This window comes from Crocuta crocuta, unplaced genomic scaffold (genome assembly GCF_008692635.1).
Source record: "Crocuta crocuta isolate KB4526 unplaced genomic scaffold, BGI_CrCroc_1.0 scaffold337, whole genome shotgun sequence".
NCBI lineage: Eukaryota > Metazoa > Chordata > Mammalia > Carnivora > Hyaenidae > Crocuta > Crocuta crocuta.
Window position 1 is genome coordinate 5221733 of NW_027528873.1, and position 72089 is coordinate 5293821.

The 72089-nt window shown below is 35.9% G+C and overlaps 1 protein-coding gene across 2 annotated transcripts; it reads left to right on the forward strand.

Moving 5' to 3' along the window:
• Window positions 1-1032: 1032 nt before the first annotated feature.
• U2SURP (U2 snRNP associated SURP domain containing) lies at window positions 1033-56142 on the forward strand. Of its 2 annotated transcripts, XM_077756730.1 has the most exons (28): window positions 1033-1217; window positions 11635-11679; window positions 12896-13027; window positions 15187-15285; window positions 17292-17406; window positions 17868-18001; window positions 21337-21404; window positions 21987-22081; window positions 22165-22200; window positions 22292-22374; window positions 23375-23540; window positions 23718-23929; window positions 24872-24915; window positions 27972-28076; window positions 29310-29376; window positions 29455-29618; window positions 30946-31108; window positions 31527-31606; window positions 32312-32399; window positions 33812-33934; window positions 38704-38860; window positions 39652-39747; window positions 40429-40495; window positions 43263-43422; window positions 45881-45991; window positions 48493-48611; window positions 50594-50770; window positions 51938-56142. In XM_077756730.1, the coding sequence occupies exons 1-28, from the start codon at window positions 1173-1175 to the stop codon at window positions 52074-52076; spliced, it is 3090 nt and encodes a 1029-aa protein (XP_077612856.1). In that variant the 5' UTR covers window positions 1033-1172; the 3' UTR covers window positions 52077-56142. The 2 variants fall into 2 exon arrangements, with proteins under 2 accessions (XP_077612856.1, XP_077612857.1); XM_077756731.1 differs by lacking the exons at window positions 1033-1217; window positions 11635-11679; window positions 12896-13027; ... (7 more) ...; window positions 23375-23540; window positions 24872-24915 and having other exon boundaries at window positions 23786-23929.
• Window positions 56143-72089: the final 15947 nt, after the last annotated feature.

The window sequence follows — 72089 nt, forward strand, 5'->3', positions numbered from 1 at the left end:
ACAGTACTAAACCATGAAATATTTTATTTAAAAAATAATTTTTTAATGTTTATTATTGAGACACACAGAAACACAGCATGAGTGGGGGAGGGGCAGAGACACACACACACACACACACACACACACACACACACACACACAATCCGAAACAGGCTCCAAGCTCTGAGTTGTCAGCACAGAGCCTGATGCGGGGCTTGAACCCACGAATCGTGTGATCATGACCTGAGCCAAAGTCGATGCTCAACCGACTAAGCCACCCAGGCGCCTCGAAATACTTAATTTTTAAATTACTTTTTGAGGTTTTTTTGAGATTGACAGAGAAAGCGTAGTGCCGAAGGGCAGAGAGAGGCGGAGACAGAATCCCAAGCAGGCTCCCGCTGTCAGCACAGAGCTACCTGGGGCCTGACTCGAAAAACCTTCAGATCATGACCTGAGCCAAAGAAACCAAGTCGGACCACCCAGGCGCCCCATGAAACGTACCTTTAAATGACACACAGTTTACATGTATGCTAGACTTAGAATACTGTCTACTTATAATTTTCTCTCACTGTGCCTCTCTCTGCATGTACCCAATTTGCAGATACCCCCAACAGTCTATCGGATAACTCCATTGCCGGGTTTTCAGTTTGGATCAAACGCTCTTTTTCTCCGCCTGCTAGGCACCGTTCTAGCTGAAAGTAACGTGCAAATTCCAAGTTTTCTTTTCGCACTGTGGCGTAAGCTCCGGAGGTGGCGCAAACACCGTCTTTGGCCAAAGAATGCGTGACGCCCCTCGCTCCCGCCAGCTCCCTTGCTGACCAGAGCACAACTTCTTTAAGGAGCTATTCTCTCTTCACGCACAAAATTCAACTGGCTCGCACCTATCAACTGCTGGCGCCTGGAAAAAAGTGAAATATCAGCCAGCCCTCAAAGTCAGAAAAAGGAGATTCTCCAAATTCCTGGGCCCAGATATACGACAGGCAACCGAAACACACAAAATTCAGCGGAGTGGGCGGGCCCGGGGAAATTACTGACACCGGAAGTCATGTGGCACAGCTCCGCCGGAATTCCCAGTCTCGGCAGTCGACTACTCAGTCCTGAAGGCGCCTCTGGCGGGCTCCGCTGAGATCCACTCTTTCGGCGTTCGACTCGCCCGTGCTGCTGCGGCCGCCGAAGGAGGGGCAAAACTCAAGATGGCGGACAAAACGCCAGGCGGATCTCAGAAGGCCAGTTCGAAGGTAATTTCTTAGAGAACTTCATAAGTCAGTGACTTTATCACTGCCTTCTGGGGCCCACAGACTCTTCTGGCCAGCGGGAGGAGGTTGGGGAGGGAGTCCGCGTTCTGGTCACTACGTAGGCCCGGGCGCCGACGCACTGTGGTGCGCAGGTTGAGAGGCCTGGTATCTCCCCTTAGTCCTAACCTGGATTCCTCTCGAGGCTGGCGGGCACACGGTTGGTGGCGTGAGTAGTCCGGCCTGCGTTTGGCATTGGAGGGAAATCAGGGATTTAAATTGAGGTCTCAAGTCGTGAAAACGCGCCCATGTATCCCTATTTGTTGCGCTCTAAGGCCGCCGGACAGCACCTGGGAGAGGCGGGAATCGCTTCCCATTGCTTAAGTGTTTGCCTCTCGTTCCTCGGTTCTTTGGTCTTAGGTCTCATACGCTTCCGGCCTCCCCCAATTTCCCTCATACCCTCTCCAGGAAATAAATAACGTCTAGGGCTGCAAGTTGGGAGGGGAGGACCAATGGTGGAAAGACGCGCGGGGTGGGAAGTGCAGAGGCGGGAGCAGTTCTCCTTTGCGGAGCTGTCTCGCCAAGGTTAACGCCACGCTCTACACGTGGTCTTGTATCACCTAAGAGGAAGTATAAAATGAGCGCTCCTTTTGAGGGTTCATTTTCAAGAGCCCGGGATCTCCTGCATCTCCGTGTTGTGTATTCCTCCGAAAAGGGAACTTCCATAGACTTGGGAGCCATTTAAGATTATTAAGTTGATTTTGAGTTAATAGGGAAGCGTGTGCAAATACTTCGAAACCATTGAGCTGTACAAGTAGTTTAGCATTAGTTAGGTGGTGGTTAGCATCAGTCCTTAACCGTCTTGGGCCGGTCATTTGTTTTTTTGTTTTTTGTTTTTTTTTGCTTTGAGTTTCTCAAGCAATACGATATTAAAAGTAATAAGTACTGCCTGAAGTAGTTACTAAGCTTTTTGATGCCAGTGTAATAAGTTGTGTAACACTTAAAGGTTCCAGGGACTGTTACATCTTGCAGACGTGAATGATTATAAGTTGGTTATTAGAAAATTAAGTTTCCCGTAGACGGGGCGAGTTTTAGTTATGAGAAACGTAACCTGTCCATTGTATACCTGCTTTATCAGTTTCTAATAAATCATAATCTTTTTGCCATTTTGTGAATGATGTTCGTAATTAGTTCGTAACTAGTAATGGCTTTAACAGCCTTTAATTTTGTGGAAACAGTAGTAGAGGACCAGTTTTGTCTGTTTTAATTCCCGCTTTTACTCCTTTTCAGTTTCTCTCCCCAGAACATTTCCTGTAGGTGTGGAGGGGAATAGTTGGGTACATTACTCAGGCCACTTCCTCAACAGACTCACAGAAACAAGCCTGCTGTTAGGGAACTATTGCTAAAGCTACTACACCAGTAATAATTCCAGCATAAGCTTCATATTTTTAGTTTCTTTTCAAAGTCATATTTTAAGTATCTCCTATTTGAGGCCTTGGATACATTGAGAACATTTTCACGAGTATGTTCAGGCTTCCTTCTAAAATAGTACTTCTCATGGTTGTGAGGGAGTGGCTGTTCCTATAAGTAAATTGTTGGATCTTCCAGTAGTCTTTTCAGTTTATATATTGCTTTAGATTATCATCAGTGCATGCTATTTTGAGATTCCCTACCAGTGTCTGTAAAAGGAATCAGTATCTCAGGACTCAAAGGATATTGATTAATTTTCTCCCATAGTATGAAGGGCTACATGATGCAATTAAAGATTATGGATTTTAATAACAAGCAAAAGACCTTTAGGTTGAAATCATGACTTGGTAATTAGTTGTGTTTGTGACATTAAAGCAAATTGCTTAAACTCTTGCACGTCAGTTTTCTCATAATATGGATGTAAATCTCGTTTTTACAGAGTTGGTGTAAGGATTAAGTGAATTAAGTGAATCCCTATGTCTATAAAGTACATTAAAAAAAAAACACAAACCTTAGTTCCTTTTTCCCCTCCTCTCCATTTTGTCCTTAGAGGAAATAGAAAATACTTTACAAAATGTTGTATAAATTTGAATTCTAAGATTTTAGAATCTTAAGTCATCAGCTATCATATAATGGCTGCCCAGATTGCTGCTTTCTATTTCTCACACAAGTCCTGAATTTATTGGAGGGAGTATCAGATCATTTTGGTTAATACTATAGTATTTGGAATTTCTAGTCTTTGATCTCCGTGGTTTGATTTTTCTTCCTCTGGTAGAGCAGATGAGTGACACATTCTACAGTACAGATGGAACATACAGATTTCTTCTGTTTCATGCTTGTTCTTTGGTATATTCCCATTGATATAGTTCAGGATGCCTGTTAATCATATTTCTATACATCGAAGAGAGTGTTAATTTGAAAATGTACAGGGGAAGGGCGCCTGGGTGGCTCAGTCGGTTGAGTGTCTGACTTCCGGCTCCGGTCATGATCTGACTGCTTATGGTTTCGAGTCCTGCATCTGGTTCTGTGCTGACAGCTCAGAGCCTGGAGCCTGCTTCGGATTCTGTGTCTCCCCCTCTCTCTACCCCTCCCATGCTCATGCTCTGTCTCTCTTAATAATAAATAAATGTTAAAAAAATTATTTTAAATGTACAAGGGAATGGCATCATGGTGACTGTAGTTAATAATACTGTATTGCGTGTTTGAAATTTGCTAAGAGTACATCTTGAAAGTTCTCATCACAAGAAAAATTTTGCATGTTAACAGATATTAACTAGGCTTATTGTGGTTATTAAATTGTATACCTCAAACTAATATAATGTATGTCAATTGTACTTCAATAAAAATAAATAATAAAATGTACGATATGCAGGATTTTGATGGCAAATTATTTGATGTGTCTTTTTTTTAGTAATATGTACTGCCGAAGCGAGCACTATTTAATGTGTCTTAATTGTATTTATTTCCTATGCATTTATTTCTGTTATTGCTTTAAAGGAGAGGGGAGATGGGCCATGTTGTAGATTGCTTTTGGGAGGAGAGACCTTAATTGTTTCCTTAGAAAATTGTTAAATGTATTTCTTTAGAATTTAATTTACAAAAATTAGTGTATTCTTTTGATTTCAAGAATTTTGATTGCTTGTTCAGCAAAACGAAGATCGGAAGAGAATGCGATATTTTCTTTTCCTTCTGCATTTCCTGTGCTAGTTATACTTGCTAATGTAGTGCAATTTTAAAGTTTATTTATTTGAGAGAGACAGAGACAGCATGAGTGATCGAGGGATAGAGGGACTCCCAAGCAAACTGCACTGTCAGAGCAGAGCCTGATTTGGGCTCAGACTCACAAACCATGAGATCATGACCTGACATGAAATCTAGAGTTCGACACTTAACCGACTGAGCCTCCCAAGCGCCCCAAAAGTATTTTGGTTCTAAGAAATAAGTAAAATAAGGATACATTCAAGGCTTATGACCGTAGGTATTTATTACTGCCTGTGTACATTTTTTCTTACTCTTTTTATTTTTGAGATTTTTTTTTTTTTTTTACTCTTTTTATTTTTGAGAGAGAGAGAGAGAACACAGGGAGACACAGAATCCTAAGGAGGCTCCAGGCTCTGAGCTGTCCATACAGAGCCCGACACAGGGCTCAAACTTGTGAAGGGTGAGATCATGACCTGAGCCAAAAGTTGAATGCTTAACTAACTGGAGTGCCTCATGTGTACATTGTTTTTTGATGGTGTCTGAAGATACGTAAGAATTCGATATGGTAAAATACTCCAAACAAAACACAAACCTTGAAAATTATGTTCTTCGTGGTTTGCCATTTTTAGTTTAGATTGAAATTTTATTATGGTATGATTGTAACTTTATCTTAAAATGTAAGGTGGATAGTTTAATGGGTGGAAGGTTGTCTTTTTGGGTGGAGAGTGGAATTATGAACTTCCATTTTCTTAATTGGTGCTCTTTAGAAACTTCAGTATTTGCAGCTCTGGTGCTTGAATATGATGACTCTTGATAAGGGTTTTTAAAATTCCTATCTTATTGGATTGATTGTTTTCTCAAAGTCCAGTTTTAATTTTCTTTTGGTTTTTGTTCCTGAAGCTTTATTCTTCCTGGAATGTAAACTTATGGAAGATAATCATTTACCTTACTGGCAAATGAAAGAGGGGCTTGTTTGGTATGCAAGTTGAAGACTCCTGCTTCTCTACCTTTTTTTTTTTTTTTTAACGAANAAAAATAAAAATAGAGGACACTTGGCTGGCTCAGTCAGTTAAGCGTCTGACTTCGGCTTGGGTCATCATCTCCTGGTTCGTGGGTTTGAGCCACAAGTTGGGCTCTGTGCTGACAGCTTGGAGCCTGGCGCCTGCTTCGGATTCTGTGTCTTCTGTCTCTGCGGTCCCCCACTTATTCTCTTTCTCTCTCAAAAATAAATAAGCTTTAAAATAAAAACTTGCTACAGGATATTAAACTCGAAAACATTAATATTATCGATAACCTGTCTCTTAAACTATCATTAGGTAGCTTTAACATTTTATTGCAGACCAGCCATGTATTATTATGCTGAAATAACTTTTCACAAAGGAAGATGGCATTTGCCAGTAGCAGTTGATGCTATTTGGTACTGTTAGATGTCTCTTCCTTCAGGAATTAAATTTTTTCGCTAGACTTTCCTCAGTTTGGATTAACTACAGGACATTTGGAATGTTCTTGAAACTTTTAATTTATTGATAGAGTTTTGGATGTAATTTAAAAGATCATTTCATGGGGTGCCTGGGTGTCTCAGTCAGTTAAGCCTCCAACTTCGGCTCAAGTCATGATCTCACGGATTGTGGGTTTGAGTCCCCTGTTGGGCTCTGCTGACAGCTCAGAGCTTGGAGCCTGCTTTGGAGTCTGTGTTTTGCTTTCTCTCTGTCGCTCCCCTGCTCACGCTCTCTCTCTCTCTCTCTCAAAAATAAACATTAAAAATAATTTTTAAAAAAATAAAGGTCATTTCAGGTTTGTTTAACTTTATCATACATGGTGCATGTCTCTGATCTTATAAAGTTTTTTTTTTTGAGTGGTGGACCTTAGTTTGCCTTGGAGAGTGATATTAAGGTAGGTAGCTGCTACTTGTTAGTGGACAGCATAGTAGACAGTGGAATGTAACTTAATTTTGTTGGGTACATACTTGTTCCTGCAGGTTAGGTCAACAGATATATTGAGGCGATGTCACTTGGCAGATCTTGTGCTTGATTTTGAGGAAGAAAACATTAAATTAGACTATACAAACTGAGGAGCATGCTGTCTAGTGGAAAAAAGTCAACACATAATAGGACAAAGGAGAGGGATCTAAAATTTTAGAGAAAGAAGTGACAGCTGGTTAAATGGAGGGTGAGAAGGAGGAGACTTCAAGAATAGAGGAATTTGAATTCTTTTGAACAATGAGCAGAAGTTATAAAAAGAGATGGGTAAGGTAAAGAAAAGTAAATCCAGGAAATAGATCAGTAAATAAATGGTCTCTTGTTTAGCCAGAGCATAGGGCACTTGCATAGGGAATAAAAGTTGCTGAGATGAAAAGGTAAGTTTGAAATAAATTGTGGAGGTTTTGAATGCTGTGAGTAAAATTAGAAAGCCACAGAAAATTTGAGGCAGGAAAGTTCTTTAGGAAAGAGAATCTTGGGGCATACTTTATTTAACAAGGATTCGGGAATGAGGAGAACCAGTTTGAAGATTACTGCAGTGCTACTGATATATACTGGGGATGGTTTCAAAAATCTGACATCAGATCTTCTCTGGGGAGCTTTTCCTAACACCTTCCCTACTCCCATTAAGATTAACTTTGACCCCTGTGCTCTTATGGCCATTGTTTTACTTGACTCTTTTATTAGCTCCTAAAGGCAGGAAGTATGTCTTATTTCACTTGATAATATCTCTAAGACATAGTACCAGTGAATTAAGGGAAGATCTGGACCACGGTGGTGTCTTTAGAAAGGACGAGTCCCCACGGAAGAGCTGTACTAAAGGGGTGAACAGAATTTGACTTGTGATTGAGGGGATAAAGAAGGAGTCTAGGATGATTCTGTTAGAGGGCTGTTGCTGGCTAACACTTACTGAGCAGTTAAGTGCCAGACACTATTCTAAGTATGTACCCTACCTGTATTTGTCCTTCATAACAATCCTACAAGGCAGGGTGCTCTTCCTCTTTGCAGATGAAGGAAGTAGGGCCAAGGTTACAAAACTGGTAAGTGTTAAAACCAGGAAGTCTTATTCCAGAATGTGCTCTTAAAAACATTTTACTACTTCTATATTATGAGTGATTGAGAGACACAATCCAGTATCAGAAGTAAGGCCAATTGGAGAAGCTAGTTTGAAAGGAATGTTAAATATATTGGATTTGAGGAGCTTGCAGACATTCAGGTGAAGACAACTAGGAGGTAGATTGGAATCCAAGAGAGAGACTAAGGTTGAAAAATAAAGACTTAGACGTCCTTTCAGTGCCAATAAAGGTGTTGATATGCTTCCTATGGGAGAGATTGTTAAACTTGGGGAGATGCAAATTGATGCTTTAGAGGATGAGTGGAGAAAGAGGACCTTTTAAGGAGTCAATAAAGGGAATGGAAAGCTGATGGAGCAGAATGACAGTGTTGGAGTAATGTTGCTGTAGCTACACTGCAAAGTTGAACAAAGTTTTTATTCTCAGGCACCAAGATGTAGTGCCATATGGTATAGAGTAGTTGCCTTCACTTTTTAACTCCTTAGCAATCATGAGAACAAGCAAACAATCCTTGAGCGAACAATCCTTTTTACTTTAGCATGTTCTTGCTGTCTTTCACCACATCTGTACTATCTGCTTTCTCTATCCTGAGGTAAATTTCTCCTATGTCTGCTTCTTGTCTCAAGCTTCCCTTATTCTGCCCTTTCATTTTTTGTTTTTGGGTGTTTTTCGTTTGGATGAAGAATTGTGCTGTAGACTTCAGAAGGTCTGTAGGCATCATTAATATGTTGTTCTTCAGTTTAAAAACATAAAAACCAAACCCAAGACAAATAATAGTTCTAGGTCAGGAAGAGGGAAGGTCAGCTTCTGAAGTGGCATTACATTTACTGTTTACTTGGACCATTAGCTTTAGAAGTTGGTTATTCTTTTAAAAATCTTATTAACTACTATTTGTATATCTTTATGTCTAAAGAAGTTCCATTCTGAGTGCAGTGTAGTTATAGCTCCATGTCAGTGGGAAATGTCTGGTTTGTAGTAAATGTGACCACTGCCATCTTAGATTAATTGAAATCAACTAATGAATCTTCCTAAGCCATGCTGTTATTTTTAAGTCCTAGAAATGATGATTTGAATATGGTAGCATAGAAGATTAAAGAAAGAAAAGCTAGCACTGTCTTATAAGTTCTTGCATGCTTATGCTTCTGGGTGAACTTTAGAATTATTTTTGGCAGGCTTTATCCCTGTGCAAAGATTTCCCTTTGGAGTATTGAACTGTTGAATGAAATTGCATTAATTATGTAAATAAAATTGGTTATAATTGACATTGTCTTAATAATGTGTATTCCCATCCAGGAATGTAGTGAATCTTTTCAAAAGGTAACTTGAATAGCTGAATCCTTCTGTAAAGTTTGTATTTTCTTCACCTGGGTTGTGTACCTTTCTTTAGTTGGTTTCTAGATGTTTTCCACTTACTGTTGCTATTGTGATTAGGATATTATTTTTGTTACCTAGTAAGTTAAAAATAGTATATTGACAAGCAGCTGATTTTTTAAAAATAAATGTTTATTTATTTATCTTGAGAGAGAGAGAACATGCATGCTTTCACATACCTGTGCAACTCAGGGAGGGCCAGAGAGAGGGAGAAGGAATCCCAGGCAGGCTCCATACTCAGTGCGGAGCCTGATGTGGGTTCTGGTCACGTGACCATGAGATCATGACCTGAGCCAAAAGCAAGAGTCAGACGCTTAACTGACTGAGCCACCAAGGTACCCCTGATTTTTTTTTTCCTCAATCTGTTTAGTTTCTAACTGAAAATTTTTTTTTTTCCTAAGAGTAGTTGTTCTTTTGAATATACTAATTTCTAAATGTGTGGAAATGGGCACATTTTAAACTATGTTTCAAAGTGTGTTTCACTGAGCTAACTTTAAATATTAAAAATTTCTTCTTCCATACCATCTTGCCTTTTAAGAAGGGTTAGATGGGAGAAGAAAGTGAATGAGAAAGGACACAGTAAAAGTTGGAGATAGAAAGGAGATGGATTCAAAGAATAGTGATGGAAGATACCTCAGTGCTTGGTTGTCTTGGGCTTATTTTGCTTAGGGCCCAGCACAGTGGAATTCAGAGGAACAAATTGGTTCAGTGTGAAAATCTGACCACCTATTCTTAGCCTTAAGTTTAGAGAAGGTAAGTAAAGCAATACTGTGTGTAGACCTACCAAGAGTCTTAACTGTACTTGCTCTTTTATATATCATACAAATCTTCAGTTTTCTCTTAAAAATAAATGTAATGTCTTGTATATTTATTTTAAGTCTAGAACTTGGAGCTAGGTCAGATATTTGTGGTGTCAGGATTCTTGGTTTCTTTTCAAAACAGATGAATATATGAAAGTGGGGAAAACGAAAGGGAAACAAACCATAAGAGACTTTTTAAATGGGAGAGAATGCCAAGCAGGCTGCTTAAGCGACTGAGCCACCTAGGTGCCTCAACCATAAGACACTCTTAAGCATGGAGAACAAGCTGAGAGTTGATAGGAGATGGGTATTAAGGAGGGCACTTGTTATAATGAGCATTGGTGTTATATGTAAGTAATGAACCACTGAATTCTACTCCTGCAACTAATATTGTACTGTGTGTTAACTAACTAGAATTTAAATAAAAATTTGAGAAAAACCCACAAAAAACAAAAAAAGCAGAGTACACAGCACAAAAGTAGGAAAAAAATAATGCAAACATATGTAAAACAGCTGATTAATAATATTGTGTTATTTTTCTAGATTTTATGTTTGGGATGTCAGCTTTTTAAACATACTTTTTTAAAAGTGTTTTCTTTCATCATTTGAAGTAAATGCTCACCCTTAAAAAGGATTCTTGGTTTCACTTAAAAATTTCTTGTTTTGTAGCACCTGGGTGGCTCATTCAGTTAAGCATCCAACTTCGGCTTAGGTCATGATCTCTCATGATCTCACAGTTTGTGAGTTCACGCCCTACATCGAGCTCTGTACTGACAGCTCGGAGCCTGGAGCCTGCTTCGGATTCTGTGTCTCCATTGATCTCTGCATCTCCCCCCTCGCTCGTGTGCTCATGCTCGCTCTCTCTCAAATGAATAAACATTAAAAAAAAATTAAGAAAAATTTTTAATGCTTCTTTATTTTTTAGAGAGAGAGAGAGACAGAGCACGAGCGAGGGAGAAAGGGCAGAGAGGGAGACACAGAATCTGAAGCAGGCTCCTGGCTCTGAGTTGTCAGCACAGAGCCTGACTTGGGCTGGAACTCACAAACCATGAGATCATGACCTGAGCCAAAGTCAGAGGCTTAACCAACTAAGCCAATCAGGTCCCCTCTTGGTTTCACTTTTAACATTTAAATGTACATAGAAATAAGTAAAATCTTATTACCTAATACCTGGAAAATAAAAACAGCTCAGTGACAGAGTTAAAATTCTGGGACTCCTAAGTAAAAATTTCAGACAGATATCACGTTAGTTAATAATCTTGCAGCTTGGCTTTGTCTTTAGATGTATAGTGAAAAAACAGAATGTTGTACGCCATATATAATTTGATCTGTAGATCAATTAGGAAAAAAGATGAAATTTTACAGTTGCCATTGTTGGAAGTGCCATTATTTGAAGACTGAATTCTTTCTGTGCAATAATCAGCAATAGTGTCATGCTGAATTAGGAGCAGCCCTCTTAAAACAAGTTGTAAATGGTGGCCAATTGTGGATTTGATAATAGAGTTTTCTTTTTCTTGAACTGTTTGTGCAGCAGCATTTGTACCTTTTACAGTCAGGGTTTATGTGTGGATTTTTTTTTGTTGTTAGAATCTACTCTTTATATGACTGGGTAGTTGGAAGAAGGAGGGGAAGTTTCTTTGCTGTATAACGAGATGTTGCTGTTCTGTCAGTGTTGTGGCAGTATATAGTGTATCCTATGACTTGGAGGCTTTTTCACAAAAATTCTGTTGTAAAATAGTGGTTCGGTTTCTAGTCTACAGTTAAAAAGGCTTAAGTATACCTCAGATATATCCTACTCTCATTTATGTATTTTGGCACATATGCATTCTGAATTTTGAAGAATGGACTTGCACATTTATTTTGGATCACAACCTTTTTGTAAGTTATAGATTGCCTTTGGTTTTATTAGCTGAGGAGAAATTGCTGCAAGTTTGGGAACATTAAGTTTGTATAACCTGAGGCACACTTGTTAGCATATGATATATTTTAAGATCACTTAAATATTGACTTTCATTTTTAATAATTGCAGACGAGATCATCAGATGTTCATTCATCTGGATCTTCAGATGCACATGTAAGTATAAAAGGTGATCTTTGTTTTCTTTCCCTTACCCTTCCTTCCCTCCCTCCCTCCTTTTTTTCCCTTCTACACCCAATGTGGGGCTCAAACTCATGACCCCCAGATCAAGAGGTGCATGCTCCACTGGCTGAGCCAGCCAGATGCGCCTTGTCTTTTTCTTTAACATTTAATTTCTCTCCGTATATATTCTTACATTTATGATTTTGCTTGATAAATAACAATTGTATGTGTCCTTTTCTATCTTGTTTTTAGCTAAGTGATCTCTTTTTTGTGTGTTATATTTGTACAAATTGGCCCCCACAGACCATGTTAGAAGCCGAGTATATATATATATATATATGTGCACACATATACACATATATATATATGCATATATGTGCTTACAAAGTTCTGTACATACACGGATGTGTGTACTTGTACATTGACTATGGTTTGCATTGTATACACTCATTCTTTTCTCATTGCACAATATAGCTATTGGAAACTCGCACAAGTCAGCAGTCATAGCTCTAATGTAGTCTTTCGGCTGTCGTTGTTCCATAGGGCAAGGTATAAATTACTAAGCTATTTCTGTATTGATGAGCATATACCTGTTGAAAAGCTTTTTGATATTTTGAATAATTTCTCAATAAACATTCCTTTACATGTTATTATAGCAGTGCTCAAAGTCTGGTCTTCAGACCCTTGTGGTTACTCAGAATCTTCCAGGGGCTTTGTGAGTTCAACTATTTTAAATAATACAAAGACAATATTTGCTTTTTTCATTATGTTGACATTTGCATTAATGATGCAGAAGCAATTGATGGATAAACTGTTGGCATCTTAGCATGAATCAAGCCAGTGTTGTCAAAGTGTACTAATAGTCATTGTATTCTTCCCCATCTGGCACAGTAAAAGTAAAAATATGCTAGTTTCACTTAAGAATGTTCTTGATGAAGCAGTAAAAATTATTAATATTAAATTTTGTCCTTGGGTATGGATCTTTGTAATGTTCTGTGTGATGAAATGGGAAGTACATATAAGGCACTACTGCTTATCAAAGTGTGATGTTTGTCTTCAGAAAAGGTACCTGATTAAATCAGTGGTGATATTAAGGGATGAGACTTTTGATAGTGTATAGTGAAATTGGTCACTCTTTTGACATTTGGGTTATTTGTAGTTTTAGTACTACATATGTGATTTTTAAAAATTTGTTTTACTTTTCCTGAAGATGGATGCATCGGGACCCTCAGATAGTGACATGCCAAGTCGGACACGACCTAAGAGTCCAAGGAAACATAATTATAGGAATGAGAGTGCTCGTGAAAGCCTTTGTGATTCTCCTCATCAGAATCTCTCAAGAGTAAGTGTTGATAAAGATGAGAAAGGATTAATGATTTTAATCTGTCCTTGATCAAATTTGGTGGTTGACTATTTTGGTGCTGCTTATTTCATCTTGTCACTATTTGAAAATAGCGTTCATTGTTCTATTTGGGTTAATGATAAACTCAAGTTCATGTAAGGAAATGTGTTTGTGGCTTATATGTGAGATAGATTTCATGTAAAATTTGAAATTTTATTTAAAAAACCAAGGAGTGTTTTCAATATAAAATGGTTAATTATCAGATTTATTGTTCTCCCTTATAACAAACATTTACTGAACCAAGTGCCACATGACAGTCACTGGAACAGCACACAGTTCTTGCTCTTGAAGAGCTTATAGTCTTGCTCTGGGAAGTGAACAGAGACAGGTATTATTCACTCTGGTTAGTGTAGTACCCCCATCAGTATGAGAACCCAGAGGAGGAGCTTTTTTACTATGTATGAACTATGAACACTTTAAAACTGTTCTCATGTTTTAGTGTTTTTTCTGTTTCACATAATTTTTCTGGTTGTGATTAAATTTGGGAAGCTAATAAATTAATAAAAACCAAATTTGGAAACATAATCAAGAAGACAGTTATCACCAGCCACTATTAAATTAACATTCATAACACTTTATTTTTCTTGTTTAATATTTCTAGGCATAAATGTATTTTAATGGATGATTGTGTTTTTTTGTGTAAACATTTTGTAATTCCCTTAACTATATTTCTGTTAGGATATAAATAAAATTTGAGCTCTTCCAATTGTGTTTTGTAAAATTATGGTTTTCATTGAATTTGTATATAATTTTACCATTTGTTTGAACTTATTTTTAAATGTTTATTTGGGGGAGCAGGGGAGAGAGCACATGCTAGCAGGGGAGGGACAGAGAGAGAAGGAGGTAGAGAATCCCAAACAGGCTCCCTGTTGTCAGCTCAGAGTCTGATATGGGTAATGAACTGTGAGATCATGACCTGAGCTGAAATTGAGTCAGACACAGTAACTGACTAAGCCACCCAGGTGCCCTAACCATTTATTTAAACTTTTGAAGTTAAAATAGAGATGCTGGGGCACCTGTATGGCTCAGTTGGTTGAGCATCCAACTCCTGATTTTGGCTCTAGTTATGATCCCAGGGTTCTGGGATCAAGCCTTGCCTTGGCCTCCACAGTGAGCGTGGAACCTGCTATGGATTCTCTCCCCCCCACCCCCCTCCTCCCAGCAAATAAAAATAAATTAAAAGTGCCAAAAAGAAAAAAAGCCCCCAGACAAATCCAGAGATGTTGATTGATGGCCAAACATTTTTCTTTCTACTTTGGGGAAAAAAATTTACTTTCAATCTATTACTGAAACCTCATTTTGACTTCTTGGTTATAAATGGCTTTATTTTTTTTTTTTCAAAGTGATTATAATGTAACTTTAAAATAGTTCATGGCAATATTACGCTTCCATTTTGCTTCTCTCGAGGTCAAACATATTTAATATTCAGGGGATTGATGAAGTCTAATTTGTAATTGGTTAATTTGTCATTTTGGTAGGCAAGAGTGAAACTTTTGGGTTTTAATTACAGATTAATATTTTAGGTTGTATTTAATAGACATTCCTCTCTTTGAAGTTTACGAGTCAAAGTCTTAACATTCTAATGTTCAAATGAACATTCAAGTAACTGAACAGCTAAAGGTCTATGACAGTTTTACTTCTGCTGAAACATGAAATTCTATGATTATAAATATTCAGTATTGTTGATGAAGAATGAGTTAATTACTGATTTATAAAAGGAAGTGATGTGATTTGTAGTACTTGAAATGGAAGTTATAGATGATATTTAGATTCCTGCTACTGAACATCAGAAATATATGCTCCCTTCTCCCTATTTGAATGTCTGTTTTCCATCATTTCTTTTTCTCAAAGTGCTTTTTGTATGTTAGTTATTGACCTTGAGCTAGCAAATGAAGACATTCTTTAAGGAATACTTTACATCAGAATCAAGCCCATTGTAGGCACTTGATGCTTAAGAGTAGCCTCAGCTTTTCTGCTTTACGAAACTTCTTTTTTAAAAGTCATCTAATCTGAAGATATGATTATCACATTTGGTTAAGTTATAGGTAGCATTAAGAATGTGTATGTAGTAAAGGTATGCTTTTTATTTATTTTCACAGCCTCTTCTAGAAAACAAACTTAAAGCATTCAGTATTGGAAAAATGAGTACAGCTAAGCGAACTTTAAGTAAGAAGGAGCAAGAAGAATTAAAGAAAAAGGTAATGTTTAAATTGCATTTTGAGTTATCCTTGGAAATCTGTCTAAGTAAGTATATGTGCAGGTAGAGAAATGCTCTTCAAAGTTTTGTGACCTCAGGGTATTCTCAGCTCGCTCCCACTACCAAGTCAAGTCTGTAACACAGGCTACATTCAGAGGACTCCAGTTTGTATCCCTGTCCCCTCCACCATTTCCTCTGTGTACGTTTTGATTATTCTCTTGTCTGTTCTTTTTGTATAAGCAACTATGTGTAAATACATACTGTACTTCTCTTTCCTAGATGATCAGTAGTATGCTATATACAGTGTACTTTCTCCATCTTTTTTCAGTTAACATTATATCTCAGAGGTTACCATCAGTATATTGAATTTTTTTTTTTAAATAGCTGTGTAGACATTCATTAGTTTATTCACTAAAATTCTGTTGAGGGTATTTTTGTTTTGGTCTTTTGCCATTACAAGTAGTGTTGTTAATGGATAGTGTTATGCATGTGGTTTTTTTGTTTATCTTTGGGATATATATGTTTAAAGTTCATATATTTAGAGAGAGTGAGCGAGAACGTACACTGAGTGGGAAAGGGGCAGAAAGAGAGGGAGAGAGAGAATCCCAAATAGGTTCTGTGTTGTTAGCATGGACCTTGTGTGGGGCTTGATCTCATGAACCATGAGATCATGACCTGAGCCAAAATCAAGAGTCCAAAACTTAACCAACTGAGCCACCCAGGTGCCCCATTGGGTATCTTTCTATAAGTGAGATTGCTGGGTTGAATTGTAAATACACAAATGTAGCTCTGTTGGATATTGTCAGAGTGCTCTCTAAAAGGGCAGGGCCATTTCTTTCGCATCTCTCTCCGGAATGTATGATAGCCTTGCCAGCAGAGGATGTTTTTGAAGTTTTGCCAATCTGCTAGGTGAAAAATGTTATTTCAGTGTAGTTTTAAATTTGTATTTCTCTTATATAAGTAAGGTTGAATAGCTTTTGTGTTTGTTTCTGTGAACTGTCTGCTTGTATCTCAACCAGTCTTTTCAGAGATTAGGTTATCTCTATTTTTTAAAACCTCACATACTAAGTTTATTAACATTTTGTTTATGACACAAGGTACAGTGTTTTTTTTCCTCCAGTCGATTGTCTTTATTTTGCTTCTGGTGTTTTTTTCCATGTAGAAACTTTTTTGTTACGTAATCAGATTTATCAATCTTCCCTTAAGATTTCTATTATTCAGTTATTGTTCTCTTAGTTTATAAAGGAATTTCTTCATTTTTAAAATACTTTATATACAGTTTCATTTAAAAAAATTAAATCTCGTTCATTTGCAGTTTCTCCTGGTATGTGATGTGAAGAATTGGTTCATTTATATGTTTTTTTCAAATAGGTTTATCAAGTTACCCCAACACCATTCTTTGAAAAGTCCATCTAGTCTCCTTTGATTTCGATACTCCTTTGATCAAATACTAAATTTCCAACTGTTGTTGGATTTATTTCTTTGTTTTCTGTTATGTTCTGTTGGCCTTTGTTGCATACAAATTTTGGGGACATTGTGAAGAGTAATAAATGATATTGTCAAGGTTCTTTTGAGCTTTTTTCCCTAATGCCAACTGTGGAGATCTTGCTGCTTCAACTTGTAATACTCATGTGTTTGGTGGTGCTTTAGAAACGTTAAAAACATTAATAGAGTAATAATATTTTATATAGTTAAAAACATTAATAGAGTAATAAATTTTATATAGTTGTCATACAGTTTGACTCTTGCTGTCTCTAAACAGATTTTACTTAGTGGGTCTTTCTCTGATTCCACAAATGGCCAGTAGAGGATCAAGGTCTCTCTTTGTTTCAGTGTTAATTAGTATCTAATACCTACTAAAGATGAGATATTACTTACGGGGACTGCTTAACTTGCTTTTCCCAGTGAAGGGAAAGGTTTTGTTTCCATTATTCCTTAATGAGTTTTACCCTATGTACAATAATAATTTTCATATTAAATGGTACTAATATTTTCATGTATATTTAGGAAGATGAAAAGGCAGCCGCTGAGATTTATGAGGAATTTCTTGCCGCTTTTGAAGGAGGTGATGGTAATAAAGTAAAGACATTTGTGCGTGGAGGTGTTGTTAATGCAGCTAAAGGTTAGTGTGAATATTACAGTCCTTGAGCAGATCCAAAATGTCTTGGTAGAATCACTGTAGGTAATAATGAAGGATATTTGTTGTCTTTTGAATTTAACATTTCCTTTCTATCCGCACCCTCTAGTGCTGATATTATTAATTAGGAAAATAAATGGCCAGATGTGGGATAATGAGAAATTAGAGCCAGATAAATTTTTAAAAATATTTAGTGCCTTTCAAGGTTGAAGACAGCAACACTTAGCAAAAATTTTAATATATTTTGTAATTTTACTATAAAATGATTAGGTTAGTCTTTTGTTGGAGAGTAAGGTAGTAATATGAATTTAACTTCATATTTTTTCAGTAGTGTTATATCTGAGTGCTAAAAGCATTTTACTAATTTATATTTTTAAATAAAAAAATAGAATAATATGAAATTATTTTTGAAAATAAGTTTTGAAACTTAGTATTTTAAATTTCAGAAGAACATGAAACAGATGAAAAAAGAGGTAAAATCTATAAGCCGTCTTCAAGATTTGCAGATCAAAAAAATCCTCCAAATCAGTCATCCAATGAAAGACCACCATCTCTTCTTGTCATAGAAACCAAAAAACCTGTAAGTCATACTCAAATAAGTGACTTTTTATGTTCAGAGATGACACTGCCAATGATATTTCAGTACTCCACTGTAAGCAGGACTTTGGTTTCTTGTTTTTAATTATTTTTGGAGTAGGTGTTGAGTTTTGGTGCTTAGTCTTTCTAACGAAGAGATAATAGAGTAAGACACTTAGATACTCTTTTTATGTCCTTTGAACAGTGAACATTCGGTGTTACTATACTTATTGCATACTGCAAGTAAAAAGTTGACTATTTTAAATATAAAGTAATGGGATTATCTTTTTAAACAGTTCTAAACAGAGGTATTTAAATAATACTAACATGTGTAGTGACAGTTTCCTTGTAAAACTTCTATATTCCAATAATGTATCTTTTGCCTACAACATTTTTGGAATTTATTTGGAATTACTGTCAACCTAGTGGCTCTTTCTTTTTTTCTTTTTTTTTTTAATGCTTTTTTTTTAAAATTTATTTCTGAGAGAGAGAGAGAGACAGCATGAACAGGGGAGGGCCAGAGAGAGAGAAACACAGAATCCGAAGCAGGCTCCAGGCTCCGAGCTGTCAGCACAGAGCCTGATGCGGGGCTCGAACCCACGAACCGTAAGATCATGACCTGAGCCAAAGTCGGCCGCTCAACCGACTGAGCCACCCAGGCGCCCCAGTGGCTCTTTCTTTTAAGTATTCTCGGTATTAGAAAAATTTTTGTTTTTCAATGGATTTTTCATGAAAGGTGCTATATAGATGTGGGGTATGTCATTTGGAGCCACACTTGGTGAAGAAATATGATTACATTGAATGGTGACAGTGACTTTCCTTGCATAACAAATAGCTCCGGATGCAAAGGAAAAAAGCAGTTTCTTTGAGATGTAACTCATGTACTATAAAATTTACCCTTTTAAATTATGCAGTCATTTTAAAAATTCTATTCGCAGTTGTGCAAAAATCACTAATCTCTAATTTCAGAACATTTTTATTATCTCAGAAAGAAACCTTATACCTATTTTAGTTATTCCCAACCCCTGGCAACCACTAATCTCCTTTTTATCTGTTTGGATTCGCCTGTTTGGGACATTTCATGCAGATGGAACCCTACAACATGTAGCCTTTTGTCTCTGGCTTCTTTACTTAGCCTAATATTTGAGGGTTTATCTGTATGTTCTGGCACATATTAGTACCTTATTCCTTTTTATGGTTGAATAATATTTTATGGGTATAGCACATACTGTTTATCCGTATATCACTTGACCTTGGGATTGTCTTCACTTTTTGGCTATTACGAGTAATGTTGCTATAAACATTTGTGTGTAGGCTTTTTTTGTGGACTTCTGTATTCAGTTACACACACACACACACACATATATATATATACTTATCTGTACACATACACATACACCTAGGAATGGAATTCTGGGTTGTATGGTAACTATTTGTTTAACTTTTTGAGAAACTGCCAAAATGTTTTTCCAAATTAGCTGTACTATTTTACAGTCCCATCAGCAATGTATGAGGGTTCTAATTTTTCCACATCTTTACCAATGCTTGTTAAAGTGGTCTATTTTTAAAATTTATTTTAGTCATCCTAGTAGGTGTGAAGTTGTACCTAATTGTGATTTTGATTTGGACTTTCCTGATGATGAGCATCTTGCTATGTGTTTATCATCCATTTGTAATCTTCTGTGGAGAAATGTCTTTTCAGATCCTTGGCCCATTTTGTAATTGGTTTCTTTGTTCTTTTTATTTTTAAGTTGTAAGAGTATTTAACACTTCCTGGAGTCAGGTGTCTTATCAACTATTTGAGTTGCACATGTTTTCTCCCATTCTGTGAGTTGTCTTTGAATTTTATCGATAGTGTCCTTCGAAGCATAAAAATTTTTAATTTTGATGAAGTTCAGTTTATCTGGATTTTTTTGTATGTTGCTTTTACTGTCATATCTAAGAAATCATTGGCTTATTCAAAGTCATAATTTATTCTTGTATTTATTTCTCAGAGTTTTATAGTTTTAGTGCTTCAGTTTAGTTTCTGTGAGTCATTTGAGTTAATTTTTGTGTATGGCATAAAGAAGAGGTCCACCTTCAATTTTTCTTGCATGTGGCTATTCTAGCACTATTTGTGAAAAAAGGCTATTTTCCCCCATTGAGTTATTTTGGCACTTTTAAGAGAGGGATTTCAAAAGCAGTTTAAAATTTTTTTTGCATTTATTTATTTTTGAGAAACAGAGACAGACCACAAGTGGGACAGGGGGCAGAGAGTGAGACGGAGACACACAAACTGAAGCAGGCTCCAGGCTTGGAGCTGTCAGCACAGAGCCCAATGCGGGGCTCAAACCCAAGAACCATGAGATCGTGATCTGAGCTGAAGTCGGACGTTTAACCAACTGTGCCCCTTCAAAAGCAGTTTTAAATATTTTTTTTAATGTTTTGTTTATTTCTGAGAGAGAGAGAGAGAGAGAGAGAGAGAGACAGACAGACAGACAGCATGAGGAGGGGAGGGTCGGAGAGAGAGGGAGACACAGGATCCGAAGACAAGCTCCATGCTCTGAGCTGTCAGCACAGACCCCGACGCGGGGCTCGAACCCACGAACTGTGAGATCATGACCTAAGCTGCAGTCGGACGCTTAACCGACTGAGCCACCCAGGCGCCCCCAAAAGCAGTTTTAAAAGAGGAATCCCAAAGATGTTACTGATTGTTTTACTAATTCTTAGTTCTCCTAAATGATTGTTTTGAAGAAGGGCATATTTTTGGTAATTGTTCATGGTAGTTACTTTGCAGGTCAGTCACTTTATGTTGTTTAGTTTTGCTTCCTGTTACTCAACAATATTCAGGCCTAAGTATCCCAGGATTTTGGGGGATCAAGTTAGTGGCTCCTTTACTGTAAGACTGTAGTTTGTTATTTTTTTTAATTGCTTTAATAATTGAATTGTTAAATTCTTAGTTCAAGAGAACAGGAAGTGTAGTGAAAACAGAAGCATTCTTTTTAATTTAAATAATTAGAACATAACGGATACTAAAATAGAAATTATTTTTTAAAAAAGTTTTAGTGTTTATTATTTAGACAGAGAGAGACAGAACATGAGCGGGGAGGGGCAGAGAGAGAGGGAGACACAGAATCTGAAACAGGCTCCATTCAGGCTCTGAACTGCCAACACAGAATCTGACATGGGGCTCGAACTCATGAAACACGAGATCACGACCTAGCTGAAGTCGGACGCTTAACCGACTGAGCTGCCCAGGCGCCCTTAAAATAGAAATTATTTCAAGTGATCAGATTATTGAACCATTCGTTTTGTTTAATCTTGTTTTGTTTGAAGTATAACTTGTCATATCCTTCATAGCCACTGAAGAAAGGGGAGAAAGAAAAGAAAAAAAGCAATTTGGAACTCTTCAAAGAAGAATTGAAACAGTAAGTTTTATAGTTTGGAGAATGGCTATCATAAGTATATTGAGCTGTTGCTTAGAGATGCAGGTATGAGGAATGTAGTATACTGATTAGTTACCACTAAACTGGCTCACCTACTGTGATGTTGTTTTAGATATTATAATGATTTTTTTAGGATATGTTTGAAAGTGAATTAGCATTTCACCCAGCATCTGGGTTGGTTGCGTCCTGTAATGCAGCTCAATTGATAGTATGTAATTACTTAATGTCCGGAGTCCTGTTTGCAGTGGAAACAATGTAGTCACTGAGATACTGGTTAGGAGTGAGCAAACTTAACTAGGAAAGAACAAAGTCAGTGGTCTTGATGTTGAATTTCCTCTTCACCTTAGAAGTGGGCTTTGTATTCTAATGCTTATATGACGTAGCAGAAATTTGCTCATGACTCTTATAGCTGCAGGACTCTAATCACGGTTGTTAGTACTGGCATTTAATTATTCACGAATATTTCAAGTTCTGTGAACATGGTACCTGGGTAAGTTGTATTCTTAACAGATGTGAATGAACAAATTTTGGCTCATTGTTAGTGATTATAAATGTTTTCAACAGAATTCAAGAAGAGCGTGATGAGAGACATAAAACAAAAGGCAGGTTAAGCCGATTTGAACCTCCTCAGTCAGATTCTGATGGTCAGCGTCGTTCTAGTAAGTGGCATTTATTTTAATGTTTATATTTGTGATTAACTATTCTAAAAACTAAGAATTGTTTTCTTTTTCCCCTTTTAAAGTGGATGCGCCTTCAAGAAGAAATAGATCATCTGGTGGTAATACAGTTTCTTGCTCTTTTAACTAATAAAAATTGTCCATACTTTGTATTTTGCAGGTTATAATTTTTTTTTTCCTCTTTTGTCCTAGTTCTTGATGATTATGCACCTGGCTCACATGATGTAGGAGATCCAAGCACTACTAATTTATACCTTGGAAACATTAATCCACAGGTAATATTAGAAAAGTTAGATGAATGTTGGCTCATAATCATAATTATGGAAAAAAACTGCTTTATCAGTCAAAAAAAAAATAAAGTCAAGACTCTAAGTAAATTTGATGGAACTTAGGGACTATTGATGTTTATAAAAATTACCTTATAAAATTAAGTCTTAACTCATATGGGCTGAATTAATCTTGCTGTAGTTCTTAAGGGCTTATCTCCTCTTTCTGTAACTGACTCTCCTAATTTGAAATGTCTTCCTATGTGCTGATTGTATTATTTATCAAATTAGGATATGACCAGTGGTAGACAATGTTCTTTTGAGACTACCCCCTTCTGATGCATAGCTTGCTTCCTTAATGTATTTGCTTTTTCCTTCTGCTCTTGATAATAGCAAACTCGTCATTTGTGCCTCTTTTATATTTTAATTCTTTTCATCATTTCAGTGTTATTTGTGTTATGAGGAATGTAGTGGTTATAATAAAGAACATGTCCTTTTTAAAAATTATATCTGTTTTGGACTTCATGGTGTATTACTATTTTCACTTTTCTCTCTTCTTGATTATATTGGGTACTGGAAAAAGAAAAAAAGTGATTAGATCTTTTTTTTCTTTCATCACCAACATGCTTTTTCTCCTTTTCTTAAATGTGATAATCACTGCTGCCTGAAAGATGTTGCTAAATGCCTAAACAAATCACTGCTGAAAAACAGCTTATTTTAGATGTAGGATCTTTAAAGGACCAAGCAGGGATGTAGAGGTGTACGTTGATTTCTTTAGCCATCCAGCCTCTTCACCCTGACCACTTATTTGTGTTTCTGATTTGAAAAGATTTGTGAATGTCCCATGAGGGCAAAATTTTACCTGTATAGATAGAGGTCCTAGTTCTTGAATGGAAAATTGTAGCATTAATAGGTCTTTCTGTTCATTTTGCAAAAATTACTTTGCTTTCTGTTGCATAGAATTTCCTCCTTTTTTTGCATACCAAAAAACTCTCAATCCTTTTAATAGATGAATGAAGAAATGCTTTGTCAAGAGTTTGGAAGATTTGGACCATTAGCCAGTGTGAAAATTATGTGGCCTAGGACTGATGAAGAAAGAGCAAGAGAGAGAAATTGTGGTTTTGTGGCCTTTATGAATAGAAGAGATGCTGAAAGAGCTTTAAAAAATTTAAATGGTAAGAACATTTGTCTATTAATAGAATTCAGACTTTTTTCTTGTTCTGAAAATATTAATGAAAAGTCTAGGGGGAAAATGGACCAGAAATGGAAAGGTTAAAATTAATTCAGATTATTAGAAATCTTCTATTTTCTTTTGAGAGTTACCAGGGTGACCTTTCTTCTCTTTTTTGTAGGAAAGATGATTATGTCTTTTGAAATGAAGTTAGGTTGGGGTAAAGCTGTGCCTATTCCTCCACATCCAATATACATTCCGCCTTCTATGATGGAACATACGCTTCCCCCACCTCCATCAGGACTGCCTTTTAATGCGCAGCCTAGAGAGAGGTTAAAAAACCCCAATGCTCCAATGTTACCGCCACCTAAAAACAAGGAGGATTTTGAGAAGGTAATTTAAAAAATGTACATAGGGCCGCATCTAATTTGTAAATACTAAATATCTGTGGTAGTATTTCTTTTCAATAATTTTATAGAAAATGTGTCTGTAATTCTGTTTGGCAACTCTTAAAAGAAATAAGTAGATGTGTTCCCTGCCTTAGCCCATGGAAACCCTGTATTGAAATACTAGGTCATATTTTTATTTGTGGCTACCATTCCTTTCTTGACCACTTAAGGTTTTTTCCCCCTCCTTTGTCCACTATTGTGTCCAGGTTTGCTTAAGTGCAATATCTAAATTTGTTCTGGGAAAGTGTTACTTTGTATTTGGTTAAGTGACTTTTCAATTAGAAAGACCTAAATAGTTAAACTGTTTGGATGGCTGCTAGCTAACTTAATTCTCAAGATCTGAGGCATTAGAGTATTTGAGAGCGTATGTGGTTTTTTTAAAAAAAAAAAAAACCAGTTAACTACTCTAGTAAAAGCAAAGGGTGAGTATTTTCTTTTTATTAAACATAAAACCAACTTAATTTCAAGTTTATAAGAATTTGTTGGTTCTGTTATGAAATAATTACACTTAAAATGACAGGGCTGGTTTTAAAGGCTTGGGAACAAAGTAGCAAACTGTATGGTCAGAGGCAAACAGTTAATTATTTCACAAATTAAAATCTTTATCTGATAATTCTCAGTGTAGTACCTATTTCAGTGCATTGATGTGCATTCTGGCAGGAATGTTCTGATTCTTTGCATTTGGTGAACATTTATTGTTCACTGAACACATCCATTTGCATTTATGTAATTGCTTAGTGTATAATTACTTCAAATGCAGTGATTGCCTGCAAAACTTGTGATTAGATGTGTAGTGTTTTCAATGCATTATGTATATTTTTGCTTGTTACTTGTTAACAATACTCACATATTCTATGTTTATTATCTGATGTGACTTCATATACAGACTCTGTCGCAAGCCATAGTCAAAGTGGTTATCCCAACAGAAAGGTACATGTTTTTCTTTATTATTACTGATCTAAATATAGACAATATCCCCTTCTGAATTAAAAAAAAAATGGTGTTGAGGAAAAGGTAATATCTTGACTGAGCAATGGTTCCTTCCCAGTACTTTTTGGGGGGATAAGTGACTAACTTTAGTGTACTTTGCAATTTTATGTCATTATCCTTTTGTTTTTATTATTACCAACGTAGGGTATTTTATAGCTTTAGTAGTTAGAATGTGTTTAATAGATTTAATATGGAGTTGTTAGTCTAATAATATTTAGACTATTGTGATGGGAAAGTAATAGTTTAAATATATCTTAAATTGTGTATAATGTTACAATTTGACCCATCTGTTTTTTTCCTCTTTGTTCGTGAATGATTTGTGTTTATGCAACCTTAATTTGAGTTCTCCTTACTGAAAGGGCATAGCTTTGGTTTTTTCCTAATTGATTAGGAATTACTACCAATTCATTTCATGAACACTGAACATATTAGAAACTTTTTTTCATGGTAACAAAGGTATTTGGAATTCTTTTTATTTTCCTTTCTTTTTTTCTTTTTCAACATAATGATAAAGCAGAAGAATTCATGCTCTAGGTATGCTCTTGCTCAGTCAAGCTAAGCCTTTTCCCAAACACAGGAACACAACACTGGTTGAATAATAAATGAACACAAAAGAATACCAAATTCTCTTTGACATTGGCCTTGGTGAGCAACACCAGCTGAACTGTCTGCGGCAGCGGGGGACCAGGAAAACATCATGGGATGGATTGGGAAAGTATACAGTTTTTGACCAGACATTGGTACGATCGACTCCAATAAATGTGGTTTTATTATAACTGAGAGACAATTTTTTGGTTTTTTTTTTTTTTTGGTTGTTGTTGCCCAGAGTAAGATAATTGCCATTTTAAAATAAAATAATGCACTTTAAAATACATCCTCTTTTTGTACTACACTGTTTTATTCTGATAGAAAAGTCACCCTATTAAAATGATGTTAAATACACAATTTTTAAGGAAAAAGTGTGTGATTACCATTCTCTTGAAATCAGGTTAGCAACAAGCTAATTGTCAGATTTTGATTTTAAATAATCACATGAAACTTTTTAAAACTTTTAAGCTTTAAATTTTCTAAACTAGATTTTATCAGTTTACAAGCCTGTTTAAAACTATAGTGGGTTTTTTTTTCCACTGATTAAAAAGCATTCACAGGAAAGTATTTTTGTAGCATTCAAAAAGCATATATCCACTAGTAGCTTTACATGTGGCTCAGCTTATTTCAAAAGTAAATTTTGAGTATGTATTTTGTTGAAAAGTCTTAACTCACCATTACAGTGAATCCTTTGTTTTAAACTTGCTAAACCATTTTTCATCCATAATATTCAAGTCAAGTTGCATTTGACTTAATTCATATGTTTCTGGATTATAGCATTTGTCCCCCTAATAATTGATTTTAGATGTTATGATACTCACATAAAATTTCCCTTTACTTCAATTTGGCACATACCAGTGGGAGTTTTGGAACTGAATCATAACTTTACATTATCTCCCTTCCCTCAAAATGATATCATTAGCTATATGGATGCTGAGAATATATTCTCATTTGGATATCAAGAACTGCATATTTGCAGAACTATTAATACTAGTTTTTAGATTTAAAATCGATGCTTTTGGTTTTTGTTTTAACAATTTTGAGGTTGAATTAATAGTTTTAAATATAGCTTCCCTTTCATTAAAGATTTAAACATAATTTTTTTGACCTTTTAGGTCAAAAAAATTAATTTTTTTCACTATGAGATTTTAGTATCCATTTAAGTAGGTTTGTTTGCACATTGTAAGAAAATAATTATAATGACCACGAGATAAATTATTTTACTGTTTATGTACTCAGAAGCAGGCTTTATAGAGCCAAAAAAAATCTGTCTTACTCTATAACTATATTTATTCATATTCTAGCAATTATATGAACTTAATTTGAGCTCAGAATGCTAAAGGTGTAATTTAGTGTGTGCCTTGTACCAAGAGCCAATATCCTTTTGCTTTTCCCAAATATTATTTACCAACTCTCTATGCTGGGGGACTGGTGAAGTGAGAAATCAAAAGCAGCTTATAATAAGCTGAGTCACTTTTGCTTGATGGTGTAATCAATGTCTAAAATAGTGTTATATATCATATGACTTTAGGACCTAGATTTTGAAAATAAAGATTGTCTATGAGCCTAACCAATAAAATGTACTAAAAAGGTTCAAGTTTCTTTTTGGCTTAAATATTGGAAAGTAATTATTATGAAAAATGGGAAAAGCATCTCACCATGTCCCTTATTTTGGAAAGAGGACTCCATTTAAGGCTTTGGCAATATAATTGCTTCATTGAGTCATAATATGCAGGCAGAATTATACATGTCATGAGTGGTGTGAACTAGTTTGAAGTGTGATCCAAAGGGATGTTGCCTCATTAAAGGTCAGATTCAATAAAAACTCCATCTGCTGTATGTGTACCAGAAAAGCACAGGAGTTGGATGGATTTTTTATTAAATCAGGCCTTAAACTTGTTAAATAGTTTTGCATTTTTAGACATTATAGTTATGTATATAACGCTTCAGTACCACCACAAAAGTGCTTGGTGTAGGAATATTTTCTTTTAAAACTGAGATAGTATGTAAGTTCTTAGATGGCTATGATAACATGTAAGCTCTGAGTTTACTGATTTTATATATTTGCAGCTTTCCAATTAGTTGTGATTCATAATTTAATGTTTTGCATTTTGAAAATAAAATTAAGTGGCATTTAAGAAATTAAACCTTTATTGCTATGAAGCTGTGTTGTGGTTTCCCACCCTCCCTTCACCTTTCCTTCCCCTCCAATTCCCCTGTCCCCATTACCCCACTCCTTAATGCACAAGGAAGGCATTAACATATGCTCCAGATTATTTTTTGGTATAAAATTTTGTATTAGTCAGCAGAATAATCTTTTTCTGCACAATTATAGTAACTTAGAACAAGTATAGTTTTATGTAGTGGTAGGTCTGAATCCATTTTCTTTAACTGTGTTGTTGTTGTAGGAATTTACTCGCCCTGATACATCGAATGATAGAGTTTGTTGTACGTGAAGGGCCAATGTTTGAAGCTATGATTATGAACAGAGAAATCAACAATCCTATGTTCAGGTGTGCATTTTTTTTCCTTTTCTTTTTTTTTTTTACTGTGGTAAAATACACATAAAATAGAAAATACCATTTTTGCCATTTTTATGTGTACAGTTGAATGGCATTAAGTACATTCATATTGGTGAGCAAACCATCACCATAGTCCATCTCCAAAAACTGTCTCATCTCCCATTACTGAAATTATACCCCTTGAACTATAACTCTCCATTACCTGGGTCCTCCAGTCCCTGGCAGCCACCATTCTACTTTCTGTCTCTTTGAATTTGTTTACTCTAGGTACCTCATATAAGTGGAATCAGTATTTGTATGTTGAGTACAAATTGTCCTCAGTTGTGTGTTTAAAAAAAACTTTTAGGGGCACCTGGGTGGCTCAGTCGGTTAAGCAGCTAACTTTGGCTCAGGTCATGATCTCAGTCTGAGTTCGAGCCCTACATTGGGGTCTGTGCTGACAGAGCCTGGAAGCTGCTTCAGATTCTCTGACTCTCTCTCTCTCTTTCTCTCTGTCCCTCCCCTGCTCATGCTCTGTCTGTCTCTCAAAAATAAATAAACATTAAAAAGATTTTTAAAACTTTTAACTTATTTTTGGAATTAAAAATATTTCTTAGAATAAAGTTCTAGGAGTACGGAGTTATTTTTGCAAAGGGACAAGAAGACAGTTTTAGTAATTAGATTAAGATGTACTTGGGTCAATTTTCCATCTGATTTTGACTTAGTTAACTAAATAACATTGTTTTTAGCAGTCTCTAGGAGGAAAATACTACTCTATATCATTTTCAATGAAAGTCCTTCATAAGTGAGCTATGGTAGAACAATAGAGCTTTATAGAAAATTTCTGATCTTCTGAGTAGCTGTGGTGTCTTAAGACATTCATATAACACTCTTAAGTCATTTAAAAAAAACACCGCTTTTGAAATTTCTATCTTGGGAAAATCTCTTCATTGCCAGATACAATAGCTGACATATAAGCATTCAGTAAAATTGATTGTAAACAGGCTTAGCAAGATGCATACGTACCTTCTGAGTACTAATGTCATTCATACAGGCTGTCTGGGGGCTAGAGTGAGGAAGGGGATAGATGGCAGAAGGCAGTGGGTGAGGATTTTTCTTCCAGGACCTTTGCTTTTGGTTTTAGTTTAAATGAAATAAGCAGATAATATTTCTCATCTGTTTATATTTACTTGAGGACATTTAAAGAATATGATGTCAATTTTTTTTTTTTTTTGGTTGTTTTAGGTTCTTATTTGAAAACCAGACACCAGCCCATGTTTACTATAGGTGGAAGCTTTATTCTATTCTGCAGGCAAGTGGAAACAATTACTTTGTTAATTTTGACTCTGAGGTATTTCATCTTTCTAATAACATTCTGGACGTTTATTAGGGAGATTCTCCAACTAAGTGGCGGACAGAAGATTTTCGTATGTTCAAAAATGGATCTTTTTGGAGGCCACCACCATTAAATCCATACCTGCATGGGATGTCAGAAGAACAAGAAACAGAAGCTTTTGTAGAGGAGCCTAGTAAAAAGGGAGCGCTTAAGGAAGAGTAAGAATTTTTTCTTTATCTGTTAACATATTCAGAAAAGTCACTTTAATAATTGCTTTAATATCTTATTAAGGTGTTAACCCTAAAACATGAAATTTTTTCCTTGTACTTGTGAATATTTAAACTGCTAACATTGTATTGCTTTGTAATTTTAAACATCTTGGAATGTACGAGTATGTGTCCTGTTGACCTCTTGTCTCTTCCTACTGATAAAGAATAGTGATCATCTCTTAAGGAATGATTCTCTAGCAATGGAATACTTGTGGTTTAGAGAAATTATATTGGGACCCTTATTATTCTTGCCTCTCTGAATGTAGCATTAAAGAGGAAAAATTACTGTAGAGCTTTGCAAAATCATATGGTTGACTATGCAAAGCCTTTCCACAAGAGTTTCCAATGTGTGACCACCATGGAAACATTTATTAGTGCTCAGTCATTATGGGTAGAGTGAAGTTAGACTGGTTTTAGAAGCAGAAACCAATATAGCTATTAAACATTAAGAGGAGGTTCTCATGGAAGAAAATTGGCTGAAAGGCTATGGCATATAGGAGTATATACTCCTTTGTGTAGTATAAATCTTAATGTTAGCTGCAATGATTGTGAAAGCATTTGCTAATAAAGAGCTATATATTTTTGAAGCATATTTGCTTCTGAAGATATTTTCTTCATTTTCCCCAGGGATCTGCCAACTCAGCCTATAGGCTAAATCTTGCTGCCTCCTGTTTTTGTAGATAAAGTTTTATTAGGACACAGTCATGCTCTCTCCCCTCCTTTTTTCTTTTTTTTTTTCCCCCTCCTCTTTCATTTTAACTTGTTGTCTATGGCTGCTTTGGTGTTAATAGCAGTGGAGTCAAGTAACTATGAGAGAGACTATATGATCTGCATTGCCTGAAATATTTATTATCTGATCCTTTATACAGAGTTTGTCACCCCCTGCTTTAGCCTGTTCTAATCTGATGCAGAAGTGCTAAAGTAACTGACTTCCTTCAAAAGAGAGTAAAGAACATGAAGGCCTTTTTCTATTGTAATGGGGTAATAGGATTGGGACACTCACAAACACCCTTGAAAAAAATGCCCGTAATTTAAAATTTATTTGTAAGCTAAAAATCACTGAATTAATTTATTTATGAGAAAGTATTCTTCCCCCATGTAAGTTCTTCAAATAGATGTAATATGTTTGAGGGACTTAAATCAGACTTAACACAATTTAATCTCCAGAATTTTATCTGAGTGGTTTTTTAAAGAAATTAGTTTGTGAGCAGAAACTATAATGGCATTTGAAACTTATATCTGTAAATATTTATAAGTTACAAACATTTGTATTCAGACAGAGGGACAAATTAGAAGAAATCCTGAGGGGGTTAACTCCGAGGAAAAATGATATTGGAGATGCAATGGTTTTCTGTCTTAATAATGCTGAAGCTGCTGAAGAGATAGTGGATTGCATTACTGAGTCATTGTCCATCTTAAAAACACCCCTCCCTAAAAAGGTATGGGAATAATTTCTCTTTATGGAAAATTTAATTAAGTAAAAGAGAAATAATATTTGACTTTTTGGTTTGAAATTGGTTTCCTTTTGCATGAAGAACTTGACTGAAGAAACCTTCCCTAGGCGGTCTTATTTTCCTTCTGTCTGCGAAACTTGTTATGTTCTTTTGATGTTAATCAATATACAAGTTATCAACAGGTTGAAATGTAAATGAGTTACATATTTTATCCCTGCCAAAGTAGTGGCTTCAGGAATGTAGAATTTCTCATAACCCTTCTAATTAGCTGTGAGTATTATAGCTAAACATTAGCCTTATGCCACTGACGGCAAAAAATTTCAATATGGATTTATTTCTAGATATATTATTTGCTGCTGGTTTTCATTTTTAATCTCTTTTATGTTATCTTTTGGTATTCTAGATTGCCAGATTATATTTGGTTTCTGATGTTTTGTATAACTCTTCAGCCAAAGTTGCCAATGCATCATATTATAGAAAATTGTAAGTATAATGATGTAAGCTGATAGTCCTGAAATAATATTTAAGGGTAAGGAATTGAGGAGAGAGGATTATTTTGCTAACTGATGTTAATTAATTTGAATTTCTTTATAGTTTATAGAATTTTCTAAAATATTGGGTTGCATTTGTTAATCCATTTTCAGCTAAATGTTTTCAAAATGTTCATATTAGTATTTTGATAAACTATACTAGAACAAATAAGTTAAAAAATAACTTTATTTTTATTGCATATATAGCCAGTGTAGTAAATAAACTGAAACAGTAGAAATAATGGCAAGTGTAAAGGAAGGGAAAAAAAGACAACTATATATAACTGTTTAAATCCCGTTGTATTGTTAGTTTTTGTTTTTGTTTTTGTTTTTTGTTTGCTTATTTGTTTTGCCTTCGAGTAGTTGCTTAACTTTTCCTATTATAAAACAGGTCAGTTTAGGTAGCTTAAAGTATCATATTGATTCCTTGTGAATCAAAAAAACTAATTTCTTTGCAGGACAGTACAGAATAAGGAGTTCAGTTATAGTTTTAAGAGTTTAGACATCTAGTTCTTGATTTTTAAAGAATTGATTAATCTCAGGTTTTTTTTCTTTTTTTTTTTTAACTTCAAGAGGTATTTTCATTTGCTAGCATGCTGAAGTAGAACAGGGATTTTTAAATAAATTCCATCATAAATATGTATTATTTGAATTTCAGTTTTGAAACAAAGTTATGTCAGATATTTTCAGACCTCAATGCTACCTATCGTACAATTCAAGGCCATTTACAGTCTGAAAACTTTAAGGTATGTTTATTTTATTTTTTTCCCTCATGTTAAGCAGTGGGTAGGGGCTGGCAAGCACATTGGAAGACTAGAGAAGTACGTAGGACAAGTATAGGACATAACGTGCATCTTTCAGAAATTGTTTTAAAATTTAATGCCATTTTGCCTGTCTGGAAAACAGTGTGGAGGTTCCTCAGAAAATTAACAATAGAACTNTACCTGAAATTTTGAAATATTTTATCTAGTGTTATTTTGTTGGGTGTTCAGTTTGAAGTGTTTTTATTTAAATGTTTTAAATGTTAGTCTTTCCACAAAAAACATTCAGAATATCATTTGTTTTGCAATGGCATATATAATTTGGCTGGACTAGGAACATAATTTTGGTTATTCATGCTTAGAAAATGGATTTAGTTACTTTTTATAGCCTTCTACTTTGTAGATCACTGTTAAGAAAGCCAAAAAACAAGGGGTTGCCTGGGTGGCTCAGTCGGTTAAGTGTCCGACTTCGGCTCAGGTCATGATCTCACGGTTTGTGGGTTCGAGCCCCGCATCAAGTTCTGTGCTGAGAGCTCGGAGCCTGAAGCCTGTTTCAAATTCTGTGTCTCCCTCTCTCTCTGCTCCTCCCCCACTCGTGCTCTGTCTCTCTCTGTCTCAAAAATAAACAAACAAAAAAAATAAAAAAGCCAAACAAAAAAATCTTGCTTATAATGAAATAAATAGATATTACTTTCATGGGAGGGAGACTTCATGGAATGAAGTTTTTAGCTTTGAGGGGAGTTCTTGGGTGGCTCAGTAGGTTAAACGTCTGACTCTTGAATTCAGCTCAGGTCATGATCTCACAGGTGTTTGGGTTCCAGCTCCATGTTGGGCTCTGCGCTGACAGTTTGGAGCCTACTTTGAATTCTTTCACTATCTCTCTGCCCCTCCCTGATGCTCTCTCTCAAAATAAATGAACTTAAAAATCTTCCTTTTTTTATTTTTTAAAGGGAATTTTTAGCTTGACCCTTAATTTTGACTTTAAATTAGAGCTTATAGAAAGGTTTAGGGATGGGACAGAGAAAAATATAACCAGAATCAAGGAAATACTTAATTGAACCATAAAGGAATTTGGGTCAAAACTCGGCTACCTTGGTATCCAATTTTCTAAGCTATTATTCCCAAATGTGGCCTCGTGTACCACTTGTGTTATGGGGCATTGGTCTTAGGTGGTCAAGAACAAAATAGTTTCTTTTTTGTTATATTTATTCCTAATTTTATTCTCTTTTAGTTAGAAGATGACATTGATTTTTTAAAAATGTAATGATAGTTATTTTTTTTATCAAGGATGTTCGCTTAAAGGAAAGTTCAGCAAATTGTGATGGTCATTCTCATGAGATGAAGTTTGAGACATTGCCCTAAAATAATAATGTGTTGTCTTTTTCCTGTTTATTTAGCAACGGGTAATGACCTGTTTCAGAGCATGGGAGGATTGGGCAATTTATCCAGAACCATTTTTGATCAAACTACAAAATATTTTCTTAGGACTTGTAAATATTATTGAAGAAAAGGAAACAGAGGTATGTACTCAATGTATTTGATGATTTTAGAATTGATTTCTGGGGATGCTGTGGGGGTGTGGTATGTTACAGATGTGAGTAATATTTCTTTGTGAAAAATACCTACTATTTAACACTAACTTGTGGATTTTTGTTGCTGGAATTCCTGGAGCCCGGGAGAAGAAATTATATGTATAACAGTAATTCTTTGTTTTGGGTCCTTATGTGAAAACTGGGTGGCTGGGTTTCCCCCACCCTCACATTTTTTTGGTAACTATTGAAGCATAGTTGACCTACAGTGTTATATTAGTTTCAGGGGTACAGTATAGTGATTCAACAGTTTTATACATTACTTGATGCTCACCATGATAAGTGTAGTTACCATACAATGTTATTACAATATTATTATGTTCCTCACTGTACTTTTCATCTCTGTGATTTTTTTTTGGACTTTTTTTTTTTTTTTTACAAATAGTTTATTGTCAAATTAGTTTCCACATAACACTCAGTGCTCATCCCCACAAGTGTCCTCCTCCATGCCCATCCCCCCCCCCCCCCCCATCCATCAGTCCTCAGTTTTTGTCAGCATTCAAGAGTCTCTCATGGTTTGCCTCTCTCCCTTTCCCCCACCATTTCCGCCCTTCTTCTCCCCCTTGTTCCTCCGTCAAGTTCCTCCTAATCCTCCTATACGTGCAAACATATGATATTTGTCCTTCTCTGCCTTCATCTCTGTGACTTTTTATTTTGTAACTGGAAGTTTGTACATCTTAATCGCTTTCAACTTTTTGCTTCCTTCTGGCAACTATCAGTTCTTTGTGTTTAAGAGTCTGTTTTGTTTTTTTTTTTACATTCCATATATAAATGAAATCGTATGGTATTAGTATTTCTCTGATTTATTTCACTTAGCATTATACCCTCTAGGTCTATCTCTGTTGTCACAAATAGCAAGAATCTATTCTTTTTAATGACTGAGTAGTGTGTATGTACGTGTGTACACCACATCTTATCCATTCGTCAGTAAACACTTGGGTTATTTCCATAACTTGGCTATTGTAAATAATGCTGAAATAAAAATAGGGTGCATATATGTTTTTGAATTAGTGTTTTTGTTTTCTTTGGGTAAATACCCAGCAGTAGAATTACTGGATCATATGGTATTTCTGTTTTTAATTTTTTGAAGAATCTTTATGAAGTTTTCTACAGTAGTTGCACCAATTTGCATTCCTACCAACAGTACGTGATGGTTCCCTTTTCTCTACATCCTTGCCAGCAGTTGATATTTCTTACTCTTTTGATACTGGCCATCTGACTGGTGTGAGGTGATATGTCTCCTTGTGGTTTTGATTTGCATCTCCTTGGTGATTAATGATGTTGAGCCTACTTTCATGTGTCGGCCATTTNATTTGATATTAACCCCTTATTGGATATATCATGTGCAAACATCACCTCCCTCTGGTAGGTTGCCTCTGATTTGTTGGGTTTCCTTTCCTGTGCAAAAGCTTTTTATTTTGGTGTAGTTCCAGTAGTTGATTTTTGCTTTTGTTTCCTTTGCCTGAGGAGACCTATCCATAAATATGTTGCTAAGGCCACTCCCCAAGAGATTACTGCCTGTTTTATGGAGTTTTATGTTTTCAGGTCTCATATTTAGGTCTCTAATCCATTTTGAATTGATTCTTGTGTGTGTTGTAAGAAAGTGATCCATTTTGGTTTTTTGTATGTAGCTGTTCAGTTTTTCCAGCGTCATTTATTGAAGAGACTTTTTTCCTCATTACGTATTCTTGCCTCCTTTGTTGTAGATTGACTGTACAGGTGTATAGGTGTGGGTTTATTTTTGGATATTCTGTTCTTCTGATCATGAGTTTATTTTTGTACTAGTGCCATCTTGTTTTGATTACTGTAGCTTTGTAGATATCTTGAAATCTGGGCCTTGTTCTTTTTTTTTGTTTTTTAAATGCTTATTTAATTTTGAGAGAGCGACACACATAGTGTGAGCGGGTGAGGGTCAGAGAGAGAGAGAGAGACACAGAATCCTAAGCAGGCTCCAGGCTCTGAGCTGTCAGCACAGAGCCCGACACGGGGCTCGAACCCACCAAACTGTGAGATCATGACCTGAGCTGAAGTTGGTCGCTTAACCGACTGAGCCACCCAGGCTTGAGCCACCCATCTGGGACTTGTTCTTACTTGCTTTGGCTATATGAGGCCTTTTGTGGTTCCATACAATTTTAGGATTATTCTAGTTCTGTAAAAAATGCTATTGGTTATTTTGATAGGGTTATTTTGATAGTTTTTATAGAATATATAAGTATTTCACCTTCTTGGTTAAATTTATTACTAGGTAGTTTTTTCTTTGGGTGCAATTGTAAATGGGAATGTTTTTGTAAGTTCTTTACTACTTTGTGATTATTGTATAGAAATGCAACAGATTTCTGTATATTTTGTATCCTGCAACTTTACTGCATTCATTTGTTCGAATAGTTTTTTTTGGTGGAGTCTTTTAAGGTTTTCTATATGTAGTATTGTGTGATCTGCAAATAGTTTATTTCTCCCTACCTATTCAGATGCCTTTTACTTTTTTTCTTATCTCATTGCTGTGGCTAGGACTTCGAGTGCTATGTTGAATAAAAGTGGTGAGAGTGCATCCTTGTATTATTCCTGATCTTAGAGTAAAAGCTTTCAGTTTTTCACTATTGAATATGATGGTAGCCTGTGGGTTTTCATATTTGGCCCTCATTATGTTAAGGTACGTTCCCTCTAAAACCCACTTTGCTGGGTTTTTATCATAAATGAATATAGTATTTTGTTAGATGCTTCTTTTGCCCCTACTGCAATGATCCTATGGTTTTTGTCCTTTTTTTAATGTGATGTATCACACTGATTGAATATTGAACAACCCTGGCATCCCAGGAATGATTGTTTCAATGTATTGTTGGATTTGGTTTGCTAATATTTTGTTGAGGTTTTTTTGCATTATATGTTCAACAGGAATATCCGCCTGTGGTTTTCTTTTTTTAATGTCTTTGTCTGATTTTGGTATCAGAATAATGCTGGTCTTATAGAATGAATTTGAAAGTTTTCTTTCCTCTTCTATTTTTTGGAATAGTTTGAGAAGAATAGGTTTTAACTCTTCTTTAATTGTTTTCCAGAATTCTCCTGGAAAGCCATCTGATCTTGGACTTTTATCTGGACTTTTCTTTTGATTACTGATTCTAGTTTTGGAAGGTTGTGTTTCTGGGAAGTTATCCATTTCTTCTATGTTGTCCAGTTTATTGGCATATGATTTTTCATAGTATTTTCTTCTAATCCTTTGTTTTTCTTTGGTATTGGTTGTTATTTTTCCTTCATTTTTTAATGTATTTGAATCTTCTTTTTTCTAGAGAGTCTTGCTAAAGGTTTATCAATTTTATTTATCTTTCCAAATAACCAGTGCTTGGTTTCATTTATTTTTTTTAATTGTTTTTTTAGTTTCTATTTTGTTTATGTCTATTCATCTGTTTTAGTTCTACTAGTTTTAGTCTTTGTTCTTCTTTTTCTAGTTCCTTTACATGTAAGGTTAGAGTTGAGATTTTTCTTGTTTCTTGAGATAGGCCTATATTGATACAAACTCCCCTCTTAGAACTGCTTTTGCTATGTCCCAGAGATTTTGGACTTTCTTTTTCAATGTTTATTTATTTTGAGAAAGAGAAACCACAGGTAGGGGGGGAGAGAGAGAGAGAGAGAGAGAGAGAGAATCCCAAGGGGGCTCCATGCTATCAGCACAGAGCCCACTGTGGGGTTTAATCTCATGAGCCATGAAATCATCACCTGACCCAAAGTCAAGACTTGGATGTCTAACTGATACAGCCACCCTGATGACTATTTTTTTTAATTTGATGACATGAAAAGATATATAATGCATTAGTGAAAAAAACCTAATTAAGCATTAATTTATTAAACTTTTATTTATTTAAATTAATTATTATTTAAATTAATTATTATTTAAAGTTCTTTAATTTATAAAGTAGCTATGTAAGTAAATATGTACATGAAGAGATACACCACAGTGTAGCAGATTCTGTTCATCACGATTCTGTTGCTTTTCACCTCATCAGTGTTTCATGAATCCTTTTCAGTCCTACCATCCTAATCCAGTTACATTTTCCCTTTCACTCCTATGAGATTCTAATTAGCCCCCCTATTCCAAGTACATAGTCCTTGCTTCAGTTTCTTAAGTATATATTTCCTTCTACCATAAACCTTTGTAAATATTCTTGCCTCTCTCTCAAACTTCTCCTGTTTACCTGAGATCCTTCAGATGTCAATTTAAGCATAACTTCATTGAGCCTTCTCAGACCTCTTTAGGTGAAACCTACTTATTATACACTTGAATAGTATGATGATACCTCTTTGTTGTAGCAGTCATTATAGTCACAGTTTTTTGTATATTGTGATTTTATGATTGCCTGCCTCCTCCTACCCCCTGGCCTCCCAGAAAATTCTAGTAAGACCTATTGCAGGAGGGACCAAAGGAACAAGCTTGGTTTTGCTTATTATTGTATCCTCAGTGCCCTACATGGTACCTGGCATCAAGAAACAGTTCGTAGATATTTCTTAAATAATGAAAGAATGACTGCTTCTTTGTCAGGAGGATGAAGTTACCTCCTCACATATCTTCCTAGTTATATCCTCACATTTGTATCTGGGAATGTGGATATCTGGCTGGTTGGTTTGTACTTGATTGCAAGTTAATCTTGTAGCAATATGACTTTCGTAAGCAAAGGAAAATGTTACAGCAAGTATGTATGTTTTCATAGGATGTACCAGATGACCTCGATGGTGCCCCCATTGAGGAAGAGCTTGATGGTGCACCTCTAGAAGATGTTGATGGAATTCCAATTGATGCTACTCCCATTGATGATCTTGACGGAGTCCCTATAAAGAGTCTTGATGATGATCTTGACGGAGTGCCTTGTAAGTTCAGTTTTCAAGCTGATGAGCTAATAAGTTTGGTTCCAAAACTCTGTAATTTCCACACATGCGGATATAGAAAAAGTTTAAGGTATCAATCTTTAATTTTTTTCTGTCTTTTATTTCTGACTTCAAAATTCAAATACCCAATAATACATTTGACTCTGCCAAGAAAAAGGTTTTCTTTCTAGTCAACATTTCTTTTTTGGGATAGTCAGCCTCATATAAGTAAGTTTCTCTTTTTGTCTTAACTGTCATGAAAACTATAGGCAAAATCTTGTTCTCATTTATGTTCATAATCCCAGATGACCATGTTTTGTCAGTTCTGTTTTTATTCTGTTTTTATTTAATTTATGGTTTTATGTTTCCTAGATGCCTGAAATCATTTTTGGAAATAGGATACATAACAGAATCTATAGTATATCTAATCTTTGAATTATGTATATGTAATGTATTATATCATGTAATCTTTGAATTACATGAAAATATTAAACAGTATAAGAATTGTATAGTTTAAATAGTAGTTAGGTAAAGATCTTAAGATTGTTTTACTGCCCCAACTTCTCCATTTGCTTGAAATCGTAATAACTTGTATATTCTGTATTGATATATTTGTGTTTCAACATTGGACATCAGGTGTAGAGACTTGGATTAGTCATAATCCTTGTTCTTCACACTAGCATTATTAATCCATGTGTGGCCTTATTTTACTTTTTAATAATATAATGAATATCCATGAACTCTTTGAGTCATTCCCTAGCAGTCAGGGTTAATAGTTTATCTTTCCTCTTTAGTGGATGCAACTGAAGACTCAAAGAAGAATGAGCCCATATTTAAAGTTGCCCCATCAAAATGGGAAGCTGTAGATGAATCTGAATTAGAGGCACAGGGTGAGTAAAAGTGCAATAAATTTTAAGCTTTAGAAAATCGAGTACTTGAAATTAATCATTGGTGTGTGCGTGTCTTTGTTTTATATTTTATAACGTTTCAACCTTAAGACCCAGAGTTAACTATATTTTATTTCTGGTGGCTAAGTTTTCATTATGGTTGTTGTTAACAATTTTCTTAGATCTTTCCGTTTGGATGCTGTGAGAGTAATCAAAGAAATCACTAAAACCTTTCAGGTTAAGGCATTTCAGTAGAAGATGTAGATGGGAAGCTATACTTACTTGCAAATCTACCTAGAGGTCAGTTTCAGAGAAACCAGGCTTTGATCCTCCCATGATACTTGACTTTTTAGACCCAGTTTAGACCTGCTTTCATACCTATTTGGGCATGTGTCCTTCAAGTGCTTATAATCTATAATTGTTAATCAGTTCTAATGAAATAATCTTTCCATTCAGCACACAAATAAAAATGATAAAATTTTTGTCACTTTGTAAATTTGAATAACATTGTAGCATAGGTGTGAGGAAAGAAATTTAGCACATAGAAATGATATTCAAACAATAGATAATCAGCAGATAATTTCTGTAATATAAACTTTCAGTTCTAGAGCTCGGCTTCTACTATACTGCTGCAAAATGCTAATTTATTTTATGGAATTACATCCTTTTTTTCCTTCCCTTCAGCTGTAACAACTTCTAAATGGGAGTTATTTGACCAGCATGAAGAATCAGAAGAAGAAGAAAATCAAAAGTAAGAATCTAAGTTCGAACATACTCAGTTTGTTATTACGTACATGCTCTCTTTTTCATTAAGAGGTATGCTTGAAATAATAGTGAAGAGGAAAACTTCACTCTTAAAAAAATGTGTTGGGAGGATCATTTTTAATTCTTCCTTGTTTTTCCAGTGAATAAAAAGCTTTTGGTTTCTAGTCTGATACACCGTGTTTCACGTTGCTTCTGAGTTGATTTTTTGGTGCTTTGTTTATATGATCTCACTTGGTAGTTAATAAATGATCAACTGCATTAATTTCAAATCTTTGTTGTGAAATACTGTTTTGGCTTCACAGAAAGTGATTCTTAAAATGTGTACATTGCTAAGAAAAGCAGTGCATTATGGCTATTCTGTTATGTTATTTAAATGTAAACAGGGGTGCCTGCCTGGGTGGCTCATTTGGTTAAGAGTTCCACTCTTGGTTTTGGCTTAGGTCATGATCTCACTGTTCTGAGATCGAGCCCTGAGTCCTGTGTTGGCTCTGCACTGGATGCGGAGCCTGTTTGGGATTCTCTTCATCTCTCTCTCTCTCCTCCCCTGGTCACATGAGCCTTCATTTTCTCTCTCTCAATATAAACCAACATTAAAAAAAAAAAAAAAATGTAAACATCTCAGTAGAACTAAGAATAAATAAAAGAAAGCTTTCCTTTAACATGTAGAGAAATTAGAATTTTGAATTTTGCTCTTTGATAATCACCTCAAAGACTTTTTTTTTTCCATTAACACTGAATGAGATTATAGGAATCTTGCTCCTAGCTTCTCCAGCCAAGTTTGTATTGGTAGATTTTAGGTAGAAGCCGACACCTTTTTAAATCATTGCAAAGGAAATTAATTTTTTTAAATAGAACCGATGTCCTCAAGAACACAAGCAAAGATTTCTGCTTAAAAAAAAAAAAATCATTGTTTTTTTATTGTTCTCAAATGGAAGAGTGAACGAAGTCCCTTTTGTGTCCCAGCACAATTTGGGTATTTGTATGGATTCAGTATATGGATATTAGTAGCATTTATATTGTTAAGGAAATGTGTTTGATCAGCATATGTGGGAACACAATTTGATATACTGAGGAAAACTTGGCATCATTGATGTCTTTCCAGAAACATTGGTGTGATCAGAACAAGTCAGCAGTGATTATGACAGAATTTACAAAAGATAGATTTGGTTTGCTGGTGGAAATACCTCTCCAAGACTGCTTAAGAGTACAGGAATTGGGACAGTCCAGTTTGCTTTAAAATACTGCTTTAACCTTTTTAATGTCTATAATACTACATTATTAATGTTTCTGACTACTGTAGCGTCACTGGCTTGAAATAAGTGTGTTTATTCAAGAGATAATTATTTAATGTAGGGGAAAGGAAGGGTATAAAAGGCCATTGCAGAACTCAAGTATTTCTTCAGTTTGTTTTGTTTCTTTAGGTACTTTTTTTGCATAAATTTGATATTAGTGTTAATGTTTAGATTGTAACTGCATTTTAGTGTTGAAAGTAGAATAGTCAGTGAGAATACGATTAGTAGAATACAGAGGCATGGATCACTGGAAATGTAATTTTTATTTTCCTTAGGAACTCCCAGTAAATCACGGTAACCTAAAAATAACTGTGGAAGTACACAGCAAGGCAAAGATAATTTTCACATACAACTTTCTGGTCCTTGAAATTTTCTTCTGCCTCACTAATGCTCTCTGGTGGCTGAATCCAAAAATGGTTTTTTGAAACGTAATTATTTTTTATGGCAGAAAGGTGATTAAAAAAATATATAGCACTACTGCTTTGTAGAAAACTTCTGAGTAGTAATTTAATTTCATTTGTAATGAAATCTGTATGGTTTTACAGACTTGAATTTCCATTTCTTTAAAGAGTAAGTTCTGATTTCCTAGAACTGATAATTAAGAGCTAAAGCCAAAACCAGTTAGAACAGACTGCTCAGGCGCTGCAAAATTAAAATAGAAATTGTAAAATAAATATGTATTTTAAATTAGCAAGTATAACTCATTTGAAAAGTAAATAATGTGGTTAATGTTTGGTATCTAGATCCTTTCTATATAGAAAACATGTAAACAAGACCAATTTTACATATAGTTGTCTGCCTGTGTTTTCGCATTATATTGCTTCTGGAAGGATAGGAGGATTTTTCTTTTTCGTATCCTTATCCATGGTAGTCCCTTAGTTTTTTATTTTCTTCTTATCTGACATAGAACCAGTATAATATTCAGAATCAGCTATGACATTGCGTACTAAGGTGTGATAATATTTAAAATTTACACATTCCTAGGATTATGTATTAATCAGATAATGTCTTTACATGCTACCTTGTTTCATAGTTAACTGTCTATGGCACAAGCTCATGTATTTTCCAGTGTATAGGCTCTTATGAAAAAAGGGTAGCCATTTGGCTTTTTAGTATTAAGTGTCTGAAATCACTCTGAACTGGAAAGTATGGGGAATCATTAATCATTCATTTCACTTAATACTGCAAGGAAAGTTTGTTGTAGAATGTTGTAGATAACATTAACATAGAATTTTTTTAAGTGATTATGTTGATGCTCCAACTTCTTACGTGGAGGAAACAGTTTTATAAAATTGTCTATTTGATAAAATATTTTATAAAAATGTTTCTAGTGATGAATTGTCTGGTTATGTTTTGTTAACATTTACAGACTAATGCAGTGAAAAGCAAAAAAGCCAGTCTGTAAAATGTAAAATTTTTTTTCCTGCCTTGACATATGATATATTCTGCTTATTTCCACAGTCAAGAAGAAGAAAGTGAAGATGAAGAAGATACTCAGAGTTCCAAATCAGAAGAACATCATTTGTACTCCAATCCAATCAAAGAAGAAATGACGGAGTCCAAGTTTTCTAAGTACTCTGAAATGAGTGAGGAAAAACGAGCTAAACTTCGTGAAATTGAGGTTAGTATTTCGGTGAAGTTGAAACCGTATTTCACTGGCCTTCTTTCACTTTTCCACTGACTTAGGCTCCCTCTTAGCATCATTCCTTTGTGCATTTTCTTAGTGCCTAGAAACCTTCATACCAGCTGACTTCCTACAGACTTCTTAGTTCAAGCATTTCTTCTCTCCTGCTATCTTTTTCTTACACTTATGCATTTGCTTACTTCTCCCTGTTTATATCTCTCATTATTTTACATGTACTGTGATATGTGTTTTGTTTTTGCTTTTTTTTTTTTTTAGCTTCCTTGTTTGTTTAATGTCTCTAGTCCCTATTAGGCTATGATTTATTTACATGAGGGGAAAGAACCATGTCTGTTGTCTATTCATCATCGTAAATCCAGTGCCTGGCACATGGGAGATCTTCTGAAGAATTGATTTTAGGAATAAATTACACTGGCATTATGAAATCCATTACATTTGAGTGTACATAGTATGTAACAAGGCAAAGTGAGATATTTTCTGGCACCTTTAATACTTTGTCCATTAATTTAACTGTGTTTTGGATGTTTGCTATGTGTCAGCACTATTCTGCTTATTAATTGATAATCCCCACTGTAGTAGTTAACCTTATTTCCAGTTCTCTAATCACTGTGGGCTGGTACAAGTTTTTGCTCAACTCTTTCTCAAGACCTCACCAAGCCAGAATGTTAACAGGGAAAGTACTTCATTTTAACCTTACACAGAAGCAGTATATTGTCTGTTATAAGTGAAGAGGAGAGATTTTCAAAGTTAATATGTTGTATATATTTATTTATATACATTCTCTATCAATTAAAAAAATTTTTTTAAATTTCTTTTGGGTTGGGGGGAGGTCAAGCAGAGGAGAGACAGAGAGAGGAAGGGAAAGAATCCCAAGCAGGCATTGCATTCTCAGTGCGGAGCCCAGTGTAGGGCTTGAACTCACGAACTGTGAGGTCTTGACCTGAGCGGAAATCAAGAGTTGGATGCTTAACCAATTGAGTCACCTAGGTGCCTTCTACAAAATATTTAGGGGAATATATCAGTGACTACACTCTACCCGTGGAATTTTTCCAAGCTGCACATGCCCTTTCTTAACTCTCAGAACTCCTCCCAAGCTTACTGAATTCTGCCTTCCTGAAGTTAAATAAAAAGGTATTTTCTTGATAATGAAGTTGCCCTGTTTAAGTGCCAGAACAGACTATTGAATTGTTTTTAAATGTTCTATTTACCCTGATAGAAAAAGGGCAAAAATTGGGGAATTTATGAGAAATGTTCATGAAGTCAAAAATGGTGAAAATAACATTTTGAATAGAAGTAAGTTTTTGTAGCTTGTTCCCATTTTGTTGGAAAGCCTCCTTTGTAGTGAGGGGAAAACCTAAAACAAATGAGGTCTTGTTTTCCAAATATAAATATTTATAGTAGCATTTAGTTCCTTTAAAGGACCTATCATGCTCAATAAAATAGGTTAAGATGTTTGCATATACAGGAATTCTGTCAGGCAAGAGTGTTTTCTTCCTCTCTGTGAATGACACAGGTTGGGCATGTTTGGCACTGCATCCCGGTGGGTTCGTGTGGTTTCCACTTGCACCTCCAACAGCCTCTGAGGCCTCATGCATTTCATCTTCCTTGTTCTCCCTTCGTTTAATAAGGTTACATATAGGTATCTTTATATAATACATTTATATTTTTATATAAGTATACATACAAATCTATATTATTACCATATAACAATACATATTAACATAATTAAAATGTAGAACGTATATATATATATATAAACAATGCTGTATTGTTTTTGTAAAAATGGTTTTCTGCTCGTGAATAAATGACAAGAAATGGAATTGGAAGTGTTTCTGATCTTTTTGTATTAGTATATACTCTTACTATCTTAAGTGTATTCTACTATGATTTAACCCTTTTTTGATGTCCTGATATTCAGTGATTATGTTGTACTATAAATAGAGCGAAACTTTCAAACTCTGTAGCTCTGTGTTTGGTTCTACATGAACTGTAAAGAATGCTTTAAAAAAATGTTTATCTTCTTATGTTTTGCTGGCTGTCCTACCTTGTTGGAAGTATGTGTGCCTATAGCACCCTTGCCTCTCACATTTGGGGAGCCAGATAGCAAATTTATTATCGTTGTGTTGAGATAATAAGTAGGTTCTTAAGGGCATGAACTATATATAGTTCATAGATTTTGAGTCCTCTCATGTGCTGTGCAGAGAGCATGTGGGCCCACGCCTGATTCCTTGAATCCTGCATGGTTAGGCTTCAGATAAGGGAGCTTTATGTTCATGTTATATTTTGACTGAGTCCCAATCAGTTACTGCTTGCTGTGTTTATATTTTTCCTTTTTACACACTTATTTCAAAGGAAAAAAAAATTTTTAGAGGACCAAAGCACTGCTTGAAAGCTATAGTGATGAAAAGATTTATTTTTAAAATGTCTTATTTCACAGCTCAAAGTTATGAAGTTTCAGGATGAATTGGAATCTGGAAAAAGACCTAAAAAACCAGGCCAGAGCTTTCAGGAGCAAGTAGAACACTACAGAGATAAACTTCTTCAACGAGTAAGGATAAGTGTACTCAGTAATATGTATTTTCCAAAGTAATTTGTTTGATTACCTAGAATTTTGGTACGTTGGTATACTAAAGGAAAAGTATATCTCAGATTCTGTCCTTTGATGTGCAAATGCTGAATACTGGTAGGAACATTAGAAATTGATGTTGTATAATCATTTCAACTTAGAAAAGGTCCTGAGAGAGATAGTGCACCATTTTATTCTGGATATGCTGTCTGTGGACTAGAAAATCTGCTAAGAGCATGCTTTGAAAGGTGGAAGACATTATATGAAGTGCCAACATTTGTGACAGTAAAACACCAACAACCCTCAGAAGTGGCACAAAGATGAAGATCGAGTTAGAGTTGGGAAAGTTCATTTAGGACTCCTTTTTGATTGTTTCCAAAGAAGGACACCAAGTGGTAGCATGCCTCATTGGTGAATTCAGAGTACATAAAAATTTGTGGCAGTATACAGAGAATTTAGAATAAGAAAGTCCATTTGTTAATTGTTGAAAGAACCCAGGAATTTTATTGGGACTGCTATTAAATTTTACTATATCTTGACTATCATTGTAGAAAAGACTACATATAGAGAAAGAGATAAGAAAAAGCTAGACTAGAAGGCTACAATTTAGACTCACTAAAGCTATTTATGGAGAACCAGTGACAGGAGCAGCACTATGGTAAAGTAGCTTTGGCACCACATAGACCTGTGCACTTCTGGGGCCGCTTTTTGCTGTGTGCTACCAGCCAAGTCCCTGAGGCCTGCTTTTCTCTGGAAATTAGGTTGATTAGTCCTAATTTTGTAGGATTGTGAGATAATAGCTACAGTTACTTTTTAATTGGATTAAATTGTTCAGAATATTTTAAGTATTTTCACTAGTTTGATTTTCTATAAAATTATCAATCAGGAAAATATATCCTGCAGATTACCAGAGGAAGACAGTGTTGTCAGCATCATTATTTTTTAAATTAATTTTTTAAATCTTTATTTTTGAGAAAGAGACAGAGTGCAAGTAGGGGAGGAACAGAGAGACAGGGAGACACAGAATCCAAAGCAGGCTCTGGGTCTGAGCTGTCAGCACAGAGCCCAACTTGGGGCTTGAACCCACAAACCATGAATTCATGACCTGAACTGAAGTTGGATGCTTAACCAGCTGAGCCACCAGGCATCCCTTCAGCGTTACTTTTTAAATCTGTACTCTATGTTGTATTTCGAAAAAAGAAAAATGAGATTTTTAAAAAGACATTATCTGTACCCTGAGAGTCTCTTTGGAGTTGATGGCAGGGATTTGAATTTCACTGAAGACTATACTTTGAGATACTCACTGGTCCTGATGGTAGTAATACATGTATTATCATTTTAATCTCTCTGCATTCCATGATTGTAACTGGAGAGAAGGATGTGTTTCTTGAAGTTATATACTGATGGTCAGCAGACTCATCACGTCATCATAAATAAGCTTATTGGAACATAGCCATGATACTGTTATCTATGGTGGCTTTTGGACTGTCATGACAGAGTTGAATACTTGGGACAGAGACTCTTTGTGGCCCATAGAGCAGAAACTATTCATTGTTTTGGCTCTTTACAGAAAATGTTTGCAACATCTGGTATAGGCTTTGTATCAGCTACCAGGTAGCTTTCTTGTTGCATAGAAATTGTAGAGAAATTAAATTCCTGTTAATGAAGAGCTAAGTTGGCTTTGTGGGTTCATTGTTTGTAGCCACTCCCTTATTTTATCAACAGAAACCATAACTTCAAGTGAGAAGTGGAAGTAGTAGCAGTGGGGATAAGCACATAGACCATCCTTCTGGTTTATATAAAGTCATGTAGTCCGTTTGTACTTTTATAAGTTATTTAAAATTTGCAGTATAAATGGTACTTGTTACTAATTAAGATTTTCTGATGAACAATTATTATGAATAGCTATATTTCCTTTTAAGCGCATTGCTTGGAAAGAGCTCTCTTGATTAAATCAACTTGCTATAGGATTGCTGCTGACTATTGTAGCCTAAGATGGAAAGGGCAGTCTGTTGTTCCTTTTTCCAATTTTTTTTTTTTTTTTTTTTTAAGTGGAGGGACAGAGGGAGTAGTTAAGAGCACTGGTTTTAGAGTTTAGATTCAGATCCTGACTTCCCCATCCTATGTGACTATAAGCATGATACTTACCCTTTCTGAGTTTCATATTTCATCTATAGAATGAGGGTGATAGTAATATTTCTATTTTCTGTTTTGAAGTATTACATGAAATGGTATATGGCAAGTTGTTTAGTAATTGGTCTATGGTAGGGACTCAAACCATTTAGCTGCTGTCACTGGTATTACTATTTTCACTCAGTGTAAGAAGAAATGGCTACTTTTCCTGGAAGAGTGGGTATTTTTTAAAAAATAGGATTGTACCTTCAGTAGTGATTTCAAAAGTAGTTAAAATATTATTGCATAAATGAGATTAACCCAGATTGGTATTTTTTAATGATTATTCTTTCTTTAAAAAAATAAAACAGGAGAAAGAGAAGGAATTAGAAAGAGAACGAGAGAGAGATAAAAAGGATAAAGAAAAATTGGAATCTCGATCCAAAGACAAGAAGGAGAAAGATGAATGTACTCCAACAAGGAAAGAAAGGTATAACGTTTCTCACTCAGTACCTATAGTTGGTTTCAAGTTTTTGAATGATGTTTCATTTTATAATGTTTTCATCACCGATGCCAACAAACTAGAAAAGTACTTTTTCATCATAAACATGTTTGGCTCCTGGCTGCAGGAGGCAGAATTAGCTGAGAAATGGGGCAGTTAGTTGGCACTTGTCTTAGTTAACTAGGATATCATCCCTTTACATGGGTCGTATGGTACCTTAACCTTAGTTAAGTGCAAGAATTCAGTTACCGTATTAGGTATCAAACCTAAGGCTTAAATAACTACACAGCTTGCTATATCTTGCTTGTTGCCTCTGGTATAAGCATTTCTTCTGAGTTGAGGCCGCTGCCTTTGAAAATTTGAATCTCCCAATCCTGTCTAAAAGCAGTTTGTGTACATGGACCGTGGGGACTTGCTCCTCACTTTAAGTCTTCATTCTAATCAAAATCAGTTCTTTTAGTTTTTATTTTACTTTTCAGAGTTCCTTAATCTCATTTAATAGAGAAAATTAGTTTACAGAACTGAGATTTTTCTTTTTTTTTTTTTTAATTTTTTTTTTAATGTTTTATTTATGTCTAGGAGCGAGAGAGAGAGACAGCGTGAGCAGGGGAGGGTCAGAGAGAGAGGGAGTCACAGACTCTGAAACAGGCTCCAGGCTCTGAGCTGGCAGTCAGCACTGAGCCCGACGCGGGGCTCGAACCCACAAACCGCGAGATCATGACCTAAGCGAAAGTCGGACGCTTAACCGACTAAGCCACCCAGGCGCCCCAGAACTGAGATTTTTCTAATAAAAAGCAAGTGAATACAAATAAAAAAATTCATAGTTACTCTACAGATAGTTACAAATAACATAGGTATACTAATTGGTTCAATGCTAAAGTTACCATTTGTTTGTCTTGTATTTATTATTTTGATATACTTTTTGATTCATAGAAAAGTTGCAAGGATAGTATAAAGAGTTCCCAGATATCCTTCATGTGCATCCTCCAAACACTGAAATATTTCTACTTTTGCTTTATTTTGTTTTCCTCTTCCTTTCCTCTCCTCCCAAGCATTTAAGAGTAACTTGCCAACGTGATGCCCCATTTTCTTACATAACCACAATAAAAGTTTTAAGATTGGAGAACTAACATTAAAATGACACTATTATTTGGGGCATTTGATGGCTCAGTTGGTTAAGTTTCTGATTTCTTGGTTTTGGCTCAAGTCATGATCTCATGGTTTTAGGGCTCAAGCCCTGCTCAAAATAAGTAAACTTTAAAAATGAGAATAAATGAATAAATAAAAAATTTTAAAAACTCTTATCCAATCAGAGACCTTAATGAAATTTTATCCATTGTCCCAATGTCTTATAGCAAAAGAAAATCCAATTTAGTTGAGTTCAGTTCCTGTTTTGATCAACCTGAATTTTAATTTTTTATTTCTTTTAATTTTATTTAAATCCACACTAGTTAACATCTAGTGTATTGATGGTTTCAGGAGCAGAATTTAGTGATTCATCACTTGTATCTAACCACCCAGTGCTCCTCCCAGCAAATGCCCTCCTTAAAGCGCATCACCCATTTAGCCCATCCCCCTACCCACCTCCCCTCCAGCAGCCCTTGGTTTGTTCTCTGTATTTAAGAGTCTCTTATGATTTGTCTCCCTCTCTGTTTTTATCTTATTTTTCCTACCCTTCCTCAATGTTTATCTGTTTTGTTTCTTAAATTCCACATATGAGTGAAATTATATGACATTTATCTTTCTCTGACTGATTTCACTTAGCATAATACACCCTAGTTCCATCCATGTTGATGAGCCTATCTTTAAGATGTTCTTTATAAAGCGCTTTGAATGTTGTTGGAAAGTAACATTAAGTGAAAATAAAGTTAGTGTAAACTGATAGGAATAAATAGTTAATTCAGTAGAAGGAAAATGAATACTTGATCCTTTGTTCACTTATGCAATGTTTTGGGGGCTTTGTTCCATAGGAAGAGGCGACACAGCACATCCCCTAGCCCATCTCGAAGTAGCAGTGGTAGACGAGTGAAATCCCCTTCACCCAAATCGGAGCGATCAGAGCGTTCAGAAAGATCTCATAAAGAGAGCTCACGGTCCAGGTCATCTCACAAAGATTCTCCTAGAGATGTTAGCAAAAAGGCCAAAAGGTAAATGCAAGTTGTTTTTGGTAATATTTCAAGTGCCAGTTTCCTTGTCATTTTACCAGCTTTTGAAAATAATTTGGCTGGCAGCCATTTTTTTTAAAGGGTGTTAGAAAACCAGAGAAGTATACTTTCATTTTAGATTATTCCTTCCCACCTCCCCACCCCAGTCTAATCATGATTTAGAGCATAAGAGGGCTTCCAACAAGTAAAGACCAGCCAGGAATTTTAAACATTACACCCAGTGTTTTCTGTGGACCAGGGATAGCTGCTTTACTTTTCTTTGTGTTCTTCAGTTTCTATAGAACATTCTTTGATTTTGTCAAGGCTCAGAGAAAAATACATTATCCCCTCCCTCCTGCCCCTGCATCTTATTAGCAAGTTCTTGGGTAGAGACTTGTGGAATTAAATACCATTCTTCAGTGTAATTTAGTGTGTTACTTACTTTTTTCCTTGCAGTTCTAGATAAATGGTTAAGAAATGTTTTATTCATCTGGTATTACATAGTGGAATTTTCCTGAGAACTAAAACTTCTTTATATTCTAAAATTTTATTATTGTAGCCATTTTTAGTTAATTCTTTATAAAATAGATAAGTTTCTCCTTTTTCCTAAGTGGTACTTGCATGTATATAAAGTATATTTATTTGTTTTGGTAATCTTCATGAACTGCATGTACAGAATTATGGTGTGTTACATGATTTCCTTGAATGATATGCAATAGTTGATACTTTTCTTTCAAGAAGATAGGCTGCAGAGCTTCTGTGCTTTAAAAATTGTGTGAATGATTTTTAGATGCCATTTTGAACTTTATCTTGTAGATTTAGAGGTTCAGACTTTGGGGGGTGTATATCAGTAACCTGGGGAGCTTGTTAAAAATGCAAACTCTCAGTCCTTATCTCTTGGGATTTTGATTAAATAGAGCAGTGGTGGGGCTCAGGATTTTGTCTTCGTAACCAAGTATACCAGTGATAATCATGGGTGCTGTGCACAGGAGGTGCAAACTTGTATGTATGTGTGTTTCTGTAAAGTAGGCAAAGTGTAAATTTGGGAAGTTTGCAACCTGTTTTATTTCTGACTTTGAGCTCTGTTAAAGATCATTTTAGGTAACTGAAGGGATGGTCCATTTTGATCACGTGAGTACTTTGATAAATTGTTTTTATTTGTTTCCGCAGATCACCATCTGGTTCCAGGACACCTAAAAGGTCTAGGCGATCACGGTCTAGATCCCCTAAAAAGTCAGGGAAGAAATCCAGATCCCAGTCCCGATCTCCACACAGGTCTCATAAAAAGTCAAAGAAAAACAAACACTGACATAAATCTTTAAGATGCTGTCACTTATTGGAAATGCAATTTTGTTTTGTGCCTGAATGGTCTGTTTTTTTTTAAAAAAAAACAAAAACAAAAAATCAAATGAAAGAGCATTCCTGGATTTTTTGTTTATTTGTTTGTGAATGCATGTGTAAACTCATGAGTAACTGCATCTGTAGACCTGTCATTGTTTTATATTGTATAAATTACTTTCATTGTGGCTGTTTCTCAAGATGAAATTTTTATTGTGCTAATGAATTTCATCAGAAATGTGTATAATGGATCTGCTGGCAGTAGTAGTATTTTGTTTTAGGATGTTGTGACTTAGCAAAAATAATACAGATGTCTTCCCCCCTTTTGTAGCTTTGACAATTTGAATTAGATTTCAAATAAAATCTGAACAGAAAACTATAATGTTGTTTTTTTGCCCTGTTGGTGATATCAAGTCCCTTAAAGTCCTACTAAGTGAGTTTAGCACTTCTGTTGTGTTTCTTAAACTTAATGCACTTTATAAGCTCCATTGTTCAAGTAGCTAAAGTTTTATATTTACTAAGATGACTGAAAATTAAGGGACCTGAGACTCCTATTTAGTGGGCTTGCCAACCAACTTCGATAAGGTTATCATGGATAATACTTGTACTCAGAGATCAAAAGACTACGTAGTGGTGGCATGGTCTTTTTTGTTAATGGAATGCCTGGCTAAAATATTTTTTTCTCTTATCAAAGAAGCAATACGATTTCAGTATACTCAGCCTATGTCCTGAGCAACTACTTGTTTTTAGGGGAAAATTAAATCTCCATCTTTTGATTCATCTTCTATCATGAAAGAAGTTTATTTATAAAAGAAATTTTCTAACAAGAGTTGGCCATAGAAGTTTTTTTGTATGATAAATGCCCTTTTATATAGCCCTCTGTAGATTACCTTTCAAATGCTCGTATTCATATATTTCTACAAAGTTCTGTTTAAAGCACCTTAGTTTTTGTTTTGTTTTTTTTAAGAATTGAATTTTAGGTTTAGCTTTAGGTAAAACTTAAAATAGTTTTCAGGAAACTTAACATCCAATAGTTTGTAAATTCAAGGTGCAAAAAGTTGATTTAAATAATTTGCAGAGTTAAAAATCTATATACAATGGGAATAATTGCTACAGTATGAGGAAGAAATAAGGAAACTTGTGTAATGTTGATCATAATATTGCTATAGGTATAATATAATAAAGGGTTATGTAGACTTGAACTGACACTACTATTTGTGAATTTTTAGTTTTTCATTTAGACACTATATGTAGTGGTTTGATATTTTCCCCCTTCATAGAGTAGAAAACTGTTCTAATAATGGATTGTTTTGCATTAGATTTTAAAACTGTAGTTTCAAGTTGTCTTACTGTTGCCTAGTTATAAAATAAAATAAGCTATACCAATGATTTGAGGAGTAGGTATATTAGCTGAGCAGCGAGGTGTGCTAGTTCCAAACTGGGCAAACTTACAACAGCTTTAGAAATGAGCCAATTAGGTTGTTTTACTTAATGGTTCTTATCAACATGCAATATTGCTTGAAAGCTATTCCCTTAGAGTTCACTTCACTCTTCTGTTTGTCCATAATGTTAGGGAATGTTAATTCCTAAATGTTGCTCAGAATAATTAAACATGAACATTTGGTGCTGGTTTTTAAAAACCTACAAATATAGCCATTTTTAAAGTAACACGTTTTTTTCTCCTCTGTTCATTGCCTGGGAGAAGGGAGTTTTATATTTTGCTTTTCTCTGCAAATATAACAATAATGATTTGGGCATTCCATTATTAGTTGGTATCTAGTACAGGCTTATAAATAACTAGTCAGATAATGGTTTTCTCAGCTAAGTTCCAAGGAATACTTATTTCTTTCTCTTAAAAAAAAAACAACCCTGGAGAAGTAGGAGTGAGTAGAAATTGTTAGGTCAGTTTTGGGTGCTTATTTGTAATAGTTTTCCTACTGCAATGGAATTTGGCAGTTCCCTTAATTTGGATCCAGATACAATGAATATCCTTCTGGGTGTGTTGGGGGAGGGGATTGCTTAGGCTTGATACAATATGTATTCTGTAAAGTTTGCTAAATGTGCGTATTAGATTGTATTGGACTTTTTTTTTTCTGTAATTGCAAATAGTATTGTTACGTAGGTTATTTCCAATTTTACTTAATGAGAAAATATCTAGAGTAAGCCTGTTCTTCATGGATTCTATGAAAGTTTAATAGGATCAGAAATTGGTAAATTGTAAGGGGGGGAGATAGTTTACCATTTTTTTAATAGCATATTATTCATCTGTTTCCTATGTAAAGAACACTTCATTAGATAGCAGAATTTCTGCAGGTTGACTAAAATGTTCATGGAACGGCTTTCTAGTTACAGGAGATACACTGTTTCTGGTCTGTAATAGATGGTTATTATGCTCTATCATAGCTACAAGTAAGAGGAAATCTTGTTACCTCCTCTTTTTATAAAGAAGATCCTACATTTCTTACAAAGGCTTAAACTCTTTACCTTCAATCCTAACATTTACACACAGGGATTTCTTGCCACTTTAATACCATTTAATCTCCTTCTCCTACACTGAGAGAAAACAAACAAATAAATGGTGGTCTATTTCTTACCAAAGAAAGACCCGTGATTGAAAAGGATCATGTTTGTGAATCTTTTCTTTGACGTTGTATTTCCTTATTACCATTAGCAAGCATATGGGCATTTCTAAACTGTAAGATGTTGTGAAGTTAGAGACTATAAAGAACTAAAACAACAAAAAGCCCTGACCCAAAAGAATGCTCTTATGATGCTCAGAACATTTTTGGCTTTTCTGCTAAAGTTTGCAGAAATTACTATATGCTGACCTAATTTTTCTTTATTGCAGACCTTTCCTGTGAGCTCACCCTGAGAGTTTTATCCCAATTAAAGAATCTCAGAAGAAATACTTGCTTATGACTTCTGTATTTTATCCCCACATTTTAACAGTCTTGAAAATATTTTTAAGAAGTTCCAATCATGATTTAACTGTATGAGACATGTTCTCTACACATTTGCCTTGGTGATCATACAGATTGTGAAAAGCTTTATGGCCATGATAATAGTCTATCATTATGATTATTTAAAAAATGAGAGCAAATAAATCGCTGTATTGCCAAAGTGACTTAGGCTATTCTGATGACCACAACAGTGTGATTTCTTCAACAGAGAAGGTTGTTTCAAAAATAAATAGTAATACTTTTCTAAGACTGTACATTTACGAAATAAAAGCTTTTTTTCTTTGTTGTTTTCCTCTTCCACTTTAATGGAAAAACTAATTACAGGAAATTCAGTGCAGATAGTAATGAAGACACTAGTATAAGTTTAAAAACACATGACTGTAAAAACTCACAAAGTGCTTCATATTTCACATGTAGGTTTTAGGCAAATTTTAGAGGGTATTTCATTTGTTGTCATTTTGGCTTTTTTTCTTTATTTTTGTTGTCAACTTCCCAGGACTCAGAAAGTACACAAATACAAATCCCAGGGGAAGTGTTGTGATGCTAGACTAAAAGGTGGGAATGCGCTGCTGTTCGGAGTGAGCCATGTTCCATTGTTGAGACTTAAACGCCTCAGTGTTTATTCAGTACCACCTCATGGAGCTTCAGTGTGAATGGGTTATGTGTATAACTGATTATTTATATAGTTTTGTAGATCTATAGATAAAATGCCCTCATTCATTTTCACATGTAATTGTGCTTGGAATATTTGTTTTACCCTTTTACTTCAACAGGCTCTTGTACGTTACATCTCTGCCGATTTGAAATATCAGGAAAGACAATTTTTCAGGAATGAGAATAATATAGTTGAAATCAGCTCAGCTGAAATATTTTATAGCAAGACCATTTCTTTTGGGTGAACTGATACCATAATTTAGTTACTCTTGATGTAAGGATTAAGTTTATTGTGGAGCTGCTTTCCGGACTGTCACTTTATAGTTTTTCTACATAAAGATTATATAGTTGCAAAGGTTGTGGAATTTCCTTTTATTGTTGTTTTTAGACATTAATTACTTTAATAAAAATACATTGTTTTCATAGCAGACTTTAGCCTGTTCATGTAATTTTAACCATGTAGTTTTTCTAATGCAAGCTCAGTAAACCATACCTGGTTTTCAACAACTTTCTCACAAGTGAAATCAGTGATGTGTCCCATTTATCAGTTGTAGCTAAAATGTTACATCTTACATGTTTAAAGTATAATAAAATATTTTTATGCTAGATGATTCTCTTGATTAGGAAATCTTATTGTTGGTTCCCCTTGCTTTGAAGAGTTATTTTGTTCATTTTATTTCACTAGGGAAAATTTCAAACAAATAAAAAAAAGTAGAATGGACATCCCAAGTATCACCTTGTTAGTATGTATCTCTGATTGAATGTTTTGTTTTTATTTATTTTATTTTATTTTATTTTTTTAATTTTTTTAATGCTTTATTTCTAGGAGAGAGAGAGAGACAGCGTGAGCAGGGGAGGGTCAGAGAGAGAGGGAGTCACAGACTGAAACAGGCTTCAGGCTCTGAGCTGGCAGTCAGCACAGAGCCCGACGCGGGGCTCAAACCCACGAACCGCGAGATCATGACCTAAGTGAAAGTCGGACGCTTAACCGACTAAGCCACCCAGGCGCCCCGTGAATGTTTTGTTTTTAAAACAGTGTAATCACAGTATCATTATTGCATTAAAAATCCATTCGTTTTTCTTAAGACTTAAAAATTTTTAATTTTAAAATACTCATAACAAAATTTACCATCTTAACAATTTTTAGGTGTATAATCAGTGTTAAGTGTATTCACATTGTGCAAGCAATTTCCATAACTTTTCATTTTACAAAATTGAAAACAGAACAATTAACAATTCATCTCCTCCCCACACCCCAACTATTTTCTTTTTATTTCTGGGAGTATGATTACTCCAGATACCTCAAATAAGTGGAGTCATACAGTACTTGTCCTTTTGTGACTGGGATAACCACTTAGCGTAATGTCCTCAAGATTCATCCATGTGGTAGCATGTATATTGTTTTAAAACCTGCTGCTGCTTTAAAGTTTCTCTCCTTACAGAACTTGAAAAGGATTTTCCCCAAATGACATGTTATTAGCATTTTCTATTTTAAGTAAAAACTTGAAAACAAAGTCATAACAAGTATATATGCCAACTACTCCACACCACTTTCTTTACCTTTTTTACCACTTTTTGTGCCGTGTTCTTTTTAATGGTTATGTATAATTTCACATCAGCATTTCATAGGATGGGCTACAAAATAGATTTCGAGGCAAGCCATGTGATTTTAAAATTGTAGTGTATTAATGGTAATTACCATACTCATGCTTTTTTTTTTTTTTTGTAGTTTTATTTATTGCCTGCTGAAAAGGAAACTGAAACTTTGGCACATAGTTAACGTAGTGTTTGGATTAGATATTCATTTGCCACGAAGAAAAAAACTCGATTCTCATTTCTTTTATTTTGCCCTAAGAAAACACAGAGCTTCAAACTGTTTAGAGTAAGGAACTTGCTTTTGAATTTTTTAATGAGATGTGGCCTGGCCTAGTGTGGAAGGGGAGGAAGAGTCTGAGCTATGGCTCTAGCTGTGTGATATTTTGGAATCTAATTTTCTCACTTACAAAATGGGTACTAATCTTGGGTGTTTATTGTAAGGGTGAAATCACATGTAAATCACTGACACATAGTTGTCATCCAGTGGTATTTAAAATTAACCATATTCCTGAAAACTAATGATGGTTACATCTTTTAATTAAAAATAGAGTAATACTATAATTCTATAGCACTGTACTAATACATTTTATAAACTTATATTGGGGATATCTTGGTTTATTACACACTGAATATCTGTATATACTCTGCCCCAGTCTTACAGATGACATTTAATTCTTAGTATTTTTATTAACTTGATTTTTAAAAATACTTTTTATTAGTTGTCATTTATTATTGTAGAATTCCATGACAAAAGTTTCTGGGAGGAAACCCATAAAGGAAGATCTAAGTGTGAACAACTTAAATAGGGTATATGGGGAAGGAACACAGAGAACAGTATGAAATATGATGAAGCACTGGAATTTTTGTTCAAGTTCAGAGTAAAAAAAGATCACATTACCAGAACAGAGCAGCAAGCAATGTGGGAATTTTCACAAGATGAATGGACAAAGTGGACAGAGAAGAGTATCCTGAGAGAAGACTAAGGTTAGTGATGTGGGGAGAATTGAACTCTTGTATTTTGTGTATATTTGTGTGTTACAGTTGGTATTATCAGATTATGCAGAAGGAAGTAATGTCCCCTAAAAATACCTTAGACTGAAGAGCTGTAGTAATGTCCTCAAGACATTTGTAAAACTCTTAAAAGAGTTTTTGTGACTGCACAAACACGAATCTGGAGGAGCAAAACTTTGATTCAATACACTATTTGATCCTCCATAAAGAGGAAGCATTGAAATTGAAAAGAATAAGCACCTCTCTATATGTTGACTACCTTAGCAGCTAAACAGTCCTATTCCATGAAGTGCTATTAGATGATTTTTCTTGTTTCAGCATATTTTGTTTTATGGCATTGCAATAGCCATTGGGTGTGAGCAGTTTATTAAGAACATTAAGGAAAATGAGTTTCAAATGGTTTTTGGCCATGCTAATATTGTATTAAAAAAATCTGTCTAACTGTTCACTTAACTTCTGGAAAAGTAAACTATTTGGGTCTAATATAGGCCTTTGTCACAGGATGTAGTGAGGTATCAAAACTCAAATGGTGATGTAAGTAGATTTCTTATCTATATTCTCCAATCACAACATTCAGCTAATGTGAATGTCAATTCTAAATTTCAAAATCACATGTGTACTCTCGGGTGCTCTTTCATTGGGTGCTTATCCACAACTTCTGATATATCCCATCTTATTTTAAGAATGTGTCCTCCCTGGAAAAATCTGCAGCATGTCCAACTCTGTGCCAAGTACTGTATATGTGCCACCAAGCAGAAATATCACTCAAGTACTTCTTAAGAGGCATCAACTTCTAAAAATACTGGTTTAATTCTGAGTTGATTGCCCTGAAAGCATGTTTTGCTTTACTTAAACTGCAGGTGTATGTTAGAGAAAGTCTTAAAGCAGGAAAGACTACTTGATCTGTTTACTTGTTTTTTTCTCCTGACTCAATGTGGAAATTGTCAAAACCTCTCAGAATATTCTTTATTTGCATGTACTTTGTAATGAAACCTAGTGTATTCTTAACTTCATTGTATAATAAAACCATGACTAACAATGTATGAATGAGAGAAAGTTTTGGTGCTGAGATAAACAATTACTCTTGCCTACTTTATATTTCAGAGCTTATAATGCTATTTGTGATAAGGTGCAGAACTCAACCATCTAGATCTGTTTAGAGTATTTCTAGAACGGCTTATCTTATATGGCACATACACTGATAATTGTCCTACCCAGTGAAGACTTCAGATGATTCTTTTCAAGTGCCATAGCCTATCACAGTGGAATTCAAAGTAGTGAGCTACACAGATCACCACCTCCTCATAGCTTTCCTTGTACCTCATACATCCTTATATAACTTGGATAGTAGGAAAAAAAAGCCTTCAATCTAGTTATAGTGCCTGAGTACACTAAAGCCTACACCTCTTTGTGTCCTTACATGCACCCGTTGCAGGTCTAAAGGCCTTTGACTTTGCAAAGCTTCTTGTGTCTGTGTGCCAGATGGTTTACCTCTGTTGAAACAGACCACCGCCCCCCCCCTTTTTAAGTGTTTATTTTGAGAGAGAGAGAGAGGGCGGGGAAGGGACAGAGAGGGAGAGAGAGAATCCCAAGCAGGTTGTCAGCACAGAGACCAATGTGGGGCTTGAACTCACAAACTGTGAGGTTATGACCTGAACCAAAGTCAAGAGTCAGACGCCAAACCAAGTGAGCCACCCAGGTGCCCTGAAACAGACCGTTTTGATGGAAATGGAGGAGACTATAATGTGCTTTTGGCAGAAATAGAGGACTTGCCTTGCCCTCCTTACCTCCTCTGATAGACCTGTGCTCTTTGTTTCCTCCCCACTTTGTCTGAAGCTTTTAGTTCTTTCCTTGCAGAATGTGTTGCAGACAACAAAGTATGATAACATGGCTGATTTGGGCTAAAGTGATTTCTCTCTGCTTAATTTGTACAGATCCTTGACTTTTGACCAAAACACTGCCCAATGCAAGAGGAAACATTGAGGCAAGGGCATGAAATAGTAGACGTAGTCACTTCCATAATCTGTATGAATGAGTCTAGTTGTCAAACCATAGGACCTTAGAGCCCTTTGGATATTTTGGGTAGAACATGATTTCTAAAAATGAATTTCTAACTTTGATCATTTTTAATAAATCTAGGTTATTTCCTACAGGGCTGGACAGGCAGAAAATTCATAGAAGGTGAGTGCTTCATGGAAAATCTAATTCTTTTTATTGTGTGGCCCAGAAGGACTTGGCCAATCATACAATGTAACTGGGCTCCAAAGACTCCTTTCAGGCCACCGCCATTGCAGAGCCTGGTTTCTGATCACTTTCCAGCTGTGTGGCCTTGGTCAAGATGCTTAACCAAGGCATTTTGAACCCATTCCCTCATCTGCAGCATGAGTGTGCCATCTAGGTTGTAGGGGTCATCAACATGCTGAGCATTTGCTATGCACCAGGCACTGTTCTAGGCCCTAGGGATATAAGGTGATGAATAGCACAGACAGGTCTTTTGGAATTTACATACTAGTGGGAGAGTCAGACCCCCCCCCCAAAATATAATTTTAGGTGGTAAAATGGACTGAAAACATGGCGATGAGACAAAGTGGGTGAGAGGTACTTTCACAGGGTAGTCAAAGAGGGCCTCCCAATAACGCTAACATTGGGAGATGAGCAGAATAGTAATGTGGAGCTAGCTGTGTGAAGTCATGGCACTGAGTGCTCTGGGCCAAGGGAGCTCTAAGTATGGAACTTTTAAGTGGAGAACAATGTTGGTGTGTTGAGGAATGGAAAAGCGCTTGGAGGAAAGCAGTCAGCATGGCTTGAGGACAGTGAGAAAAGGAGGGTGTGGCATGAGATGAGGTTCGGTAGAACTTGACAGTTTGAGGGAATGACCTGATGTCATTTCAGAAGATCACCCTGGTCACTGAGCAGAGAGAATGGAAGAGGAGCCAGGGGAGAAGCAGGAAGACCAGTTAGGAGGTTCTTGGCTGTGGAGATTAAATCGTCTTATAAGTAAAGTATCCAACATCACCCCAAGCAAACAGCAGCTCCCTGATAAATAATTCAACCTCTCCTCTCATCATGTTCTTGGATCTTGTGATTTCTTTTCCCCCAGCAGGGGCTAAATATTCACTGTAAGATTAACTTCACTTGGCCTCTCTTAAACCAATCTGGTTAGATCACAACAGCCTGTCACTCTTGGGCTGGTAGATGAGGAGATGATAAATTGTGAAGACTACATAAGCATTCCTTCATATATTCAGTGTGCTGCCATCCATTGCTGCTGCTACCTACTGCCCTGCACGGTGTTACTAGGTCTTACTTAGAAAAAAGAGTTGTGTGGTCAAGTGAATTGGTAAACGTTGGGCTAATAGGCTTTTTCAGCAGAACTTCTCAGAAAGGACTGAGACTATGTACTCTGTATCCCCAGGCAGGAGACATTATGTCATATTTCCCCAACTTCTCTCATCTCAGAAGGCTAAAGTTCTACCGGACAGACTCTGGAAAACACTTTCAAGCTGTAATTGGGCAACTATTTTTCAGAGTCTGATGATCTGATTAATGGGTTAGTTAGATGTGTCAGTGTCCTTTGGCACAAACAACTGAGAACATCTCTAGCTAAGTTCAGCAAAAAGGAATTCGGTGGAAGCCTGTGGGATCTCTGAGAATTGACAGTGTAGCTGGTGAGCCAGCTGTGGGAACCAGCAGAACAGGAGAAAGCGGTGGGCTGAGGGAGCCAGGATCCAGCGGTAGGCAATCTGGACAGGCTGCCCACCCGGACATCACAGCTCCAGTGTTCTGTAGCCGCTTGGTCTTTCTGCCGGAGGCGTCCATTCCAGGAAGGACATGGACCTTGCTTTGCAGATTACCAACTTTTAGAAAATACAACTTTAATGGCCACAAAAAACCCTTTACTGTAGTTTGCCAGGGCTCTGTTTTTAGAAACTTGGGTTGTTTCTTTTTCTATTCTCAAGAATGCTGTGATGAATGTCACTATGCATAATATTTTTGTTTTCATTCCTTGAAAATTTTTCTGCGTTATTCTCAGATATGGAATTATTGGGTCAAAGAACATAAACATTTTAAAGCTCACATACTGCCAACCTTCTTTCCAAAAATGTACCATTATAGAATTTCTGTGATGTGGAGGATGGGTATGTCACCACACCTTTGCCAACACTGGGAGTTTGTGACATACTACTTTAAAAAGAAATTCAAATTGGATGAAATTACTTGCTTACAGCTGGGGAGATTTCTGGAATCTTTAAGACAGAGGGTGATTTTGGCAGGCTATATAGTTAAGTAAGGTAACTAGTCTAGCCATCTGAAGAAATGCGTGGGACTAAAGCTAGCCTACTTGCATCAACCATACTGAGTGATAGCTATGTCCTTAGATACACATTAATTTCCTTTGACAGCTCAGGCAAAAGGCCAAAGATTCCCAACATAAATCTATTATAACATAGCTTTTAATTTTTTTTATTTAAAAAAAATTTTTTTTTTTTTAAGTATTTGAGAGAGAGACAGAGACAGCATGAGCAGGGGAGCATCAGAGAGGGAGACACAGAATTGGAAACAGGCTCCAGGCTCTGAGCTGGCTGTCAGCACAGAGCCTGACGTGGGGCCTGAACCCATGAACCGTGAGATCGTGACCTGAGCCGAAGTTGGATGCTTAACCGACTGAGCCACCCAGGCGCTCCTATAACATCGTTTTTAAAAAATCACTATTTTATACTATTTTTAGAAGAGGGAAGTTAATAATTGAAATTTGGATGATGATAGCGGTTTTCAATTTTTTACATGTGATTTTTCAGGTTAGTTTTTTACATGTGAAAGTATGAGTGTGGTTGCGTGTTGCATGATAAAGATTGGGGGTGATAGGAGTATATTTCTGGTACATTAAAAGATCAAGCCAAGCAATGCTGTCTCCTCCCCACCCCACCCCCTCCCAAACAAGGGACACCTAGATGGGTGTCTTTTTTTTCCTACTATATCTTGGTATATTTATTTTGGGGGAACCTTCTCCCTGATGACTCTTGAGATGGAATGCTGTAAAGTCTTCCTGCACTAAGACTTAAAAAAATTGGACCTGCAGGTTCTTATCCTCCAAATCTTATCTTGTGTTTGATTACAACAGTAGCAATATTGAACATCAAAATATGGTAGCAAAGTAGGGGAGTGAGACACAGCTCCCCTAAACTTTGTATCCTACGTTATCATGGGTGATGAGACCTCTCCAGCTTCTGCTCCAGGGAGGACCCAGTGCTTTTGGTGTGGGTTTACTCCTTTAACAACAGAGGTCAGATTAGTAGTAAACCTCCCTTAAGCCTCTGCCCCCCTATCATCAAAGGTCAAGAAAAGTCCTTATTTTGGGCTACTGGGGGGCTCAGTTGGTTAAGTGTTTGACTCTTCATCTTGGCTCAAGTCATGATCTCATGATTGGTGAGATAGAGCCCTGAGTTGGGCTTTGTGCTGACAGCATGGAGCCACCTTGGGATTCTCTCTCTCCCTCTCTCCCTGCCTCTCTTCTGAATGCTTTCTATTTCTCTCTCAAAATAAATAAATACACGTGGGAAAAAAAAAAGAAGTCTTCATATTAAACAGTGGTCAGGAGAAAACTACAAACAACTTTTCTTTCCCTCCTCACACCTTTCACAACCACTCCTACCATTATTTTTCTTTAATCTGCCAAGACTGAATTTATCCAATTCCTTATCGCAGGTTAGGTCCATTATCATGAGAAGCCCCAGATTCCTATGCCACCTCTAACACTTAATAAACTTTCAGGCTGAATATCATCCCCCTTTCTGTCCAGGATTCACAGTCCAACAGAAGCAATATTCCTTATGTCCTCAACCTCCTTTCTGAATGTTCCTTTTGCCTTCTGGTTTCCATTTAGAAAAGAGGTTGAAGATAAAGGGGATTTTGCCACTATGGAACTGTGAATCCAGCTAGGGAAGTTTGTGATCTCCATGTATAATCTCATTTGGAAATAACATTGGAGATCATAAATTTGTGTTCCTATGTGCAAGTGCAGTTCAAAAATCCCCCTCCTTTTTTGTGATAGACACTGAGTTCTCATCGGTAGCCTCATGGGACTATGATTTTGAAGAGATAAAAGATCTAGATGATTCCCAGAGTGCCTTCTGGACACGCGCATTCAAACAAGGCCAAAGTATCATGGTGTCTAAGAGAGGACACAGTCTGGATCTAGGGCATTTGTATTCATGAGGCTGTCTATCATCTTGGAAAGGATCTTGGGCAAGAGTCTGGCAACGTGGGCTCTTCCATAAACTAGTTATGTGAGCTTGGGAAAGAAATACACTGTCATTGTGCCTTAGTTTCCTTATGAGTCAAATCACTCTTTCCTAGACATTAGTTCACAGACCAGCTACGTCAGAATGACATGGGGGCTCTCAGAACTCAGATGCCAGGTTCTTGTATCTGAGACCCTGGTTCAGTAGGTGTGGGGTATAGCCTAGGACCTGATATATATGTTTATATATATTATGAAAAGTTCAAACCTATGCAAAAGTAGAGAAGGTAGTATAATGAACCCTCTTGAATATATCAACCAGCTTTAACAATTACCCTTCAATTAATTGTATGTGTTTAGTAGGTTTCTCTACAAGATATAGGCTTTAAAATACAATACCATTTTACATCAGAAAAAAATGAACAGTAATCTTTTAATATTATAAAAACTCTTGTCAAATGTTCACAAATCCAGAGTTGTCTGATAAAAAATGGTTTCTTTTTGTTTGGTGAATTGAAATCCAAATAAGGATCATGCATTATGATTGTTTAATATACCTCTTAAGTACCTGTTAATCCATTTGTGTTCCTCAATTTAATTTTTTTCTCCATTAAACCTTTTGTTGAAAAAACTACATTGTTTGTCCTGAGGACTTTTCCATAGTCTGGATTTTCTATCTCCCATGTTTATTTTCTGTAAAACAGTAATTTGACCTAGAGGCTTGATCTGACTTAGGTTCAAAACTTTTTTGACAAGAATACTTCATAAGAGGTACTAAGCATTTTTACTAGGGTCACATAATGTCTGATTGTGTCTCTTTTTGTAACATCAGCAGCCATTGATGGTCATGGCCTATGTCCATTAATTCATTATGATTGCAAATGACGATATCCTAACTCCAGCATTCCTTTTTCACTTATTAGCTGGAATAATACAGAGAAACTTGTCCTCATCTACTACTTACTGATTCCACAGTACAGTTCAATAGGAAACACAGCCTAAATTCTTTCCCTTTAGTTTCCAGTTTTTAAAGTTATTTTGATGCTGAGATATCACTACAATCGTCCAAAGTGAACATTGAAGTTTTATTATTATTTTCAGTATCATTCTAACCTCATGCATCTTTTTTCAAATTTGTTTACTCTTTCTATTTTTTAAATTTTAATTTATTTTTTAAAATTTGCATCCAAATTAACATAGAGTACAACAATGATTTCAGGAGTACATTCCTTAAGGCCCCTTACCCATTTCGCCCATCCCCCCTCTCACAACCCCTCCAGTAACCCTCTGTTTGCTCTCCATGTTTAAGAGTCTCTTATGTTTTTGTCCCCCTCCCTGCTTTTACATTATTTTGCTTCCCTTCCCTTATGTTCATCTGTTTTGTATCTTAAAGTCTTCATATGAGTAAAATCATATGATGTTTGTCTTTCTCTGACTAATTTCACTTAGCATAATACCCTTTAGTTCCATCCATGTAGTTGCAAATGGCAAGATTTCATTGTTTTTGATTGCCAAGTAATACTCCCTTGTATATATATATCTACATACCACATCTTTTTATCCATTCATCCATCGATGGACATTTGGGCTCTTTCCATACTTTGGCTATTGTCGATAATGCTGCTATAAACATTGGGATGCATGTGTCCCTTCAAAACAGGATACCTGAATCCCTTGGATAAATACCTAGAAGTGCAATTGCTGGGTTGTAGGGTAGTTTTATTATTAATTTTTTTGAGGAACCTCCATACTGTTTTCCAGAGTGGTTGTGCCAGTTTGCATTCCAACCAGCAGTGCAAAAGAGATCCCCTTTCTCTGCATCCTTGCCAACATCTGACGTTGCCTGAGTTGTTAATGTTAGCCATTCTGACAGGCGTGAGGTGGTATCTCATTGTGGTTTTGATTTGTATTTCCCTGATGATGAATGACGTTAAGCATCATTTCATGTCTGTTGGCCATCTGGATGTCTTTTTTGGAGAAGTGTCTGTTCATTCTCTAGCCCATTTCTTCACTGGATTATTTCTTTTTTTGGGTGTTGAATTTGGTAACTTCTTTATAGATGTTGGATACTAGCCCTTTATCTGATATGTCATTTGCAAATGTCTTCTCCCATTCCATTGGTTGCCTTTTAGTTGTGCTGATTGTTTCCTTAACTGTGCAGAACCTTTTTATTTTCATGAGGTCCCAATAGTTCATTTTTGCTTTTGTTTTCCTTGCCTCTGGAGACTGTTGAGTAAGAAGTTGCTGTGGCCAAGGTCAAAGAGGTTCTTGCCTGCTTTCTCCTCAAGGATTTTGATGGCTTCCTGCCTTATATTTAGGTCTTTCATCCACTTGGAGTTTATCTTTGTGTACGGTGTAAAAAAGAGATCCAGGTTCATTTTTTTGCAGGTTGCTGTCCAGTTTTCCCAGCACCACTTGCTGAAGACACTGTCTTTATTCCGTTGAATATTCTTTCCTGCTTTGTCAAAGATTACTTGGTCATACGTTTGTGGGTCCATTTTTGGGTTCTCTATTCTGTTCCATTGATCTGAATGTCTGTTCTTGTGTCATTAGCATACTGTTGATGATTACAGCTTTGTAATACATACAGCTTGACGTCTGGGATTGTGATGCCTCCTGCTTTGTTGTTGTTGTTGTTGTTGTTTTCAAGATTGCTTTGGCTATTCGGGGTCCTTTCTGGCTCTGTACAAATTTTAGGATTGTTTGTTCTAGCTCATGAAGAATGCTACTTACTCTGATAGTAATTGCATTGAATGTGTAGATTGCTTTGATAGTATTGACATTTCAAAAATATTTGTTCTTCCTATCCGGGAGGGTGGAATATTTTTCCATTTTTGGTGTCTCCTTCAATTTCTTTCATAAGCTTTCTATAGTTTTCAGTGTATAGATTTCTCACCTCTTTGGTTACATTTATTCATAGGTATTTTATGGTTTGGGGTGCAATTGTAAATGGGATCGATGTCTTGATTTCTCTTTCTGTTGGTTCATTGTTGGTGTATAGGAATGCAACTGATTTCTGTGTGTTGATGTTATATCCTGCCTCTTTGCTGAATTCATGGATCAGTTCTAGCAGTTTTTGGTGGAATGTTTTGGGTTTTCCATATAGAGTATTATATCATCTGCCAAGAGTGAAAATTTGACCTCCTCCTGGCTGATTTGGATGCCTTTTATTTCTTTGTGTTGTCTGATTGCTGAGGCTAAGACTTCCAATACTATGTTGAATAACAGTGGCAAGAGTGGACATCTCTGTCTTGTTCCTGACCTTAAGGGGAAAGCTCTCAGTTCTTCCCCATTGGGGATGATATTTGCATTGGGTCTTTCATGTATGGCTTTTATGATCTTGAGGTATGAACCTTATATCCCTACTTTCTTAAGGATTGTTATCAAGAAAGGATGCTGTATTTTCTCAAATACTTTCTCTGTATCTACTGAGAAGGTCATGTGGTTCTTGTCCTTTTATTGATGTGATGAATTACATTGACTGTTTTTCAGATATTGAACCAGACCTGCATCCCAGGTAAAAATCCCACTTGGTCATAGTGAATAATTTTTTAATGTATTGTTGGGTCTGGTTGGCTAATATCTTGTTGAGGATTTTTCATCCATGTTCATCAGGGAAATTGGTCTATAGTTCTCCTTTTTAGTGGGGTCTTTGTCTGGTTTTGGAATCAAGGTAATGCTGGCTTCCTAGAAAGAGTTTGGAAGTTTTCCTTCCATTTTTATTTTTTGGAACAGCTTCAAGCGAATGGGTGTTAACTCTTTCTTAAATGTTTGGTAGAATTCCCCTGGAAAGCCATCTGGGCCTGTACTCTTTGTTTTTTAGGAGATTTTTAATTATTGATTTAATTGCTTTGCTGGTTATGGGTCTATTCAAATTTTCCATTTCTTCCTGTTTCAGTTTTGGTAGTTTATATGTTTCTAGGAATTTGTCCATTTCTTCTAGATTGCCCATTTTATTGGCATAAATGGCTCATAATATTCTCTTATTATTGGTTTTATTTCTGCTGTGTTGGTTGTGATCTCTCCTCTTTAATTCTTGATTTTATTTATTTGGGTCTTTTTCTTTTTGATCAAACTGGCTAAGGGTTTATCAATTTGGTTAATTTTTTCAAGGAACCAGCTTTTGGTTTCATTGATCTGTTCTCCTATTTTTTGGTTTTGATAGCATTGATTTCTGCTCTGATCTTTATTATTTCCTGTCTTCTGCTGGATTTGGATTTTATTTGCTGTTCTTTTTCCAGCTCTTTGAGGTGTAAGGTTAGGTTGTGTATCTGAGACCTTTCTTCCTTCTTTAGGAAGGCCTGGGTTACTATATACTTCCTTCTTATGACTGCCTTTGCTGTGTCCCAGAGGTTTTGGGCTGTGGTGTTATCATTTTCATTTGCTTCCAGGTACTTTTAAATTTCCTCTTTAACTTCTTGGTTAGCCCATTCATTCTTTAGGAGGATGTTCTTTAGTCTACAAGTATTTGTTATCTTCCCAAATTTTTTCTAGTGGTTGATTTTGAGTTTCATAGCATTGTGGTCTGAAAATATGCATGTTATGATCTCAATCATTTTGTACTTGTTGAGGGCTGATTTGTGTCCCAGTATGTGATCTATTCTGGAGAATGTTCCATGTGCCCTGGAGAATGTATATGCCACTGCATTAGGATGAAATGTTCTGAATATATCTGTTAAGTCCATCTGGTCCAGTGTGTCATTCAAAGCCATTGTTTCCTAGCGTTGATTTCCTGTTTAGATGATCTGTCCATTGCTGTAAGTGGGGTGTTGAAGCCCCCTACTATTATGGTATTATTATCAATGAGTTTCTTTGAGTTTGTGATTAGTTGATTCATTTATTTGGGGCTCTCACATTTGGAGCATAAATGTTTACAATTGTTATGTCTTCTTGGTGGATAGACCCCTTAATTATGACATAATGCCCTTCTTCATGTCTTGTTACAGTCTTTATTTTAAAGTCTAGATTGTCCGATATAAGTATGGCTACTCTGGCTTTTGTTGACTATCAGCATAATGGTTCTCCATCTCCATACTTTCAATCTGAAGGTGTCTTTAGGTCTAAAGTGGGTCTCTTGTAAACGGCACATAGATGGATCTTGTTTTCTTATCCATTCTGTTACCCTATGTCTTTTGATTGGAGCATTTAGTCCATTGATGTTTAGAGTGAGTACTGAAAAATGAGTTTATTGCCGTTATGTTTCTGGTAGAGTTGGAGTTTCTGGTGGTGGTCTCTGGTCCTTTCTAGACTTTGTTACTTATCTCTCCTATTTTGAATGACAGCCTTGCTGGATAAAGAATTCTTGATTGCATATTTTTCCAATTCAGAGCATTGAATATATCCTGCCACTCCTTTCTGGCCAACCAAGTTTCTGCGGATAGGTCTGCTGCAAACCTGATCTGTCTACCTTTGTAGGTTAAGGACTTTTTTTCCCTTGCTGCTTTCATGATTCTTTCCTTGCCTGAGCATTTTGTGAATTTGACTATGATATGCCTTGATGGTCAGTTTTTGTTGAATCTTGTGAGAGTCCTCTGTGCTTCCTGGATTTTGATATCTGTGTCTTTCCCCAGGTTAGGAAAGTTTTCTGCTATGATTTGCTCACATAACCCTTCTACCCCTTTTTCTCCCTCTTCATATTCTCGACCCCTATGATTCTGATATTATTTCTTTATAATGAGTCACTGTTTCTCTTATTCTTAAATCGTGCTCTTTTGCTTTAGACTCTCCTTTTTTCTCCTTCATTATTCTCTGTAAGTTTGTCCTCTATATTGCTGATTTGCTGCTCTGCCTCATTCATCCTTGCTGCCATGGCATCCATTCAAGATTGCAACTCAGTTATAGCTTTTTTTTTTTCTTTCTCATCCTTACTAGCTTTTACTTCTTTTATCTCCATAGAGTGGGACTCTAATCTATTTTCAACCCTAGCTAATATTCTTATTATCGTGATTCTAAATTCTGGTTCAGACATCTTGTTTGTATCTGCATTAGTTAAGACCCTGGGTGTCGTTTATTCCTGCTCTTACTTTTCTGGTGAATTCCTTCGTTTCATCATTTTGAAAGAAGAAAAGGAATTAATAAGGTAAAAAGTTTTAATTAAAAAATTAAAAATAACACACACAGAGACACAAAAATAAAATAAATGATGCTAGATCCTAGGAGAGTTTTGGCCTGGTTATTGAAAGGAGTCTGACTGATAAGAGAAAAAAGGGGATAAAAATTAAAATTAAAAAATTAAAAACAACACACCCACACACAAAATCAAATAAATGATGCTAGAGCCAAAAATAAATATTTTGATCTGGTTATTGAAAATTATGGGTGCCTTGGTGGCTCAGTCGGTTAAGTGTCCTACTAAGGCTTAGATCATGATCTCAGGTTCGTGGGTTCAAGCCCCATGTCGGGCTCTGTGCTGACAGCTAGCTCAGAGTCTGGAGTCTGTTTCAGATTCTGTATCTCCCTTTCTTTCTGACCCTCCCCTATTCATGCTGTCTCTCTCTCTCACTCAGAAATAAATTTAAAAAACATAAAATTAAAAAATGATTGATTAGAGAAAAAGGGAAAAAAGGGGAAACGTTTGAAAATTTGAGAAAATGAAAATGAGGAAATAGAATAAATTGAAATGATGGAAGTAGACTAGAATTTGAAAATTTTACAGAAAAGTAAAAAAATTAGTAGAAAAAAAAATTCTGTGTTCAAGTAAAAGAAAAGAAACAAAAAAGAAAAAATAGAAAATTAAATAGATGGACCAGCAGACTGAAATACGATTGATATTACACTGTTTCCCCCTGGAAGTCAAACTACGAAGCACTTTATAGTCCGTAAAATAAACAGAGATTTGTGGTGTCCCTGCAGAGCCAGGATGGCCCAGTTGCGTGGGGCTTAGTGTAATGGCTTCGTTCTCCACTAGATGGCGCTGCTTAGATTACTGGGGTAGATTGTTGTGGCACCTGTAGGTGTGTATGCGCATGCGCGGGCGGGGTGAAAATGGCGTCACCCAGCTCACCAGAGAACTCCAGGCTCTCTGCAGCCAGGAATCCCGCACCTGTCCTTTGTCTCCGGCTTCTATCCACTTCCCGCTTTTACAGTGACCAAGCCGTCAGGTTGCCAGGCGGCACCTCCCTCCTGAGTTTTACTCCCATGTGGCTGTATTTCCCGACCCCTCAGTTCTGAGGGACTGCAGCTTTGACCCGCTTAGATCCTCTGGGGGAGGGTCTCACCAAGCAATGGCCAAGTGCCTGCGGAACCCAGGAAGGTTCGCAGGACCGTACTGCTGCTGATGCCCAGAGACTGCGGCTGGGTGCCTGCCCACCCCAGGAAAATTTTACGCAATCATGTAGCAGCAGCGTTTCAGGGATTAAGGAAAATTGAAGAGCCTAAAATTAAGTCCTCCATTAAGAGCAACTTTGGGCTGCACGTAGCCCCAGTCCCAGTTCCAGGTCAAGCCTCAGATTGTTCAAGGCTAAAGCCATCCTTAGACCGCCCTCAGATCAGCTAATCAAAAAAACATTCCTATGGTCTGAGT

What these genes read in the sequence shown, in the direction of transcription:
- U2SURP (XM_077756730.1), top strand. Translation starts at nt 1,173, where the DNA reads ATGGCGGACAAAACGCCAGGCGGATCTCAGAAGGCCAGTTCGAAG. An exon ending in AGCTTTAAAAAATTTAAATG is followed by an intron (nt 23,541 to 23,717) that starts GTAAGAACATTT and finishes TCTTTTTTGTAG; the next exon opens with GAAAGATGATTATGTCTTTT. An exon ending in GTTAGCAAAAAGGCCAAAAG is followed by an intron (nt 50,771 to 51,937) that starts GTAAATGCAAGT and finishes TTGTTTCCGCAG; the next exon opens with ATCACCATCTGGTTCCAGGA.